Raw genomic sequence first — 72,089 nt, 5'->3', positions numbered from 1 at the left:
GGAATGCTATGCAAATAGCTTCGTCTGCTGAGAGCGTCGGCAACGACATTTGCTTTGCCTGGGTGGTAACGAATCTCACAGTCGTAATCGTTGGGAAGTTCTACCCACCAGCGTTGACTCATGTTAAGTTCTTTCTGGTTGAATATGTGTTGTAGGCTCCTTTGATTGGTGAAGACCGTACACTTAGTACCATACAGGTAGTGTCGCCAAATCTTCAACGCAAAAACAAATGCGCCTAGCTCAAGGTCATGGGTTGTATAGTTCTTCCCGTGGATCTTGAGTTGACGAGATGCGTAAGTGATAACCTTGTCCCGTTGCATGAGAACACAACCAAGACCAAGGTTCGAGGCATCGCAATAGACGATGAAGTCATCGTTTCCGTCGGGTAAGGCAAGGACGGGAGCATTGCAAAGCATGTGCTTGAGGGTTTGGAAAGCAGACTCTTGTTCAGTTCCCCAAACAAAGGATATGTCTTTATGTGTGAGAGCGGTAAGCGGCACAACGATTTTAGAGAACCCTTTGATAAATCGACGATAATAGCCCGCTAGTCCGAGAAAAGAATGGACTTCAGACGGGTTCTTCGGTGTAACCCAACTCTCAACAGCTTCAATCTTCGCTTGATCGACATGAATACCTTGACTATTGACAATATGAATGAGGAATTGAACCTCCTCCAGCCAAAATTCACACTTGGAGAACTTGGCATAGAGTCGATTCCCCTGGAGTAGCTCGAGAACCAAACGTAGATGTTGCGCGTGTTCGGCTTTCGACTTGGAATAGATCAGGATATCATCGACGAACACGATGACGAAGCGGTCCAGAAATGGTTTGCACACGCGATTCATCAGATCCATGAAAACCGCGGGTGCGTTAGTTAAACTAAAAGGCATAACAATGAACTCATAGTGGCTGTATCAAGTGCGAAAAGCGGTTTTGGGTATATCCTCCTCTTGAATGCGTAACTGATGGTAGCCTGAACGTAGATCGATCTTCGAGAAACATGTAGCACCTTGTAGCTGATCAAATAAATCATCAATTCGAGGCAGGGGATAGCGATTCTTGATTGTCAGCTTATTCAACTCCCGATAGTCGATGCACATCCTGAACGACCCATCCTTCTTTTTCACGAAAAGGACTGGTGCGCCCCATGGAGAGGTGCTCGGGTGAATGAAACCTTTATCAAGTAATTCCTAGAGCTGACTCGAGAGTTCACGCATTTCAGACGGAGCGAGTCGATAAGGAGCTTTAGCAACAGGGTTGGCTCCAGGAATAAGGTCGACACGAAAGTCGATATCACCACTTGGCGGAAGTCCGAGAAGATCATCAGGGAATACCTGAGGAAATTCACAGACAACAGGAACGTCTTTCACCCTGTATTCTCTTTCTTTTCCTTCTCCGCTACTACAATGTTATCCAAGAAAGCTCTGTATTCCTTGAGGAGATACTTGCTAGCTTGGACGCATGACATGAGTTTGAGGCCTTTCGAGGGAGTTTCACCATAAACACACAATAAATCACCATTAGCGAGCGCGAATCGAATCATCTTATCAAAGCATACAACTTCAGCATGGTTTTCGCGAAGAAAGTCCATGCCTACTATGATGTCAAAACTTCCGAGTTGCATCGGAATGAGATCAATGGGGAAGATGTGATTATTGAGCTCGAGAGTACAATCACGAAGAACAGAATTGACAGCGACGGTTCTTCCGGTGGCGACTTCAACATCGAACGTTGAGGGGAGATGGGAGTCTTACGATTAAGGAGCTTTTCGAACACAAACGATACAAAACAGTTATCGGCTCCAGTATCAAACAAACACGAAGCATAAATACCATTCACGAGAAACGTACCATTCACCACATTGTTATCGGCTTGGGCTTGGCGCACATTGATGTTGAAAGTTCGGGCGCGGGCGGCTTGTTGATGTTGCTGTTGCTGCTGCTGTTGCTGTTGCTGAGGCTGCTGCTGGGGCTCTTGTTTCACAACCCTGTTCGGTTACATGTTCGCGAAGTGGTTGGGATCACCACACGCGAAGCAGACTCTGGCGTTGACCGCGGGTGCTTGAGCCGCTTGTTGGCCTTGAGGGGCGGGAAGTAGAGCTTGATGAGCAGTAGCTTGAGCTGGTGCTTGTCGAGGACCTGTACGGCAATTAGCGGTGAAGTGGTCGTACATATTGCAATGCACACAAAATCGGCAGGCGATACCCACCGGGTGATGATAAGTACATGTCGGGCAAGCAGGGTGAGGGCCAGTGTACGCACGCTTCGCAGGCGATGCATAGATAACTGGTGCTAGAGCTAATCAGTGCTGAGGTTGCTGCTGAGCCGGTACGGCTTGAAGCGGGGCAGCAGTAGTAGTGACAGCACAGTTCTTGTTGCTGGAGCTGCTGTTGTTGTTCTTCCTCTTGCGACGAGAGGACCTTGAAGATTGAGGAGCGGCGGTGGTGGTGTCAGCAGTTGATGCGGCGGTAGCATGGTGCAGGTTCTTCAAAGCTTTATCCCAAAAACTAGCTTTGACTCGCTTGTCGTTGATTTCAGCGGCAAGCAGGTAGGTTTCTTCGATTGTTGCTGGCTTTGAAGCATGCACAAAATCTGCAACACAGTCTGGCAGAGCTAGAATGTACTTCTTGATTGTCATGTCTGCAGTCTTGACTTGATCAGGACAGATAATACTGAGCTGCTTGAAGTGAGCAGTTAGAGCAGCGTTGTCACCATCCTTCTGCTTAATGTGCCAGAATTCGTCCTCCAACTTTTGGCGCTCATGGGGAGGGCATAACTCTTTGAGCATGACGTTCTTCAACTCATCCCATGACATACCATAAGCTGCATCGTTTCCGTGTTTGTTCCTCTCGGCCGTCCACCAGTCTAGAGCGCGGAACTGGAAGACGTCGGTAGCATTCAGAGTGCGGAGATTGTCAGGACATCCACTCTGACGCAGGGTGACCTCGATCGAATCAAACCATTGAAATAAAGCCGTAGGGCCATCTTCGCCAGTGAATTCTTTCGGTCCGCAAGCTTTAAACTGCTTGAAGCTGAAGCCAGCTTTTGGGGTTTCAGTCCTGGACTCTTCAGACGATTTGCTCACATTCTTAGTTCACTCACGATCTGAGGAACCACCTTTGCCACTTGTTTAGCGACGAGAGCAGCAAGGCGTTTGTCTTTCTGGCTCTGGCGAGCAGCGCGCGAGTAACGGGATCCAGATGACGACATTGTCTGCAACAGACATCGTCATAGGACTTAGACACAATATAATCGAATCTCACCTCACAGGCCTAATATTACTAAAGCTCAGGAACACGTAAAATCATGTAATCACTTGAACACATAGGCACATAAGCACAGATTCACTTAAGCACAGAAGCACATAAGCACGTAATGCACATAACACAGAAGGCACATAGAGCACATAGAGGAAGTCAGAATACAGAAACCTATCATTCAAAGTCCGCGAGCGTTCGAGGATAGCGATTGCGATTAGCGTATACCTAGCAAGCAACACAACATAAAGTCGTTCCTCATGTAGTAGCGATTTGTTAGCGTTTTGAGATGAGGTGCAGTGCGGATCGTGTGTGTCGATCAAAGCGAAATTCGAAAAGCGAATAAATCACCAAAATCGTAACACATAAACAGATAAATCACATAAAACCCATAAAATACACATAAAACCAACAAATATCAGAGTCGGCAGTAGCGAGCTCAGAATCAAAACACATAGAAATCGAGAGATAGATTGTATGCGGCTATTAGACGTCTACTAACTAAAGTGATTCGACTATTCACAAGACTTTTGATACACACTTTGGCCTTCGGGACTATGCTCTCGTCTCGAATGTGGACGAACGGCACACATCCTCCAGTTACAGTGTGACTTCAAGTCGTTGGAGTCCGTCGAGACTTTGGTGAGAGTTTTGTAAAACCAAAATAAAGAGCGGAACAAGTCGTCAAGGTTCGGGTTTCACCCCTGACTTAGCAACTTCGTTCCTGTTTTTGATAAAATAAGGAAGAATTATGCGTTAAAGTGTGGATTTCACTCCTGATTCAACACAAATTCTCATGTTTATAGATAAAATGTGGGTTGAACAAGCAATTTAGTCGAGAGTTTGCGGTTTTCACACCTAATCTCGACCTAGTCACTTGCTCATTTTCAAAAATTAAACTGCAGTGATAGTGTAGCGTGCGCGAGAATAGCGAGAGATAGCAAGTAAGCTCGTACATAACCCTTACAAGGTATGCACAAGTCGGTCTGTTGGTACCTAACTATAGACTAGGTCGTTTCTAAGACATTGACCCGGACTAGGTCGAGTCTTGCCTAATTCCCTATAGTTATGGCTCTGATACCAATCTGTCACACCCCAACCGATGGCGGAAACATCGGGGCGTGGAACTGAGCGAAACAGATTGTCCAGAAGTTTCCATAACAACTATAATTACCAATTATTAAAGCATGACGTCCCAAACCATGACATAAAAAGAAATATAATTATTACAGACAAAATCTAGTCAAATTGTTCTGTTCCGACAACTCAGATTTCAAATAGAGACAATTCGTTTATTTGTTTCTAGACCTTTCCTAGCCTCGATTTCACAGCAAGCCAAGCATATAAACATCTTAAGCACCTACCACATACGTTAAAGTAAAAGTCAATACACATAGTGTAAAGGTGAGCATACAAGTTTAATAGATATAATAGAGTTCGAAATCGATTACGCATAACCAGCACGTACACACTGTGAAATGAGGCACGTTAGTTATCGACATGAACCTATTGATACCAATGACTGCGGGTTGACTACCCAAGGCAGTTCGTAATACACACTCACCACTGTGAGCCATGTAACAAATTGTCCTTAACAACCCCTGAATGAACAGGTGCTGAGTCCAAACTATAGTACTATCGTTGCTAAGGCATGTAGACAACATTCCATGTGTAAACATAACAAACAAGCATCCATTAAGTCACGTATAACATGCGGTAACGGTTAGCGTTAAAGTATTGAGTAGTGTGTTTGATGTGATTTAGAATAAGTAACGTATGTAACACCCAAAAGTGCGTAAAGCAAAAAGGGATCGAGTATACTCACAGCGATGATGGATTGAAGGGAGCGCTTAGAGCGAGGTTAGCCTGATCAAAACGATAGCATAAATGATAAGTGGCGCGTAAAACGGAGCAAGAGTCAAAGGATAGGACGGTAATCCGATCGGACGGCAATCCGATCGGGTGGCCGGTCGATCGGGTGACACTCCGTTCGGACGGTCATCCGATCGGGTGCCATTCGATTGGATTGTTACCTCGTTTGGGAAGGATGTGTTTGTGTATGATGGCTTGTCTTTTCAAGTTTTCGTTGTAGCATTTTGAAAACAGAGAAGTATCTCTACCTTTCAGGTCGGTCGATCGAACGGTTGTTCGATCGGACAGCAATCCAATTGGCGAGGCTTCTCAGGTTGAGAACAAGTTCACCGCAGGACGTCACTCGATCAGATTGCAATCCGATCGGGTGGTAATCCATATGCATTGAACATGTTGAAAATTGTTTAAGTCCCTAAATGTCACACGATCGGACGGTCACTCGATCGGATGGCAATCCGATCGGGTGGTAATCCATTTCAACGTTCAGATCCTTAAATAGTTTGAAAATAGCTTAAGTATAGAACCAAGTGCAGCCCGATCGGACGGCCGGTCGATCCACCCGATCGGACGGTAATCCGTTCTGACGGTCTGATCGTCCTAATCACTTGTTTCTGTTTGGAGTGTTGTAGTTTTGAATGAGACGTTTTGACATCTTGCTTGTACAACAGAACCCTTATCTCGTCCCAAGTGACCTGGCCGAACAGGAATCACCCTAGTCTGAACAGTTCACGGTTCGAGTTGGTTATTCATGTTCAAACCCGAAATCAACATCCCTCTGGATAGAATTCAGAGTTGGAACTAATGCATCACTAAGGAAGAGTAGAAGATCAGAACAAGCTCCGATTCTATCAGTTTTGAGTGCATTGAGTGTAAAAGAGTTGAAAGAAAGTTAGAAACCATCTTTCAATCCTTTCTCACCGTGAATATGTTTAGATCAATGCAAGATCTCTGTTTATTTGCAAGGAAATCGTTCAGATCTAAGTTGTTCTTGGTGGATTGAAGCCAAAACATGAAGTTCTCAAGAACACCATGATGACATCATCCTAGAACACCTCAAATCAAGTGATTTCATGGTTAAAAGTTAAGATTCAAAAGATAGGAAGATGTAGGAGTGCGTGTAGATGAAGAAAGTACAAGATTTAGGTTGTAAACTTACAAGAATTGCGAGAAATCTGAAGAAATAGCGGCTTGAGCGAGTTGAGAGAGAGAGAGAGAGAGCTGTGAACATCAAATGATGTTGACATAAGGGGGGGTGTTTATAGGGTTTCCATATATGGAAAGGGGGATAAGTGGCTGGTCGATCGAGTGGTAACCCGATCGGGTGGCAGCTCGATCGAGTGGCACCTTGATCGGCTGGCCACTCAATTTAAGTGGTTCGCGCGACGAGTTTTGCTGTTTCGATTTCGATTGCGAGCATTGCGATGCGATAGAGTTTCTCATTCAAATTACTTTTAATCCCAACTACTATATCTAACATACAATCATCCTAAATTACTTGCGTTTAGCGATTGCGATTCGATTGCGATTGCGTTTTGATTAATCACCTCAACATACATAAAATAAACATGCACAAGTAGCACACACACGTAAAACAATACCCAGAACGCATAATTCGAGTTGCGAGCGCGATTGCGATAAGCGATAAAGCGATAAACCAAGCGATAAATAGCGATTAAACCTCGATTATTAATAAATACTCCACATAATACAACTAACGTAAATGCATAAAAAGACTATCTACAAGTCAAAGAAGTCAAAACAGGAATTAAGCAAGGAGTGACAGATCGCAATTAGCAATCTTGTCTCCCTTTGACTTCAATCTTGACTTTGACTTTCAAAACACAGGGTGTTACACGCGTAAAAGGTAGCTAAGGGCTACGTGCCCCGCGACAGCCCAATTATTTTTGTTTTTATTTAATTTTTATAAAAATAAAGGTATTCGGGGTCCGTTTTCGTATATGGGGTGTATTTTAGGACATATTGGGACATTTTAAAATATATTAGGGTGTCAGATTATTTTAGGAGGGTTGTTATAGACTTGCACCTTGTAACAGCCTTTGTCACACCCCAACCCACATCGGATTATTGGTCGGAGCTAGATAATTGTCCATAGCTCATGACACTATTATAAGTTTAAATATTTAAAGCATCCAAATTAAATTGCCACACATAACATAGAAATATTCAAACAAAATTCATACAATATCCAAAAGTTATAAATTATGAACAAAATCCATTGTATTAACTAAGGCACATCATGTGTCATCAACCTCCAATCCACTCATACTTGTTTACCTGTATCATGCGTAAAAAGGTTTTGGGTCAACAATAAGTTGGTGAATAGATCTAAGTTTTATAAATAAAAGTTTTAGTTTATTTTATGTTGGGATTGAACCCTATCAGAGGAACAGATAATTAAAGCCAAAACTGGATCAGAGCAGTGGATCCAGAATAAGCAGATGTTTACATACAAGTCTCTCCCCTTGAAAGTGATTACAACAACTGATGACCTCCTATCTGCTGATCTTGCAAAGTGTTGACCTACAACTGCTGCTCAAGTAAAAGATCTGATGGAAGACTAAAGTCCTGCTGATTCAATCTACTGCCTTGAGTCAAGCACTGCTGATCCGGACAAGTGCTGCTGGGTTCACAGCAGCAGAAGGTTGCAGCAGCTGTTCTAAAGTCTGTTTTGTAATAGAATGTATTAGCAGTAGTTAACACAAGCAGTATCTGTACAGATCAGATGTTAGAGTTTGTTAGGAGGTTAGATGTCACTTTCATGGTGACGTCAGCTAAGATGCTCAGTAGTTTGCAAGTGCCTATAAATAGTTCAGTACTTTGTACTGTTCTATTAGCTCTTTTGCATCATTCGTCTTCTTTGCACGAACAAACAACTGAGCTCTGGCTGAGGGGGAGTTTGCATTCATTCATCAATCATTGTAATCGTTGTTGAAATAAATTCAATCTTTCGGTTCATTGTGTAAAGATGTTTGATCAAAGTATTACTCTCGTTTGATTGTATGCAAAGTTTGTTTTCATCTTAATTCCGCTGCACACTCATCCACTTTCATCTTAATTTCAAACACAAAATACAATCAAAATCAAACTCAGATCCAACAATTGGTATCAGAGCTAGAACAGTCAAATTTGATTTAACAATCATTTTGACGTAAATAGTTCAGCTCAAAACAGTTGATACTGATCGTTTGTTCGTCGTTGAAAAACAGAGTAAGGATTAATCACCATTAAAGTTGATTTCTCAGTATCTGTAAAACAACAAGAATGACGTCACAATCTCAGGACGATAAAAACAACATCGGCTCGCTTTTTAAACCACCTATGCTAAAAAGAAATGAGTACAACATCTGGCAGAGGAGGATGGGTCACATCCTCGCTCAACAAAGCACAGGTTGTTGGAGGTCTGTCGTCTTTGGTCCCCATGTTCCTACAGTGCCAAGCGCTGAAGATGCCAAAGCATCTGTTCCAAAACCTATTGAAAATTATACCGAAACCGATTTTCAAAGGATTGAACTAGATGCTAAAGCATTTAGCATCATAGCATCAGCGCTGCCAAATGAAATATATGCTGGACTGTTACATTGTAACAGTGCCAAAGAATTGTGGGACGCGCTTAAGGAACAGTTTGGGGGTACCGAAGAAGTCATAGAAAACAATAGGGAAATCCTGAACCAACAGTATGAAACATTTTGTCATGTTAAAGGTGAATCACTGACGCAACAATTTGAGCATTTCAGTTGTCTCATCAGTGAACTGAGGCTTGTTAAAACCACTTTTACAAACTCAACTCAAAATAGCAGGTTCCTCAGGTCACTGCCAGAAAAATGGGACACCATAGCTTTTGTCACCCGAAACTCACCTGAGTTCAAGGATCTGACCTTGACCCAACTCCATGGTCGACTCCTGACCTACGAAAGGGAGTTGAACCAGAAAAGGAAGTTACAAGAGTCAGGAAAAACCGTTGATGATTATACATTCGGTAACACTGCTCTTTTGGGTCAAGAAGAATCTGGGAGTAGTGGTAAGGATCAGGGTTATGATCACTTCATTGACATAACTGCTGGTACAAATTTTAACAACCCTGATCCTCACTCTACAAGTTATGCATTCACTGCAAACGAAAACCAGATGTCAGACAATCTAAGCTTTGAACTCAATGATCTACAGCATTTTAACCCCACTGATTTAGAGGAAATGGACATCTTGCATCAACTGGCCTTGCTAAGTGTTAGAACTAGCAAATTTTATAAAAGAACAGGGTGAAAATTCCCAGGGTTGCATGGGAATCTAAGGGTTGGGTTGGATAAATCGAAAATCAAGTGCTACAAGTGTAATAGGTTAGGACACTTTGCTAGGGAATGTAGGAGTCAAACTGCTGGCCCCATAATCACTCATCCTAGTTCAAACCCTAGACCTCAAAATCAAAACACTGTGCACTACGCCCAATATGCCCCAGCAGCTCAAGTGAACACTGCTCACTATGCTGTTGCCCCTGTGCCAGTACATTATGTCCAAACAGCTGCTCCACAGATCCAATATGTTCAAACCCCTGTCCCTCAGGAACAAGTGCAACCTGACCTCAAACCACTCCTCCAGCAGCAGTACAACCAGATCAACAAAGCTTTTTCACTCAAGGGTTTGTTGACTGGAGCAGTATGCCTGAAGATCTTAGTAATGAAAATTTTGCACTCTATGCTTCCAATGTTTCTTCTCATGATGAATTTTGTTTGATGGCATTAGAATCAATACAGGAGGGTGTTGAATCTGAAGAGGAACGGCTGGTTTCTGAAACAGTGGATGAGGTGATTGAAGTAGTGGTTACTGCTGTGGCTGATGAAGTACTGTTGGGAGAAAGTTCAGGCACCCTGATTGAACCAATGACAGATCCATGGTCAGAAGAAGAAAAGGCAGGTGAGAAAGAAGAGAGAGCCGAAGATGAGGAAAATCCTCAATGTGATTGTGCAATGATGGCTGCTGCCAAGGTATCACCTCAAGTTCTTGAAAAACTATGTTCTGACAATTGCATTATTGCTTTTGCTAACATCAAAGAGGTGAATGAAAACCTTCGTGATAAAATCTTATCTGATGAAGTCAAATTTGAAAGATCTCTAAAAGAACTTAAAAACAAATTGGCTGAAAAAGAGAAAGAGATTTGCAGCATGAAAGAAGAGCAAAGCATAACCAAAACCCAACTCCAAACCTTGGTAGAAAAATACCAAGGTTGCAAAAAGGAGTTAGAATCCACCCAGATCACATGCGAGAGATGGGTGGAATCATGCAAAGGGTATGAGGTTATGCTTGAGAAACAGATAAAAAGCAATGTGAAATTTGGGGTTGGCTATAGAAAACATGATGATGAAAACATTGCTTTTGGAAAATCTGTCTCAACCACTGATGGGACTGCTGAGTTCATTCCCACAAACAAGAATGGCCAAGAAGTGAAGATCACTGACAAACTTGGTAACAAAATCACACTTGACAGACCAATGGATCCCTCTGCTTTTGAGGAGATTGAAAATCATCAGTTTAAACCAAAATGGTCTGATGAGTGTGATATTCTTGAAAATTTTAAAAAGCAATGTGAAATTTGGGGTTGGCTATAGAAAACATGATGATGAAAACATTGCTTTTGGAAAATCTGTCTCAACCACTGATGGGACTGCTGAGTTCATTCCCACAAACAAGAATGGCCAAGAAGTGAAGATCACTGACAAACTTGGTAACAAAATCACACTTGACAGACCAATGGATCCCTCTGCTTTTGAGGAGATTGAAAATCATCAGTTTAAACCAAAATGGTCTGATGAGTGTGATATTCTTGAAAATTTCAAGCCAATGGACTTTACATCAACTGATGGTGTTAAAGCTCCAAAAGCTAAAGTTATTCCTCTCAAGGACATCCCAGCAGTGGTTAAAACCTCTGCTGCAAAGGAGTCTGAAAAGAGAAAGAAGAAAGAAAAAATTGATAACTTGTTTTGTGAATTCTGTGAGAAAAGGAATCATCTAACAAAAGACTGCTTCCACTTAAAAGCTTATGATTTAACCAAAACAAGTGTCATTACTTCTGCTGAAAGTTGCAGTGTTTGTGGTAAAACAAACCATAAAACTCAAGCATGTGTGTATCTCAAAAACTTTGATGAGAAAAAGAATGAGTACATTGCTAAAACATCATTGAGTTCATCAGTATCATCACCATCTGTCAAATTCACCAAGAAACAACCACTGTTTGTGCCAGTTCAAACAGCTGAACCAAACATCTGTCAAAAGAGATGTTCAGGTTACTGATGCACCTCCTGCCAATCAGTTCAGAAAAGGCAAGGAAAAACAGTCTTACCAAAGGATTCCACACGTTTATGAGGTCTACAAAAAGCCCTCTAAACCCAGAGTGAACAGGCATCCTTTTGGTTATCAGCAGGTGATTGGTCAAGACCCCCAACAGTGGTTAGCTAGAAACAGTACTAAAACTGTCCAAACCCCTGACTTAACCACTGTCCATCACACTGCATCCATACCAGACACTGTTGAGACTCCATCCAAAGCCTTGTTGGCTTTGGAGTCCTTAATGAACTAATCCTTTTACTTCATGTGCAGGGAGCTTCTGCATGCTTTGATAGTCTTTGGTATGTAGATAGTGGAGGCTCCAGGCACAAGACAGGATGTAAAGCCCTCCTCAAAGACTTTAAAATCCATGGAGGGGGTGATATATCCTTTGGGAATAATAGTAAAGGGAAAGTTCTGGGATCTGGTACAGTGCAATCTGGAAATGTAAAATTTGAAAATGTCAATCTAATAGACAATCTGAAATTCAACCTTCTGAGTGTATCTCAAATGAGTGACAAAGGGTTTGGGTCATTCTTCACAAAAGATTGTTGTAGGATTGTTGGACCAGACATGGTCAAAAAAATTGAAGCAATAATCAAAACTGGTCAAACTAAACTTGTTGCTCAAAGAAGTGGCAATGTTTATGTTGTTGATATGTCAAAAGAGTGTCCCAGAGCTGATGCATGTCTGTTCTCAGCTGCCTCTAACAAAGAGACAGAACTTTGGCACAGAAGGCTGGGGCACACAAATCTTAAGACAATCACAGAAATTTCAAAAAATGGTTTGGTGAGAGGCCTACCACAAAAATTGTTTTCTTGTTCTGAACATTGCATTTCCTGTTTAAAGGGAAAACAGCATAAAAGTTCTTATAAGTCCATTGAAGAGTCCAAAACAACCCAGTGTTTGCAAATGCTGCACATGGATTTGTTTGGCCCAGTTCAAGTCATGAGCCTCAAAAAGAAAAGATATTGTTTGGTTATTGTGGATGACTTTTCTAGGTTTACATGGACTTTCTTTTTACACTCAAAAGATGAGACTGCGGGAATTTTGCAAGACTTTGTGACACAGGTTGAAAAGCAATTTGACCTTCCAGTGAAAAGCTTCAGGAGTGACAATGGCACAGAATTTAAAAATAAGGAGTTAGATGCCTTCTGTGTGAAGAAAGGGATTGTAAGGCAGTACAGCATCCCTAGAACACCAGAGCAAAATGGGGTTGTGGAAAGAAAGAACAGAACTTTGATTGAGGCTGCCAGAACTATGCTCGCAGATTCAGGTTTGCCATTAACTTTCTGGGCAGAGGCAGTAAACACTGCTTGCTATGTCCAGAACGGAGTTTTAATAAACCCCAGGCACAAAAAGACTGCCTATGAAATTCTGTATAAAATCAAACCACTGATCTCATACTTCAAGGTGTTTGGTTGCCCATGCTTTATTTTGAACTTAAAAGATTCCATTTCAAAATTTGCAGCCAAAATTGATTGTGGTTATCATCTGGGATACTCAGCCACTGCCAAGGCCTACAAAGTGTTCAATACACGGACCAAGGCAGTGGAAGAAACTTTGAATGTAAAGTTTAATGAACTTTCATCAATGAAAATCCTAGCAAATCCTGCTGATCTGTTTGATCTTGAAAAGTTTACTTTTGAAAATACTGTTGTCAAGACTAACAGTGCAGGTCCAACAGAGGATACAACACCAGACTATGGGTATGAAATCATCATCCCTCAAAGGTCTGGCACAAAGGGAAAAGCATCAGTTGTTCAAAACATCTGTCAAAGCTCAACCACTGCTACATCAACAGTTGTTGACCAAAGTAGCCCATTCACCACTGCTTCCACATCCTTAAACACTGCTGACAAAAGTCCTCAAACAGTGGATAAAATTCAGTAGTTGTCCACTTCACTACCTCCTATTCCACCACCTTTTGAAGCCACTGCTGGGTCATCAAAGTCACCAGCAGTGGATAGCTCAGATGATACACATTTGCAGCCTTCACCAACAAATGCCATCATACCATACCAAGGAGATTTAATCTTCTTGAGATCTCATCCACCTGATCAAATCATTGGCAACATCAATGAAGGGGTGCTCACAAGAAGCCAAACCCAAAACATTTGTCTTTTTGCTGGTTTTCTATCACTCCATCAGCCAGTCAAGTACCAAGAGGCACTAAAAGACAACAGTTGGGTAGAAGCCATGCAAGAAGAGCTCCAACAGTTTGAAAGACAACAAGTATGGGAGCTTGTACCACTGCCAGAAGAGGTTAGTCCCATTGGCACAAAGTGGGTCTTCAAGAACAAAACAGATGAAAGGGGCATTGTTGTCAAGAACAAAGCCAGGCTTGTGGTTCAAGGTTACAGACAGGAAGAGGGGATTGATTATGATGAAACATTCACCCCTGTTGCAAGATTGGAAGCTATTAGACTATTCCTTGCCTTTGCTGTCAACCACAACATGAAGGTGTTTCAGATGGATATCAAAAGTGCTTTCCTCTATGGTACATTGCATGAAGATGTGTAACGGCTGCCAAATCAGCATTCACTTTTCTTCCCCATAAAATCCCCTACTCACCATCAAAACAGGGTTTTACTGTCGAATTGAATTCTAAAAAATTCTCTTCTCAAAGCAGTTTTTCTTCTCATTTCTCACAAATTTCTTCGATCATTCGTTTCAAAAATGACAGAAGCCATCTGCAAAACCCTCATCCAAATCATCATCGAAAACAGCCTCTCAAAAGGCAACTTCCACTGAAATTCCGTACAAATCATCTCACAATCTCCTGGGTCTTCTAAGAAAACCAGGAACCACCGATGTTTTCGATTCCATCATCAACATCATGGCAAAATCAAAGTACAAAACTTTGTTCACCGCCGATGCACCAATCTATTTGGCGACCCAAAGGGAGTTTTGGAAGAATGCAACCCTTGAAAAACAAGGAGACATTGCAACCACAATACACTCTTCTATAAAGGGTAAAAAGGTCCAAATCACGCCACAATCCATTTCCGAAGTTTTTCAACTCGATGATCAGGCAGGTAAAACTTCCTTCACTAAAAACAAGTTGCATATTGACTTCATTGAACGAGGGTATGAAGCCACAATGAAGAAGAAACTTACCTTAGAAAAAGGTTATTTTCCTCCTGCAACCAGATTCCTATTTCATACCCTCCTACTATGTGTTTCAAACCACTTCTTTTAATGAGATCCCTATAAAGATTCAAAATCTGGGATATGCAATTCTTCAAGAAGAAAAATTAAACTATTCTCGGGAAATCTTTAAAGATTTGGTTAATAATGTTGAAACCAAATCATTCTTACTGTTTCCAAGGTTTTTAAGTTACTATTTTGCAAAGAAATTCAGTAAGGATGATTTAGCTTTAATAAACCAAGGTGAGATAACTGTAATAAACTGTCTAACATCTGAAACTTTTTCACGAATGTTAGCACCTTGCAAAACACAGGCAGGGGTGCCTGAGCAGAATTTAGCAGCTACCACTGCTCCTCAGGTATCTGCTGCTGAGCCTACTGCTCTAGGTGATCAAAGCAGCAGACCAACTGTTTTGAAACCCACACCTACCAATCCCAAAAAGCAAAACAAAAAGAAAAATCCAAAACCCCCCCAAACCAATCAAAACGGCAACTCTGGCGGATGAGATACCAGAGTTAATGCCTGTGACAACACAAATGTCACAAGAAACCACTGCTGCTTCTTCCTCACAGCAGTTGGTACAAATATCTCAACCCATAACCATAACTCCTCCTGCTTCTTCACAAAAAGAACAGGTTGTACACAAAGGGCCACCACATTATGATGCTCTGGATACACTCGTTTCCATCATCCACAGCTCAATGCCCGGGGCAAATCTGCCTTCTACACCCACCATCACATCCACAATTCCACCAAAAACCCAACTACTGTTTGATGCAATCGATTTGAACCAGGCACTACCCAGTCCTTCTCAATCACATGTTAATGAGAATATGCCTCAACAATTGACTGAGCTTGATGTATCATTCTTTGCTAACCCACCAACACACCCTGAGGAGGTTACACCCATTGAGTTACAAGTAACTCTTTGTGGTAATCCAAGTGAAGCAGCCACTACAACTGTTGAACCCACTGGTTTACAGTTGGACAGTGGTTACATCAATAAGTCTTCCTTGGAGGCAATTCCTTTTATAGCACCTCTGCCAACCACCAGTGGATTTATTTATCCTACTGGCAACATCAAAAGGTTGTCAAGTGTTGAAGGAAGAAGACCCCAGTACCAAGAAAAAGGGGCATCAGTGGTTAATGTTTGGAGTAAACTCCCTACCTCTACCACTGATAAAACCACTGTTAATGGGAAATCAGATGATCCCATTAAATTGGGTGATGGTTTAAAGTACCAGAAATTGACGGCTCGTGTTGAAAAACTTGATAACTCTGTTGCAGAACTCAAAGATATGCTACAACAGTTGTTACAAGTACAAAAGGTATAATCCACTGCTGTTCCATCTCCAGCACCTGCTCCACAACAGGCATCTGCTACCAAAGAGCTCTGGAATCTATTTCAACCTTTTCTCCATCAACAAGCAAAAATAGCAGATCAGCAACATGAAAAACATGTTCAACAGCTACGAAATGCAATGGAGTCAAGATTCAAAAACACCCAGGCAGATCTAAAGGCTCTCAAATCTTAGATCCTGCACACCACTGGCACTGCTCCTCCACCAGTTTTCTTCATTGATAAACTTCCCGAAGATAATACCAAAAAGGGGGAGAAAATTCAGGAATGGAGAAGAAAGGGAATAGAGGATGGCCTCTACATTGCACCAGAAAATTCAAATATGACCAAAAAGATCCCTTTGCCAGATGGGAGCAAGAAAATTGATGTGACTACAAATGCACTTGCAGAAGCAGTTGCATGTGTAAAAAGGGATAGAGAGGCCAAAAAGAAAGCCAGGGTTGATTATCCGGATCAGGGTACTTCAGGATCAAGAGATGATGAAAATCTTATTGATGAAAAGAAGAAGCCTACAAGAAGAATCAGGCTACCCAAATCCATTCCAACCAGACGTTCAAAGTCTGCTCCAAAACCACCACCTAAAACAGCTGTTGTAACTCCTGCTGTATCCACTACTGTTGGTACATAAGTGGTTTCAACATCTTCTCCCATTTCAACACACACCACTTCAACACACACTACATCCACTGCTTTACCACCATCACCACCAAAAACAAAATCACCTCCTGCCAAAAGGCAGAAGACAGCAGCTGTTATAACATCTGCTGTAAAGACAACAGTGGTTGGAACACCAGTTGTTTCAACAACTGTTAGTCTATCACAAACCACTGCCACTACAACCACCATTCCATCCAAAACATCATCAGTCCCTCCTCAAATAAAGAGGAGAAGGCTAATTCTTAAAGATGATGTCACTTCACCATCCCAAACTTTCTCAAAATCTTTAGCTCTTATCACAATACCAAAACCAGTTCCTCTTTCTTCAGTTCCAATGCACAAGCCCTTACCTCCTGCAGGTGTTCAATTTCCTCTTGAACTGGAAGCTGTTAGAGAAGAAATAAAATCCTTTTATTATGAGGATGACCCTGCCAAAAGGAGTTTGCCATCAATCAAAGGATATCCCTGGCCCAAAAATGTTGATGAATATTTGAAGATAAAGGCCAAGCAAGCAGAGGATATCTCGAAAAGAAACACACAAGGGAAATCTGACAAAGAAATTTCTAGATACTACCAATATCTGCTCACACAAGTCAGTTCCCTAGAACGTTTTGCAAAGAATGTCAGTCAACAAATTTCAGAAAGAGCAGCTGAAACTTTGAAGAAAGACTACATTGAAAGCATTATGATTCACAAAAGATACAAAGGAGAGAGACACATGTACAAAGAATGGACTGTTCCTGAGCTTGAAATTGAAGCAGCAAGAATTCAAGACATGATAAAAAGGAAAGTCACTCACACTCCTCCTGATTGGGCAAAGTTTAGAAAGAATGTACCTGACAAACAGGTAGAACTGAAAAGAATGAGAGAAGAACTGGTTGCTGCTGAATATGGTAACAAAAGACAAGTTGCAAGATGGAAAGAAGATGTGGTCAGGACAACCTACAAAAGGTTGGAGGAATTAAGAAAGAAAGATCAGTTCCTCAAAAACCTGACTATCCTGAAGCAGCGGTTTCAAAAAGACCATCAAAGCTGCAAATCAGGAGAGCCACTGCTCCAACTGGTACTGCCATCTACAAAAGAAGGAGACAAAGCCAGTTAGGTGCTGAAACAGATCAAGAAATTCTTACTGGAAATGCCGTTGTGAAAGAAGGCTTGTTGAGAAAGTTTAAAGAAGAATTTGAACTGGAAGACTCTGCTAACACTGCTCAGCCAGTGATGAATAGGCCAGGCTCACCAAATACTTCTGCTAATAAACATCTCCCAAGAAACCCACCAGGCTCAAAAATACAAAAGTGGGAATCTGACAAACAGACCTGCGTATTGACTTTGCTCAGGTCTGGTGGAGAAGTGAAGAAAATATCAAGGGAACAAGCTCTTGGCCTGAGTCTTGAAGATTTGCAGGATATCCTTGATCTTCCACTTAGCAGGGATGATGAAGACACAGATGCCCTTGACTTTGAATTACAATTTAAAGGTCAGATAATGGAGCTGTTAATGAGGCAATAAAATGTCCACAATAATGAAGAGTTTTGCCATTATCTGTTCCAGGGGGAGATTGTTGGGATTGAACCCTATCAGAGGAACAGATAATTAAAGCCAAAACTGGATCAGAGCAGTGGATCCAGAATAAGCAGATGTTTACATACAAGTCTCTCCCCTTGAAAGTGATTACAACAACTGATGACCTCCTATCTGCTGATCTTGCAAAGTGTTGACCTACAACTACTGCTCAAGTAAAAGATCTGATGGAAGACTAAAGTCCTGCTGATTCAATCTACTGCCTTGAGTCAAGCACTGCTGATCCGGACAAGTGCTGCTGGGTTCACAGCAGTAGATGGTTGCAGCAGCTGTTCTAAAGTCTGTTTTGTAATAGAATGTATTAGCAGTAGTTAACACAAGCAGTGTCTGTACAGATCAGAGGTTAGAGTTTGTTAGGAGGTTAGATGTCACTTTCATGGTGACGTCAGCTAAGATGCTCAGTAGTTTGCAAGTGCCTATAAATAGTTCAGTACTTTGTACTGTTCTATTAGCTCTTTTGCATCATTCGTCTTCTTTGCACGAACAAACAACTGAGCTCTGGCTGAGGGGGAGTTTGCATTCATTCATCAATCATTGTAATCGTTGTTGAAATAAATTCAATCTTTCGGTTCATTGTGTAAAGATGTTTGATCAAAGTATTACTCTCGTTTGATTGTATGCAAAGTTTGTTTTCATCTTAATTCCGCTGCACACTCATCCACTTTCATCTTAATTTCAAACACAAAATACAATCAAAATCAAACTCAGATCCAACATTTCATTTTAGTCTTTTGTTTTTCGTTTGTTTCTGGTTTACGTTCATGGGGCATGTCTCATGAATGAACTAGTGAGGACATTCCCTCTCTACTTGTGCTTTGTTTTTGTAAATATATAAAATCATCGGGGTAACCCTTTACCCCAAAAAAAAAAGTTTTAGTTTATTAATTTATAAACTAGTAACATGAAACTTTAAGTGCTTATGTCATATCCATAATCATCCAACAAATTCAACAATACCACAATTTCCAATAATTCACCACAACCACATATGATAACGAAACATGACATCATGAAACAATGATAACGAAACAATATGAGATTCAAGCCCCGAAGAGTGAATCGAAATGGTGGTGATACGATGTTCAACCCGTGGTCGTGGAGAACCGGTCAGTCTGTGGATCCACATGAAACAATATGACACAAAGCGCGTAACAAGTAGATACATGTATATGAAACATAAGACTCAATTAAACGTAACACGTAACGACACTTTAATTTGCACCTTGATGATAAGAAACATATGAAACAAAGGACACATGATACACCCCAAAAAAGTTTAGGTGACAAACAGGGGAAAGAAATGATCTACTCACTCGTTGCGTTTGCTTGATCCTGTTTAAACCGCGCTAATTTTAGAAAACCTCCGAAAAATAATACCACCCTAATATATGAAATAACGAAAATATACTAAATAACCAATAAAAAATAAAACTATAAAATAAATCTTCTGATTTATGGCTTTATTTTATTCTAAAAATTACTTATAATATTTCTATTTTAAACACTAAATTAATATTTGTGTCTAATTAATTAATGTAACATATTTGCAACAATAATGATATATAAAAGTGTGTATGTCTCAAGTTACATATGGTGATGTAAACTAAGTTTGATTATTCCAATTTCATCTTAACAACAAAATCTATAGTCTAACAAAGTTAGGGAATTTATATCCAACATGTCCAACGAACTTTGCGACCCAACCCGATATCATTCTCACTCGTTACTAGACGTTTGAACTTCATTTTCGTTCCAATCTATTCTCATTTATAACATTAAGGAGTTAACATCATCAATTCCTTTAATAATCTTTTGAAATCAATTTACTTTATTGCAAACTTAAACACCCTTAAAACACAACAAGCATATGATGAGTTTTGATAAAACGATCTCTATATTCCCTAAAAACGATACAGATCGACTGTAAACATCATTACACAACTTTACCAACACTTAAAACTTGCAAATCATCATCCAAAATCACGAACTTAAACAAACACAATCTTGGGCTTGAAACTTCAAGTGACGATATCTCCTTCATTCTTGCAACAAATCAGGTAATTCCAATGCCTAAACTCGTTAATTTTTCATGCTCTACAACACCCTATTATCAATTTCTGTGTTGTAAGACTTTATGAATCCAAATTGTATTTCTTTTGTTTCTAGGCTTCTTAGATACTAGAATTGGGGGCTTTTTGATTTACGGTTGTATTTTGATGAAATTAGGCCTAGAGAATTGCCTATTATCATGTTAGAATAGTTTGTAGAATTTTTGAGAATTTTTTTTGGACTCCAATTGGATTTATTATGAATTTTTCATCACAATATATAATATAGAAAATAATATAAATTATAAAACTATCAATATAAAATACCAAGAATATTATTTTTCTGATTTTCTATAAAATCCATAAGACTTAGTATTTTTCATATATTCATGACACAAGTTAAAGTGTAGGGAACAAAATGACTAATTAAATTATAAATATAAAATTGACTTTTAACAAAATTTAAATGATTTTGGATGGAATCTAGGACATGTTAGATTGTTTTGCACTTATAAATCATTAAGATGAATTTTTATTTGTCTATCTCAAATTGGAATTTTTAGTATATAATAACACAGATTGTTAAGAACACCAAGATCCTAGGAAACTCTAGACGCGAGTAAACAGGTGAACCCGAGTGATCGACTACCCAAACTATCTAACAACACTAAGCTATTAGATTAGCAATTCTTAATTAGATTTCTCTCCTCTATAAAAGATTTCACATTTTAATCAATTGGTTTTAACAATTTTTAAAATTGAATTAGACTGACAGATTAACAACCTAGACTGATTCCTGCCTCTAAAGTATATTTCTAAGTTTTTAGAACAATGGAACCAAGTCACCAACAAATAAATTATCAAACCAATCAATACCAACACACAATTATTTAGATACGATTTTCTAAGTCACCATAACAAGTTTAGCTACTCATAGTCGGAAGAGAAACAAAATTAAATTTAAAGCAAGTCGAATCAGAAAATGTTGTCAAAGTATTCAAGTTAATAAAAACCAAAAACGAATAAACAAGGAATTTCTAATCGAAACATATTTAACCTTAGTTAAGTTTCTTTTGATCCAAGTCTCCTCTCCTTAAAAAGCCTTCAAATCGTCCAGTTGAACTTCTCCAAAAAATATATATTTTGGTACCTATGCGTCTTGTTCTGTTTTGGTAGCGTCTGATGTGTTCCTTTTATGTAGGGGTGCAAACGAGCCGAGCTACTCGAGCTCAGCTCGAAAAAAGCTCGAACGAGCCGAGCTTAAACGAGCTCGAGCTCGAGCCCGAGCCTAAAAACAAGCTCGTTTAGTAAACGAGCCCGAGCCCGAGCTTTGTTTATCGAGCTCGAGCCGGCTCGCGAGCCTAAACGAGCTTTCTGTTTATATATTTTTTTATTATTATTATAAATTAATTAATAAATACTAAACGAGTCGAGCCCGAGCCGAGCTCGAGCTTGAAAAATTACCTTCGAGCCGAGCTCGAGCTTTAGAAATAAAGTTCAAATCGAGTCGAGCTTGAGCTCGAGCTTTCATATATTAAACGAGCTCGAGCTCGAGCCTGGTTGAGCTCGGGCTCAACTCGGCTCGTTTTCACCCGTACTTTTTTGTCCAGTAGGTTTTTGCATCAAATAGAACATTTCACGATTGGGCCATGATTAGCGATGCAAGATTCAATAGCCCAATTAATAGTGATACGTGATTGGGCATCTCTATTTATTAATTCCCTCTTTTGCGAATTGATGTTGTCAAGCCCAACACTTCGGTGCTGTTTGTTTTTTCTGAAAAGCTCTGCGCAAGCTCTTTTATCTGTGTCGCGCAGACCACGCGCATCTGTGTCGCGCAGACCACGCACAGATATTGCCACACGCAAACTGTTTGTTTTTCCGAATACGTTTCATTAAAAAACGTATGTGCGAGCTCTTCTTGGTGCAGACTTGGCACAACCACTTCTAAGATCTTCTAGGTCAGCAGAGGGTTAAACACCACCACTCACCACCACCACCCATCACCACCACCGCCCATCACCACCACCACCACCACCACAGTTCACCACCCCCGTCCACCACCCACTACCGTCCATCACCACCACCACCGTCTATCATCACCACCATCCACCACCCACCACCCACCACCCACCATCGTCCACTAACCACCACCACCGTCTACCACCATCACCGTTCAGCACCACCACCACCCACCACCACCGTCCGTACACCACCACCAGTTTATTTTAGAAGTATGCATACGTTAAAAAACAAACAGCCTTTTTCTTACACACTGCAGAGGTTTGATTCCCCTCTTCTTCTACAGATGTCTGCAGATGTGGTCCGCATATGCAGACATTTTACCTCTTAAAAAATAAAAATCACCTTCCTGTTGAGTCCAAGATTCCTCATAAAAATTCCCTGCTTCCTTTAATTGTTTTCCAAAGGTGGGCTAGCCCAATTAACCTACAAAAATATACATGATTTAAATTTGAAGCCACTGTTGTTGACGTTTTAATAATTTTAGATGAATTCTTAAGGCATGTTTTATAATATATTTAACTAAATAACATATTAACATCAATTCAAAGAGATACGTTTACAAGTTTTAATTTGAATGGTTGGATTAAATCAGATCTATATTAAACTATGAAATCTCGTTTATAAATAATTTTTATATTAAGGTTGAATCGTTTTAGCTCATTTTCTATTTAAACCTTTAAACTCTCCATATGAACTAATATTAAGGTTGAATCGTTTATAGCTCATTTTCTATTTAAACCTTTAAACTCTCCATATGAACTAAAAACAAAGTATAATTTAATTAAAAAAAAACCTAAAAGTTACTGAGAAGTGTAGGATATAAATTTACTTTTTAGTTTAAAAACCATTTTCTCAACGACCAAATTATTCAGCTAGTGGTCGATAGAGGTCTAGTATCAAAAATCGCTATTATTGTGTCTACGTTTCGGTACTCGGACTTATTTGTTTTACTATTTATGACCGGTACATTTCCCGCTAGTCTGTAGTTTAGTGGGTTTTTCCAATTTTAAAACTTGTTCGAATTCATTTAAAATACATATTTCACACATCATTAGACACATGGAAAGTTGGATGAATCCTGCTGAGTTCTTCAGGTAACTCGAGTTTGTAAGCCACCGTTCTGATTCTCTCAAGGATTTTGAAAGGACCAACATAACGAGGTACTAGTTTATATTTCTTTCTGAATCTAACCACACCTTTCCATGAATATACTTTCAGAAGTACACGATCACCGATGTTAAACTCAAGCGGCTTTCGTTGTTTATCAGCATAGTTTTTCTGACGACTTCGAGCTGCTAAAAGAATATTTCGAGTCTGAATAATTTTATCAGTTGTCTCTTGGATCAACCCAGGCCCTGTAAATTGGAGATCGGCACTTTCGGTCGTACAAAGCTTCGAATGGAGCCACGTTAATACTAGAATGGTAACTGTTGTTGTAAGAAAACTCAATCAATGCTAAATGAACATCCCAGCTCCCTTTGAAATCGATAACGCACGAACGTAGCATGTCATCCAGTGTTTGAATAGTACGCTCGGACTGACCATCAGTTTGCGGATGGTAAGCAATACTGAGATCAAGTCGAGTGCCCAACGCTGATTGCACGGCCTGCCATGTGCGAGATGTAAAACGTCCATCACGGTCAGAAATCATACTCAGTGGTATCCAGTGTCAACTCATGATTTCGTCGATATAGATTCGAGCTAACTTCTCATTTTTATAATCTTCACGAATCGGAATGAAGTGTGCGGACTTTGTCAAGCGATCAACAATAATCCAAATAGTGTCATAGCCACTAGAGGTGCGAGCTAACCCTATTATAAAAGCCATGTTTCTGTTTTCTCACTTCCATACTGGAATTTCAGGCTGTACAAGTAAACCCGAAGGTCGTTGATGTTTTGCTTTCACTTTAGAACATGTAAGGCACTTCGAAACGCACATAACTATGCCTTTCTTCATTCCAGCCCACCAATAAGTGGATCAGAGATCCTGATACATCATATCAGCTCTTGGATGAATCGAATATCGAGATTTATGGGCTTCATTAAGAAGGTATGGAGATCATCCCGATCAGGTATCCACTTTCGTTTTAAGTAATGGAGAATTCCAATGGACTTGGCTTCCAACTTTGTTTCAGCTCCACAAGCTAATTCGTAGTGAAAATCATTCTTTGTAACAGAGGTATGTTGAGCCTTACGAATACAATATTGGATGTCGGTCAAAATTTGAGAACACATGAGACAAATCGAATTCATGTATTCTTCACGATTAAGTGCATCGGCGCCAACATTTGCTTTACCAGGATGGTAACAAATCTCGCAGCCGTAGTCGTTTAAAAGTTCGACCCATCGTCGTTGTCGCATGTTTAACTCTTTCTGATCAAAGATATGTTGAAGGCTCTTATTATCAATGTAAATCTCACACTTGGTTCCATAAACATAATGCCTCCAAATCTTTAGAGCGAACACAACTGCACCAAGCTCAAGATCATGAGTGGTGTAATTCTTTTCGTGAACCTTTAGCTGTCTCAAGGCGTAAGCTATCACTTTAACTCGTTGCATCAAGATACAATCGAGTCATTGACTCGATGCATCAGAGTAGACAACAAAATCGTCACAACCATCGGGTGTAGTAAGAATTGGTGCATCACATAATTTCTGCTTCAAAGTTTGAAAAGCCTCTTCTTGTTTAAGCCCCCCAATCAAATGGTTTGCCTTTATGAGTCAAGGTTATGAGCGGTAAGGCGATTCTTTAAAACTTGGCGACAAAAGCCGATAGTAACCAGCCAAGCCAAGAAAAGATAGGATTACGGTAGGAGTACGCGGAGTATGCTAATTCTTGACGGCTTCAATCTCCATAGGGCTAACATGAATATCCTTATTGTTTACAACATGACCAAGAAACTGGACTTTTTTCAATAAGAATTCACGCTTGGAGAACTTAGCATATAACCTTTCAGCACGTAGTAGTTCCAGTATGAGACGAAGACAATCGGTCTTGGTTTTTGAATAAATGAGGATGTCATTAATGAAGACTATGACAAAATGATACAAGTACGATTTGCAAACTCGGTTCATTAAATCCATAAACACTACCGAAGCATTGGTCAGTTCAAAAGGCATGACCATGAACTCATAGTGTTCGTATCGAGTATGAAAAGCAGTTTTGGGAATATCTTCTTCTCAAACTCTAAGTTGGTGATTACCAGATCGTAAGTCAATCTTCGAGAAGCAAGTAGCACCTTGAAGTTGATCCAGTAGGTCATCAATTCATGGTAAAGGATAGCGGTTCTTGATGGTTAACTTGTTAAGTTCACGATAATCGATACACATATGGAACGAACCATTTTTCTTCTTTACGAATAGGATTGGTGCACCCCATGGAGATGAACTAGGGCGAATAAAGCCTTTATCATTCAGCTCTTGCAATTGACTATCTAACTCTTGCATCTCGGATGGAGCTAGTCGGTAAAGGGATTTTGCAACAAAAGTTGCACCTGGAACAAGATCCATTCAAAACTCGACTTCTCATACAAGAGGAAGTTCAATTACGTCTTCTATAAATACTTGAGGAAAATCACGAACAATTAGAATGTCTTCCAACTTCTTTTCCTTGCCTTTCTTCTCCACAATATGGGCCAAGAAAGCCACAATATTTCTTCTATACGTACTTCTGAGCTTGGATGCACACCATTAACTTAAGCCCTTTTGAGGACGTTTCACCAAAGACTCAAAGAACAAGAACGTCAGCAAAAGGAATTCTAATTTCGAAGCATACGATCTCAGCATGGTGTTGGGCTAGCCAATCCATGCCAATGATCACATCGAAACTTCCTAGCTTCATTGGAATAAGATCAAGGGAAATCATGCTCATTCACACTAAGAGTACACCCACGAATGACGGAATTGATGGTAACAGGCTTTCCGTCTGCTACTGCCACCGTAAATGAATCAGCCAGACTGTTTCGAGGTACACCTAGAATAGACTCGAACTCCCACGACACGAAACTTTTATATGGCCGTGAGTCAAATAGTATAGATGCATAAAGACCATTAATTAAGAACGTACCATTAACCACATTGTTATTAGCCCATGTCTGGTTGGTGTTGATCTTTAAAACTTTGCCCTATGCAGCCTGAGTTGCCTGATTAGCCTGATTGACGGGGTTGACCTTAGCTTAAGCGCTAATGATATTGACCAATCTTGACCAAGTGTTACGAAGATGAGTAGGATCACCACAGTTGAAACATGTTCTGGCAAGTGGCATCATAAGGGGATTGGGTTAGTAGCAGGGCTGGACCATGTTTTGGGGGTAAGGTGGAGCCATGATTTGAGGTGTCCAGGGAAGGTTGGGTCACGATTTGATTGTTGGGTTAGGTTCGATGCCGATTAGGTACTTGTCTCGGAGTAACGCGATAAGTCTGACTCAGATGACCAAAACGTCCACAACTGGTACATTGTTGACAGGAAATGCGGGGTTGGTGATGGTAGTTACAGCGATTACACAAAGGATAAGGACCAGTATAGGGTTTTTGTTCGGGTGAGTGGTAGGTGCGACTTGGTTTAGAGGTGTGGCTGGTATAGGAGAGTTAGGGGAGACAACATAATTCTTGCCATTGCCCTTACATTTCTTATTAGAACCAAAATGGGAAGATTATTCAGCTTTCATTTCCTTCACCTCTTTTGACTCTTCAACAAGAGCTTTGTCAACTCGACCCGTATACCCCTTTCTTTAAAGATCACCCGACTAAACATAATTTTCAGTGAGCTGACCAGCCAAACGGTTAGTTGCTTCAAGAGTGGTTGGATTACTGCAAAACATTGGGTCCTGAATCATTACAGGAAGACCTCTAATATACTTCTCTATGAGTCGGGTAAGAGGAGTGAACAGATATGGTCCTAGCTGCCTTAACTCATGAAACAACTTTTTAAAAGCCGCACTCTCACCACTGTCCTGTTTCAAGCTCCAGAATTTGTCCTCCAAGTTCTCGATTTCATTGCGAGGACAAAATTGTTGGGTCCTTATTTATTTAATTCTCTCCCAAGTTAGAGCCACAACTGCTTTAGCACGCGAGTATTTTTCTCGTCATTCCACCAAGTTAATGCGTTCCCCAACAAATGCCCAGTTGCACAGCGAACCTTACGATTATTAGGACAATCACATTTAGAAAAGTACTCTCCATTTCTTCAAACCAACAGAGAAGATCAGTAGCACCCTCGGTGCCTTCATAAGTTATTATCAAAATAATCTGAACTGAATAATCCTCTGAGATTATACCTTATGGTCATTTCGTTTGATGTGTCGGTCAGGCGACTTGGAGTGTTTGTAGGAATACCTAGAAGAATTAGCACCATCATAGGTCTCTTTATTGTCAGCCCCCTAATTGCTGAGGGCATGTTGGACCTGAACCACAATATTTGGGATGACAACGACCATTTCTTCGCGATGTGGGCCGCCAAGCAACGACCGGAGTTTCCAGCACGCTATCTAGTATAGTGGCGTTTAGCAGACATCTACAAGGATCAAACGCAAAGTAGTTTGTGAGTTTTTGAGTAGAAATTTATTGACATGGTGTATAAAGTGACATTCCAAATATGAAACTTACAATAAGTGAAAATTCTAAACTTATGATATATGAAAATTCAAAACGTGACATCAAAAGTACAACCAATAAAATTCCACACAAAAACACATGAACCACGAAAATAGAATAAAACTTATGATAAAACGATATTTCAAAAACGAAATAAAAAAAATTGATAGGTTTGGCATATCATAGAGTTTATACAATTTCTTGCAGCAGGTTTGCGACGCCCCTCCACGTCATGGCCCTTGTCATGTGGCAATGGAGTAAGACCATTGCAAACGGTCAGATTTGTACTCTAGTGCTTTAATGTCTGGTAAATAATTGTTCATGTCCTATCCATTTTGTATAGTATACTAGTAAGATTGCCCGCGCTATGTTTCGGGTTTTGTTCGATATCTATTTTGGTTCAGTATAGCAACCAAAAGAAATATGCTCAAAATAATATCGACACAATTTTTACATCGATCGAAATCAAGAAGTAAATTTAAATTAAACAGCGGGACGGGCTGATTTTAAACTATTTGTAAATGGAAACATAAACGTAAACGCTATATTAAATATAATCCTAATGAAAAAGGAAAGTAAAACTAAAACATTAAACATAAAGAAAAGTAAAAAAAAATAAAGTTAAAAAAAAAGTCAAGAAAGAAACATAAAAGCCAATATGATGAAAGCACTATTCACACAACTTGCTAATTGTAATTTACGTCAAAACGCAGATCAACTAAAACATAAAAATAAGCACGAAAACTTATTATATTTGATTCAACATAATTCCGATGAAAATTTACGTCAAAGCGTATACCAACTAAAAACATACATAATAATAAGCATAGAACATATTATAGTTGACCCAACTTATAGCGGGAAAAATATACGCCGTTTGCGTCGAAATGTAAATCAACTTGAATTATACCGACACTTACATAAAAATAACATGTAAACAAAGTGTTTAGAAAGTTAAGGGGTTGTATTTGTCAATGCTGAAACTTGAGGGATAAAAATATAAAGAGTTAACTGCCATTTTCGTCCCTGTGGTTTGGTCACTTTGGCCATTTCAGTCCATTTTTCAAAAATACGCCATTTTCCTCCCCGACGTTCTGGAAAGGTGCCATTTCAGTCCAAAAATCATAACCCAGTTAAGTCGGTTTGTAAATAAGTACTGATTGTGTAAATTTGTAACATAAAGGACCATTTAAGTAAAATGTATAAATATTAATATAATTATAAAATATATAATATATATATATAATGTATACATATATATATACAGATCAGACGAGAGAGGGAGAGGGTGAACCGGAGCTCCGGTGGTCACCACCATCAACGTCATCATCGTCATCATCTGTTATCATCATCATCGATCATCATCGACCTTCATCATCATCATCACGATCTTCATCATCATCAGACCTGCATTCTCACCTTACCTGCATACTCACCACCGCCGCCGCCGCCTGCAACTCACCGGACCTTCATCATCGACCTTCATCATCATCATCGCGATCTTCATCATCATCATCAGACCTTCATCACCACTGTCGCCGCCTGCAACTCACCGGAAAAACGGCACCCCCACCGTCGCCGGTTCTCTCTCCCGCCTCCTTCTCTCTCTCTCTCTCTCTCTCGTCGTTATCTCTCTCTCTCTCTCTCTCCGACTTTCTCCCTCTCTCGTCTGATGACGATGATGACGTTGATGGTGGTGGTTCCGGCGGCGGCGGTGGTGACCACCGGAGCTCCGGTTCCGGCTCCGGTTCACCCTCTCCATCTCTCGTCTGATCTGTATATATATATGTATACATTATATATATATATATATTATATATTTTAGAATTATATTAATATTTATACATTTTACTTAAATGGTCCTTTATGTTACAAATTTACACAATCAGTTTTTATTAACAAACCGACTTAACTGGGTTATGATTTTTGGACTGAAATGGCACCTTTCCAGAACGTCGGGGAGGAAAATGACGCATTTTTGAAAAATGGACTGAAATGGCCAAAGTGACCAAACCACAGGGACAAAAATGGCAGTTAACTCAAATATAAAAAACAAAAACTCAAAAAAGACAAAAAGAAAAGAAAAGTCAAATGGTCAAATCACTATTCATAAATTTTGCTAATTGTATTATAGTTTGTAAATGTAAATTTGTAAATTGCCTCCGCGTTGTAGCGGAGTTCTGAAAAAAATATACGTTTAAACGTAGATCAACTGAAAACGTACATAAAAATAAGCACGAATACGTATTATATTTGACCCAACTCATTTCAGAAAAAAAAAATTAACTGAAAACATAGACTAATGTAGAACGTACATAATAATAAGCATAAGAACATATTACATTTGACCCGACTCATTTTCAGGAAAAAATTACGTTAAAACGTAAATCAACTTGAATTTATATCTACATGTACAATATAAAAAATAAACATGTAAAACTCAATTATAAAGTCTTTAGAAAATTAAAAGGTTCTAAGTTTCCATTCTAAAAGTTGATGGTAAAAATATAAAAATATAAAAATACAAAAGAAAAAAGATAAGCAAAAAGACAAATTAAAATGCAAATGCAACTTCTAATTCTATCACAGGCCAATTTGGTGATAACACTTGAATCAATAAGGTTTCATAGGCCAATTTGATAATAACACTTTTTTTAAAGGTGTGAATTATTCGCGAATGTCGGGAGGTATAGCATATGTTGTTTTAACTGGTTCCGCGCTAGAGAGCCGCCTCGCACAATAAATCCCCGATTTAAACCCCTCAATGAGAAACCCCTATCACCCAGATTCGAACTTGAGACCCAGACTCGAACTTGAGACCTGGAAGGGAAAACTCACCCAAACCTATTATAAGTGGAACTTAAATAGCCGTGGCCACCACTAGAGCAGTAGTGATAACACTTGAATATACATATAATATAATATCAGTTTAAAAATTTGGAAGAAAATAAGAAAAAAGATTATACCACATTATAAAGAAACCAAAGGAAGATATTCATCTAATATCAAATTGAACCCCAATCCATTTCCAAGCAATCATTCATAAGTCCAACTAAAGTTACCCCTATTTTATTTCTTTTGTGGTAAATTGTTCCTATAACAGTGTCACTTTAAATCCCAAATTCTATGAAAAAATTCATCTTGATGTCTTTCTTCAAGAGCCTCAAGACATGTTAGTATCCAAGCAAACAAGCAGCCCATCCAATCCTTCATAAATCTGCAAAATAAGATAATAAAAAGTAAAAACATTGTCATTATATAATCTATTAAAATGTTAATAGACAAACTTATAAATTTAAAATAAACTGTAACTAAAATGGGAAAAAAAATATTCTTTGAGAAATTCTATAAAAAAGAAAAAAAAAAGAATTGGGAATGTCATTAGACATTAGTGATTCCATATGAAACAATACTGCCACCTCAAAGAAGAAAAAGGCAGATAAGCATGCAAGTATGCATGCCCAAATGTAGAAACATCATGTAAAAAGTATCTCCCTCTTCTTCTTCATTGGGTGGATTGTACTTTATGCAGAAAATACTAGTACATTGTGCATAAGAAAGTTGTACCTTTTGCAGTAAAAGTTGTACCTTATGTTATTTCTCTACCTAGTAGCTAGAAGTGACTGGGATAGTTGCATATTGTTTGTCCACCACCTCAATTAGCTTATTGGCTATAGCACTTGCATAAACAGAGGACCCTTCACAAATCTGCACATGTCATACAAATCATAAACCTTTACTAAAAGAACCAATCAACATTTTGAACATACACAAATAGGTTTTCATTGAAAAAAAAGAGTAAATTACGATTTTTGACGCTGTGGTTATATCATTTTTACCTTTTTAGCCTAATTTTTTTTTAACATCTGAGCTTCCAACGTCTTTTTTTCTAAACATTTTGGCCCCTAACACTAACCTCATCTATTAAATGTTAGGGGCCAAAAGGGTTGGAAAAAAAGACGTTGTGGGCCAAAAGGGTTAGAAAACAAAACGTTGGGGGCTCAGATGTTCAAAAATTCTCTTTTAGGCTAAAAGAGTAAAAGTGATATAACCACAGGGGCAAAAATCGTAATTTACTCAAAAAAAAAAAAAAAAAAAGAAAGTTGTACCTTGGTATTGAACAAATAGCTATAGAAATCACCAATGAGACCACCAGCAACATGATGAAGATCCAGCTGAAGATCATCAAGAACTTTTGAAACAAGCAACAAACAATTAATCCTCTTTTGCTGCACCAATTTGATTGTAACCTCATCATCAATGATTCGAACATCGATTTCAATGTTCTTGGATTTCCTCTGCAGCCATGAACTCCTCATGGTAGAAGTTGAATTACCATTATAAGCTTGCTGATCATGACCAGCATCACCACCACCGCCGCCACTACCACCGCCATGAGTGTAAATACTCTCGACGTCTAAAGTCGAATGGTCTTCGGTTTTGTGTTTCTTGACCCTGCCTCTATTGCATCTCTTCCTCTCCACCAAAATCTTCAGTTCCTCCACAGTCCTTTTGAGTTCATTGATGTACTCAATCCCATCTCCGACAATAGATGCGCGATCAGCCTTTTGTTCATAATCGCAACACACCGACAAGTAATTCAACACGAAAACAAGTTTCAAATGAATCAAAACTGTAAAACTGTGATTAAATTCAACAAAATATTAAAGGGTCTCGACCAATATTTTCATAAACTGACTATGGTCATCGAGCCGGCCGCCTTACTGGTTCACTGAGAGACCGGATTTAAAATTTACATGACATGATACATAATTTAAACACATAAATATATAATGAATTTAAAATAATATATGACAATACTTTACTTTTTAAATATATTTACGACTTATATAACAAGCTTAAAAGTAGTAACTAAATCATTATCCTCGTTCTGATCAAAAGCCCTAAAACATCGGATTGTAATTCGGAAAAAAAAAAACTTAACTCCGTTAAGCTATTTTAACGGCGGACTATTTTACAAAAAAAAATTGACCAGTTCGGATTATTATCGGCCAATAACTGACTTGTGATTATTATCGGCCAAATTGAGTTAGGTGAGGTTATTTATTACCAATTTGCCAATAATATATGACAATACCCCTTTACTTTTTAAATATATTTATGATGTTAATAAAATATGACAGCTTATATAACAAGTTTAAAAGTAGTAAATAAATCGTTAAGATAGCCAATGATCTCTAGATCAAGTGGTGGAAGGCTTGCATTTCTCTTGAGAGATGCAGGTTCGACTCCCACTTGGTGCAGAGTGAGGCATTGGTGGGCAATGATAGGAGACCCAGGGAAACCTGGGTTGGATCCTTGAGCCAAACGGGTTTTACCGGTAATTTCACCGTCGTGCCTACGGGCGGGTGGGTTACCGGGTTTTCCCCGGAATTGGTGGTGGACTCGGGTTACTCTCGGAGTACTCCGTTTGTCCAGTGGGTGCCCCGAGAGTGCTCGGGATTGAGTTTGTTGGCCGTTCAAAAAAAAAAAAAAAAAAAAAATCGTTAAGATAATTTTAGTACGAAAAAACAAAAAAAAAACAAAGGATTTCAAACCCTACCAACCGGTCTGGTTCCCAGCCCGGTTGATAGCCAACCAGTTCAAATAAAAGCGGTCCAAATACACATTAAATAAAAGCGGTCCAAATACACACTACCGGATCAACCATTTCAAATAAAAGCGGTCCAAATACACACAAACAGATCAGAAACATGTCCGGTTTTCGTGTTTAGCCAGACCGATCCGTTTCTGAAAAATTATTATAAACCAAAGTTTCATACCCATAAGTGTGACCCATAAAAGGAACAAGTTACATATTATTCAAAATGTTTTACATACCATATGTTGATAATAATGAGAGAAAAACAAGTTACCTTAGTGGGATTTGGGATCAACTTTTTCAACGCATCATACTTGCCCCCCATTTGTTGCCTCCTATGTTTCTCAGTAGCAAAATGTTTAGTATCTTTCCCATTACCTTTCCCACCCCCAAACTCCAAAACACCATCCCCTTCATACAAATGATGATTACTCTGTTCTCCCCTCTCCATCTCCATCTCCATTTCCCCGAAAACCGACCCGCAACCGCTTAAATTAAACCCACAATTCAGCAGCTCTCTAAACAACGGAGCCTGTGGTGGACCAACATTCACATTCACAGGCAACACCGGGTCATACACCACTTGACCCGAATTCTGATCAATCCGGGTCGGGTCAGAAAAACAGAGTGTTGATGAACATTTTGGTAACTGAAACAAATTCAAAAGATCTGGTGGTGTAACTGCAATTTGATTAGACAAACAGTTGTTAATGTTAACGTTATCATTGTTTCCCATGAGAATTTGATCATGGAGATTGCTGTTATTATGGTTCCAGTTAATTTGGTCGATTCGGGTCGGGTTTTGGTGGTCCATTTCGATGTTGATCAGGTGTTGGTGATCTGCAGGGGTGAAATTGGGGATTTGTGGGAATTGGTGGAAGTTTGAGAGGTCGTGTTGATGATCGATGAAGAGCTGTTGGTGATGGGTTGAAGAATTTGGATCGAAACAAGCGGTTGATTCGAACATGTCTGGATTATCCAGCATTTTGTTTACAGGGAGATGATGATTGATGAGATAAAGTTGAATAAAATGAGTTTTTGGTGTATGTTTGAAGATACCCACAAGAAGAAATTAGCAAATCGCCATGGAAACAAAAGGAATTGCAGGTGTGTGTGTGTGTGTGAGAGAGAGAGAGAGAGAGAGAGAGAGAGAGAGAGAGGGAGAGAGAGAGGTAGGTTGAGAGTAGGGGAGTGGAAGTGAAGATGAAAGTTAGAAACTTTATTTGTTTATATAAATTGGGTAAATAGTAAGAAAGTGTTATATTTGTTTATATTTTTATCTACTTTTCTAACAATATATGTAGTAAGAAAGTGTTATATTTGTTTACATTTTTATCTACTTTTCTAACAATATATGTAATGTGTTTATTTTTTTATACAACATTAATTAAATATTTAATTTTGTTTAATTTTGATTCATGTTGAGTGGTTAAATTTAAGCCATATATTTTGTGTAAGACCTATAAATTAATCAATAGAAGCATATATAGTGTTATGTAAAAAGGTATTTTAGTTGATAAAAATTATTTGTATACCATTAAACTGATTTATACAGTATATATAACGGTATAAAAAACAAATAACTTATTAAAACTTAACTAATTGTGTTTAAAGGGATGAATCTATCAAGAAATTTGTATGTTTGGGTTTAATCTAAACATGAACAACTCGGTTTTGAGTCAAACCCTCAAACACATTTAGCTAGGCGGGCAATATTCGGATTGACCTAACAAATTCGGGTTAGCTTCTTATACGCATAAGTTCATGAAAAATTATGTCATAACTTAAAATGATAAGGTATCATAGCTAAATATAATGATAATTTGTTTATACATATATCGTATTTTTTATTATAAATATGTAATAACAGAATATTAATAGCTAAACATAAGCATAATTTGTTTATATATGTTTCATATTTTTTATTGTAAATATGTAATAACATAGTATTAATATGAAAAAGTAAAATTGAATAAACGTTTCAAGTTAAACGAGTTATATCTGTGCCAAAACTCAAAAACTAACGCGGTGGTCGATTTTATATGTTTGGCACTTTTTTTATTTTTATTTTTATTTTAGGTTCGTGTCAATTTGTACGTTTGGGTTTGGTCTAAACACGATCAACTCGGTTTTGAGTCAAACCCTCAAACACATTTAGCTAGGCGGGCGATATTCAAATCAACCTAACAGATTCTGTTTTGATTCGGTTTAGCTTCTTATACGTTATAAGTTCAAGAAAAATTATGTCATGACTTAAAATGATTAGGTATCATAGCTAAATAAAAGCATAATTGGTTTATACATATATCGTTTTTTTTTTTTTTTTTGTAAATATGTAATAATAGAGTTTTAATATGAAAAAAGTAAAATTGAATAAATGTTTCAAGTTAAACAAGTTATATATGTGCCAAAGCTCAAATACCAGTGTCGTGTTCGATTTTATATGTCTGACACATTTCTTACTACTTTTCTAACAATATATGTAGTAAGAAAGTGTTATATTTGTTTACATGTTTATCTACTTTTCTAACAATATATGTTTTTTTTTTAAACAGTGACTTTCTTTTTGAGTGACTCAATGTCACACCGTCTAAACAGTGGCACTAGGTAAGATCTGCTCAGACTACGTTTTTTTAACCGAGCCCGCGCTAGGTTGGTCAGACTTGGTTACACCGTTCCTCCGGAAACCGTATTGCCTCCACACGAGATGTCTTGCTAAAGTAACAGCCGGATGAAAATCGGGGTGCCGGCTAGTGTGTTTATATTTTATACAACATTGATTAAATATTTAATTTATTGTTTAATTTTGACTCATGTTTAGTGGTTAAATTTAAGCCATATATTTTTGTGTAAGACCTATAAATTAATCAATAGGAAGCATATATAGTGTTATGTAAAAAGGTATTTTAATTGATAGAAGTTATTTGTATACCATTAAAACTGATTTATACAGTATATAGAACGGTACAACAAACAAATCCAGTAATTTATTAAAACTTGACTAATTGTGTTTAAAGGGATTAACCTAACAAGAAATTTGTATGTTTAGGTTTAATCTAAACATCAACAACTCGGTTTTGGGTCAAACCCTCAAACACATTTAGTTAGGCGGACGATATTCGGATCGACCTAACAAATTCGGGTTAGCTTCTTATAAGTATAAGTTCAAGAAAAATTATGTCATAACTTAAAATGATAAGGTATCATAGCTAAATATAATGATAATTTGTTTATACATATATATCGTATTTTTTTATTGTAAATATGTAATAACATAGTATTAATATGAAAATGTAAAAACTGAATAAACGTTTCAAGTTAAACAAGTTATATCTATGCCAAAACTCAAAAACTCATGCGGTGGTCGATTTTATATGTTTGGCACTTTTTTTTTATTTTAGGTTCATGTCAATTTGTACATTTGGGTTTGGTCTAAACACGATCAACTCGGTTTTGAGTCAAACCCTCAAACACATTTAGCTAGGCGGGCGATATTCGGATCGACCTAACAAATTCGGGTTAGCTTCTTATACACATAAGTTCAAGAAAAATTATGTCATAACTTAAAATGATAAGGTATCATAGCTAAATATAATGATAATTTGCTTATACATATATCGTATTTTTTATTGTAAATATGTAATAACGGAGTATTAATAGCTAAACATAAGCATAATTTGTTTATACATATATCGTATTTTTTATTGTAAATATGTAATAACACAATGTTAATATGAAAAAGTAAAATTAAATAAACATTTCGAGTTAAACGAGTTATATCTATGCTAAAACTCAAAAACTCATGCGGTGGTCGGTTTTATATGTTTGGCACTTTTTTTTAGGTTCGTGTCAATTTGTACGTTTGAGTTTGGTCTATACACGATCAACTCGATTTTGAGTCAACCCCTCAAACACATTTAGCTAGGCGGGCGATATTCAAATCAACCTAACAGATTCGGTTTAGCTTCTTATACATATAAGTTCAAGAAAAATTATGACATGACTTAAAATGATTAGGTAGCATAGCTAAATATAAGCATAATTGGTTTATACATATATCAAATTTTTTATTGTAAATATGTAATAATAGAGTTTTAATATGAAAAAAGTAAAATTGAATAAATGTTTCAAGTTAAACGAGTTATATATGTGCCAAAGCTCAAATCCCGTGTTCGATTTTATATGTCTGGCACATTTTTTTTTTCAGGTTCGTGTCAATTTTTAGTTGTGTGAATTCGTTTTAATGATATAAAAAGTTGTGATTAAAGACATAATGAATTGAAATGTGTAGCTTTCAGTTGGGGAAAGAGGTTACCGAAACAGGTAGGGAATGAAACTCTGTTAGTGAAGGTTTATGGGTAGGACCCATATTCTGTTATTTTATTGGTTTGATTTTGTACAATCATTATGATTTTCTTAGGTGAAATTTTGTAAGATCTTAAACCGTTCTTATTATATAAAACTAGCGGTAAGACCCGTGTGCAAACACGGGTCGTTTCTTATAAAACCATGCATAACATATTTTAACAGAAAGTATAAATAGGTGTATAGATATTGTAATTTTTAGTTTAGTTTTTCGTTTGATTAATATTAAAACTCTGTTTGAGGTATCTGCAATTCTGTTTGACTAAAGTCAACCACTGTTTGTAAAGGGTAATCTCTCTTACGCCAAATCACTGTTTCTTAAAACTCTGTTTATAACCAAACAGAGGTTTCAAACATATGTTTCTCATACTACTGTTTGAAATCCTAACCTCTGTTTCAAAAACAGAGATTACAAAAGGAAAAACAAACATCTGATTGACCAAAAGTGAACATACATTTAACCTTTGTTTTCAAAAACCAAACCTCTGATTAATAAACAAATTTTAGGTTTCAAAAGACTGTATCATTTGTTTGAGGTATGTAAAACTCTGTTTGACTAAAGTCAACCACTGTTGGTAAAGGGTAATCTCTATTTCGTCAAATCATTGTTTCTCAAGACTCTGTTTGTAACCAAACAGAGGTTTGAAACATATGTTTCTCATACCATTGTTTGAAATCCTAACCTCTGTTTGTAACCTCTGTTTTAAAAACCAAACCTCTGATTAATAAAAATATTTTAGGTTTCAAAAGAGTGTATCATTTGTTTGAGGTATCTAAAACTCTGTTTGACTAAAGTCAACCACTGTTGGTAAAGGGTAATCTCTGTTTCGCCAAATCACTTTCTCAAGACTCTGTTTGTAACCAAACAGAGGTTTCAAACATATATTTCTCATACCACTGTTTGAAATTCTAACCTCTGTTTTAAAAACCAAATCTCTGTTTCTAACCTTTGTTTTAAAAACCAAAGCTCTGTTTGTAACCTCTGTTTTAAAAACCAAAGCTCTGTTTCCTAACCTATGTTTGTAACCTCTGTTTAAAAACAAACATCCAAAGCTGGTGGCATTGATAATCTCTTCAAGACTCTATTTGTAACCAAACAGAGGTTTCACTTATATATGAAAGTGATAATACTTTCATGTATAAATCAAGGCAGAAGTGGCATTACGTCATCCCTTTTTAACAGTATAAACTCTGCAAGTTTTAAACTAAACTTGTACATCCAAAAGTTGACACAACCTTTTATTTTTTTATTGCTAGATGTCAACAACTTGAACCACAAACAACATACTCAAAGAAAACTCAAACCCCTAACTAAACGAACCACACCGATCTCATAATAATTTCAGTTTACTTCAACCTGCCACTCATTCTTCCTTTCCTCTGCCTTCACCTTAGGAACCATAATTTTCAGCACACCATTCTTCATCTCTGCTTTCATCTCATCGAGTTTATACGCATCAACGGGCCGATCAATTCTGTTGGAGTATCTACGCGGCGGTTCTTCTTCGTTCTCAGTTTGTTTCTCTTCCTCCGCTTTGAAGAGGAATGGAGAGTAATCACACAACAATCTGGCCCTTCTTTGACTGTTACTCCCAACTGAAAAGGTTCCAAGGGCAAAAAAGACTTTTAGCATTAATTGATGTCTGTCGTTAGTGACATGCAAAACCTAATTAACCTAGGTAGCTAGGGTAAGCAGGGTATCGAATCCAGAGGAGGTTGTGGAAAGTGTGTAATGCTCAGTTTTGATTAACTACTAGTGAAAAAGTAAAACTCGATTGCTGGTTTGATTGTTTGATTAACTAACAAACTACGAAAATGCGAGGTTGTAAACAGTTGGAGAGAACAATGGTTCCTCCAGATTTCAGGTTTTGCAGTAACTTCAATTATGTGTTTAATCGAACACTTACATAGACATAAGTGGACTAACCTAATCAACTAATTGTGATAACCAAAGACTAAGTACTCCGGTCAATACATAACGGGAGGTTATCTAGTGGTTACCAATCACAATTACCAACCCTAATCCCATAACAAATATATCCCAATTACTAGAACTCTCGGGAACTGAATGATCAAAGACTAAGGTTAAGCAAATGCAATCGATTACAATTAATCAACTAAATCACAAGTGAAAAACATCGAGTGCTTAGATCACTGAGTCAAACGATTGTCACCAAACACATAAAATTAGTTAACTTACAAAAACCCTTCATCCGGAGAAAACCATACAAAAGACTAGCCGCTCATGTCAGTTGAATGATCTTCAAAGCCTTCTCTCTCTTCATGCCCTCCTTACTGCCGTCGAAGATGTGTTGAGAATGATGTATCATGTTGATAAAATAATATCCCTCCGAATCCAGCCCACATAGTCCACATAGCCCCCTCAAAAGTCTTCATATCTCTTCGGCCCAAAAAGGGAAGTCAACACGATCCAAGATGTCGGCCCATTATCAAAGATGATATATCTGATGTTGACTTATCACACAAGCTCCAAGATGAAGTCTACGTGGATATTTGATGATGATATCAATTTGTGTTGTTTGCAAATTAATAATAATAATCATCCCCCAAACACGTGATGATGATGATTCTCTTCTGTTTCCCTAGTCACGTGTGATGTTGATGATATTGATGATGAGTGATTTTTTTGTGATTTGAAACCCAACAAAAGAACCCCCACTTGCTGCCAACTATTAATATTGTGTTCATAAGAATTCCACAAAACCCACTTTGGCTGCAAGTTCACCACGTGACTAAAGGCTGCCCATTATCGGCCCAATCAACATTCCTCTCTCACCCAAGCATGTGCGCCCCACTTAATGATGATGACGTTATTAAAAGGAATAATAACCTTCAAGACCCACCAAAAGTCTAGCCCATGTGCGGCCCAATCAAGCCAACCGCCCAAAAGAAGTCAACAACACAGCCTCCAATTATATGTGTAGATACATGGGCCAAGAGTCCAAAAACTGTCGCCAAAATGTGATGATTATGTTCTTTTATCAAAATCGGTCCAACTGTATGCGTGTATTTGTGGATGTATTTGAGGATCGATGATGTGATGATGATGATTTGACTTTGTTTTTGAATTCTCCACTCAAGTCACGTGCATCATAATAGGGGTCTTTTAAGAATCCATTTCAATTCACATGCATGCCATCATACATACACCGTGGCTTACGAATTAACACCGTAGGCTACGGTTCAATGTTTCTGTCCATTTGTGTTTATGTTGACCGTAAGCTACGGAATTCAACCATAGGCTATGGTTGACTTGGGCTGGACTCTTTTGGTTAAATTTTAACTTTCATTTAATTACCCATCAACCCCTAAACTTCATTCTTGTGCAGCTCTTGTATATTCAAGCAACCTTTTCGATCCGAAAATATCGCGAATAACGCCTTTGGCTATGTTTATCATCCACGGGGGTTCATCACCATCTTTAAACTCTCTAACTTCACCATATTACGTGGTTTACCTGTGAAATTACAAACACACGTAGTTAACATATTCCAAACGTATAATCACATAAACGGCAATAAATCACACAAAATATGTACGTTAACACTCGGATTTCACAACCTCCATCACATCCCCACACTTAACATTGATTGTCCTCAAGCAACCATCATACACATTATTCACCTTATTAACAAATCACCATTAAATCCCTTACCGAATTAACAATTTAAGGTCCCAAGTCATACCCATCCAATAGACTAACACAATCGAGATTGACAATCTGACAGATAAATGATACGCATTTAAAACAGCTTAAGACTTACCTAACTAAAACTAACATGCTTATGATACTACACATGCCACACGCCTCTCACAATGATCACTCCTCTTGGCTCAATCAAGACTAGCATGTAATGTGCTAGTATATATTTCACTCAAAACCAAATATGCTACTTTGCAATCATAAGCTTGAATAGCAATCATACCTCCACTGTATCAAATAACGTAGCACATATCAAAAGGACTTTTGGGTTTTGGGTTTAGGGTAAAGGTAAGGATGTATTTTTGGATTTTTTATGTTTAGATGGCGAACACAAACAAATACCAAACCATGACAACTTTATTCACAATAACTACTAACTCATGGGTTATTTTTCTACCCATTTATTTAACACAAATAGAACAATGATTTTTTTTCTTTCTTTTCTTTTTTTTTCTTCATAACATACTTGTCATTCATAGTTGGTAATCAAACAGGTCAAACAAGGTATAACAAACGAAAGGTATAAAGGCTCAACATGGTTAACTAAGGTGGGTGGTTAAACAATCAACAAATAACACAATGGAAGGGATCCTAATGCCTTTATCATTTATGTGCGTACGCTAAACCACAGTCTCGGCACGTATCAAACCACACAAGTTCTAACACAAAGCAACATATGGCCTACACTCAGCAAATGAACATTTATAGCAATTTAACTATCAATCTAAGTAGGCTCAAATATCTCACCGAACAAAAGGAATAAGGGTTACCGACATATAGCATGTGTAATTCCTAAAGCATGTTACCCCTAGTTAGGCATCTCTTCTCAACTATTTTTTAAAAACATGTCAGAAATACTCTCATGAAACTTAAAGGGACAACCATGACTAGAGATCTAAGTTAGTTTAATATCAGTAGGAACCCTTTAGCGATTGAAAATGTTGGTTTTCATGTAGTTCAAGCATACTTGAGACAAGAATTTTTTTTAAATTTTTCAATTTTTTTTCAATTCCAACCAATTCAAGCATTTAAAATCATCAATCTTACCAACCCTCTCTCGAGTTACCGCATCCCCACACTTGGGATACATTGTCCCCAATGTATGGTGCAATTTATAATCTAGACTCGAGAGATACCACCCGCAAACCATGAACGGCTAACAACTAGACGACTCAACACAAAGAAACCACTCCCGACACAAAGACTCACACCACCAAAAACACGAAAACAAATAAAACACAAGATAGAGAGACACATGGACCTGATCAGTAAATCAGCAGTGTCGGTAGTGATGCAGCTGCTGTGTTGGACAGAGACGCAAACTTCTCTTGGATTCTCTGATATCTCATCGGGGATGTTGCCAAACATCCCCACACTTGAATCGTTGCATCCGCGGGAATTAAACATAGTAACCTGCCAAAACAGAACCAACACCAAAACAAAACAAAACAAAACAAAAGAACAAATACAATACAATACTCTACATCCTCGGGCTGCCTCCCGAGAGCGCTAAGTTTAAAGGTCTTCAGCCAGACCGTACCTGATATGCGCTATGGTGGTCTCAATGCACACTTACCCCTTGCATTTCCCATGAATGCCTGGTACCTGACATCACTGATCCAGCAGGGTCTAATTTTGATCAAGATGTCCACTGAAGCACTGCAATCCGGCCTCAATCCACACTTTCCTACCGAGTTCCCAACATACACTCGATAGTTTACTCTCCATAAACGTTTCTTTTTATTCAATATCAGCAGATAAGTTGGATTGTTGCACAACCACTTTATGATGATCCGCCCGATGTCCTTCACCGCCACCTTCTTCATCTCTATATGTGCATCCCCACACTTATTTTGTGGAGTATCTTCTTTCACGTCATCACCTTCTACAATTTTCTCCACATCTGACTGTTCAACAATTGGGGGAATCACCGGTGTGGTATTAACCTCCACAACCTCATCCCTTACTTGAGAAAGAGACATCTGTAGAGACACCCATCTATCCCTGGCTTGGCGTTTTTCCATTGGAGCCATTCTTGGCCCATCGTCCTTCACTTCAACCATCAAAAGGTTATACTTCGTAATCCACATCTCCAACTGGTCCTCTCTTGACAAGTCAGGTTTCGCCAATTGCTCTTCAATGTATGCCAGCTCTCTTTGTCTTCTATATTCCATAAGACTTCTAAATTCGGGTGATTGATAGTAACTATCTGACTGGGGTGCACATTCAGACTCACCCTGATCAACTGTATACTGGGTATGATAGGCATCCTGATAGTGTACCGGATGGTCTTCATAAGAAAATTGAGAGTATTCATTATAAAATGGTCATACTCCTCTTGGTAACTCACGCTTTGTACCATCCCCGGATCATAGCTACTCTCATACCATGTCTGCTCATCATAACAATAATTTGTATCTGATTGGTAATCATACGCAACTCGCTGCGAATCAGAATAAGAATAGTATGGGTGGACATCATCATCAGAATAAAAATCCAACTCATCTGCTCTCCTTTGTTCGTCCTCACACATTTTCCGGAACACAGGACAATCGTCACGCGTGTGACATGGACTACCACAACCTCGGCATGACCAGTAAGCACTTTCCATAATAAGATCTGCAATAAATCTGCACAGACAAAACTAGTATACCCAAGGTAAAAGCAAACAGTGGAATATGTGACGAATAAGATACTATTTTTAGATTTTTTTTTTGAATTTTTTTTTATCTATTTTATATTTTTTTAAACTAAAACTTAACACTAAACACTTTGCGCACGCCTCCCCGGCAACGGCGCCATTTTGATGTCTGTCGTTAGTGACATGCAAAACCTAATTAACCTAGGTAGCTAGGGTAAGCAGGGTATCGAATCCAGAGGAGGTTGTGGAAAGTGTGTAATGCTCAGTTTTGATTAACTACTAGTGAAAAAGTAAAACTCGATTGCTGGTTTGATTGTTTGATTAACTAAAAAACTACGAAAATGCGAGGTTGTAAACAGTTGGAGAGAACAATGGTTCCTCCAGATTTCAGGTTTTGCAGTAACTTCAATTATGTGTTTAATCGAACACTTACATAGACATAAGTGGACTAACCTAATCAACTAATTGTGATAACCAAAGACTAAGTACTCCGGTCAATACATAACGGGAGGTTATCTAGTGGTTACCAATCACAATTACCAACCCTAATCCCATAACAAATATATCCCAATTACTAGAACTCTCGGGAACTGAATGATCAAAGACTAAGGTTAAGCAAATGCAATCGATTACAATTAATCAACTAAATCACAAGTGAAAAGCATCGAGTGCTTAGATCACTGAGTCAAACGATTGTCACCAAACACATAAAATTAGTTAACTTACAAAAACCCTTCATCCGGAGAAAACCATACAAAAGACTAGCCGCTCATGTCAGTTGAATGATCTTCAAAGCCTTCTCTCTCTTCATGCCCTCCTTACTGCCGTCGAAGATGTGTTGAGAATGATGTATCATGTTGATAAAATAATATCCCTCCGAATCCAGCCCACATAGTCCACATAGCCCCCTCAAAAGTCTTCATATCTCTTCGGCCCAAAAAGGGAAGTCAACACGATCCAAGATGTCGGCCCATTATGTGACACCCCAGGAAAACCAGTGAACAATACAGTCTACCTAGCTTCCTCAGTGAGTGCATACCAAATTTCGGGACGAAATTTCCAATTAGTTGGGGATAATGTGACAACTCGTACTTTACCGACCCTTGTATTACGTGTAACTGTTGATGAACTTATGTGATACTATTAACTGATTGAATGTTACGTGATTACTTGTGTTTACGAATACGTTACTTGAACCGAATGCCCAACCGAACACAAGCCCATTCGGGCCACACACTAGACTCGAAACCTCGGCCCGAGTGAGGTTTCGGCCCACACTCCTTATGCGTACATGATACATATACCATTAGGGTTAATTTTTCACAAGCTTTGCAAACAAGAACACACACACGCACAAACTCTCTCTCTCTCAACTCGGAACCAAGGGCTGCCGAAGTGATACACGCATCGAAGCTTGTTGAATCCGGATCCCTTCTCTCCATCTCGGTTAGTTTGAGTTTATGATTCTCTGTTTTGTTGTGATGTCGTGTATGGTTTGATCAATCGGTCCAAGTATATGTTAAACCGATTAGAGTTGCATGATATTAAACTAGGGCCGGTTAGATTATGTTGGCCGATTAGATTATGTTGTTTATGCTTGGTCTTCAGATTGATTGTATGATGATAGATATAATCAGGTTTTGTATGAATGATAATCGGTTAGGTTGCATGCTAGTCCGATGATATGTTTATGACTCGGTTTAGATTTGTGTGCTAATCCGATTAGTTGTTTGATGCTGTTATGAACATGCTAATGATGATGATTGTGAAGGTGTTATGAATATGATTGAATGCTGAATAAACATTGTTTGATCTGATTTCCGAAACTGCCTAAGTTGTTTGCTAGAATCACGGAATGACTGTTACAGGAATTATGGAAACCAGTTACACACACACGGTTGCGACTCAGATTGCGAGTCAAAACCTCACAGTCTCGACTCGAGACCACAACAGCACAAGCCGAGACCATGGTTGCGAGTCCCGTTGCGACTCGTAACCGGACCATGATGAGCCGAAATCACCATTGCGACTCGCAACCTCCTGTTGCGACTCGTAATCTCCTGCTGTGACTCGTAACTCTCGGTTGCGACTCGAGATCGCCGGTTGCGACTCGAGACCACCTTTGCACGTACACCGTTTTGGGCCTTCACTGTCACGGGCCCAATTGGTTAGGCCAAATGATTGGGCTTATGATTGTTATGTTATTGGATTGCTTATCTGTTTGGGCTGATATGTTGTTATGGGCTATTATTGTCATTGGGCCGGGTTATGATTGGGCCGAACACTTAGATTGTTTATCGGATTGCTGATACGTATACGTGTTTGCCATGATTATACGTGATACAATATACATGCTATATACGAACCTGACTTGTATACAAACCGTGATAGGACGTGGTTGACCATTTACTTGCTACCTGTATTCTTTGTGTATCTGCCGAGCAAACCAAGGTGAGTTCACACAGCCAAGGCCTGGGGTTCCCAGGGTGGGAATGGGATTGAATGAATTATACGTACATGCTTAGTTAATGGAACTTAAGGATACGAGTCCTCAGGGTGAGGATGGTGAATGATAATATATGGCTAGACTGGTATACCTACTTGAACAGATCTTCGCACACACGCCAAGGGTTGGCTGCGATCATTATGACTGATCTTCGCACACATGCCTCGGGAGGGCTGCGAACTAAACATGTTAGAACTTCGCACACATGCCAGGGTGGCCAGCGATACAAATATACATAGTCTAGGATATTTGGGAGTATTAACCCAAATCTTCGCATACATGTCGAAAGGGCCCGCGATACGAACCAATACTATACATGAACAATGAACGAACTAATACGATGCATGATTAGATAAACGAACGCAATGCTTGCTATACCAATTCTATTACTGAACTTACTTTCTGTGAACTCGCTCAACTAGTTGTTGACTCTCTGCTGCATGCCTTGCAGGGCCTTAGGTACTTTATGGAGCTTGCACAGGGAGGAGCAGGTCGTTGTGGGCAAGGGATCGTGAATGCTATTTTAACACTTATGATATTTCATACGTTAACACTTATGTTTGAGTTTTGCTTAAATGCTTCCGCTATACTTAACTATATTACACGTTCAATATGATTGGTGGTTAAGATCCTGGTCAGTCACGCCTCCAAGCGGTGATACTCCGCGTGTGGATTTTGGGGGTGTGACAGATTGGTATCAGAGCCATTGGTTATAGAGAACTTGGTTTTAATATGGGAAAACGTTTTTATTAAAACCGGACTATAACCAGAACAGTGCTCTCAACGATCCACAACGACGCTTCGCTCCACGTGCAAGACTCGACATCCTAGGTAATAAGGTTTATGTTTATTGCCTGTTTGCTAGAACTGCTTAGAACTTTGCTCGCATTACGTTTAGATACACATGATACTATAGCATGAGAATCCCTACATGCTTACACTTTTCTGTCATCGCCCTACTCGCGAACCACTCTCATTTACGTTACTTTTTACTATGAAGATCATGTCTGGACGAATCAACATGACTCAAGCCCAGCTAGAGGCTCTCGTTCAAGCTCAAGTTGCTGCGGCACTTGCAGCTGCTCAAGCAGGTAGTATACCCTGTAGTCATAACTTACGCTAGGATCTTTAGATCCTGCATTCCTAAGCTAGCCCTTGTATTTAAACTTTGCCCTATTCATACACAATAGGTCAACCAGCGCAGCAAGTTTGCACCTTTAAGAACTTCATGGACTGTCGTCCAAGTACTTTCGGCGGCACAGAGGGGGCAGTGGGACTCCTCCACTGGTTTGAGAAGCTAGAGTCAGTCTTCGAAATGTGTGAATGCCCTGAGGCTCGCAGGGTGAAATACGCCACTGGCACGCTAGAAGGAATAGCACTAACTTGGTGGAACGCCCAAGTTCAAATCTTAGGGTTGGCAGCTGCTAACGCCACACCCTGGAACGATTTCAAGGAACTCATCAAGCGTGAGTATTGTACGCGTGAAGACATTCACAAGCTGGAAGACGAGCTGTATAATCTGAAAATGATTGGGTCAGAGATCGAAGCGTATACGAAACGGTCGAATGAGCTGGCCGTTCTGTGTCCAACTATGGTGGACCCTCCATACAAGCGCATCGAGATGTATCTCAAGGGGTTGGCACCAGAAATCCAGAGCCATGTTACCTCGGCTAATCTCGATAACATCCAGGAAATCCAGCGTCTCGCTCATCGCATCACCGACCAGGCAGTGGATCAGAATAAACTGCCTAAGCGTGTCAGCACTACTGCTACAGTCACTCCAGCTGCTACTTCTGCTACACCCAACGACAACAAACGGAAATGGGATGGGGATTCCAGCAGGGGATCAGTTCCCGATCAGTCTCAAGCACAGCAGCGCAGGACGAATGACTACCAGAATCCGAGTCAACAATCATCTGGCAGTCAGGAGCAGGGTGGATACAGGGGAGTACACCCACTATGTAACAAGTGTAACAGGCACCATAGTGGAAGGTGTCGCAAGGAACGTTGTCAGAGATGTTTCAAGATAGGGCACGAAGCCAAAGATTGCAGGAGCTCACGACCTGCAAACCAGAACCAGCAACTTCCACCACCAGCTCCTCAGAACCCACAGCAGCAGCAGCCACAGCGTGGAAATCGGGGATGTTTCCAGTGTGGGGCAGAAGGTCATTACAAACGCGATTGCCCGCAGTTGAACCAGAATCAGAACCACAACAATAACCAAGGCAACGGGAACAACAACAACAACAATGGCAACGAGGCAAGAGGCCGAGCTTTCGTGTTAGGACGAGGAGACGCAGTGAACGATATTTGAACTTATAACTCGTTTTGGGATTTTCATTATTATGTCTCTGTTACTCAAACAAAGTGTGGTTTGAACATAAATCGTATTGGGTTTTATGGATTATTTTAACTACTATACTTTATGTTTGATATGATGGATGGTTGATATATTTGAACGCACCTGCCGTATTTAAGGACCTTATGAACAGGGTGTGCAAACCCTACCTAGACAAGTTCGTCTTAGTATTCGTGAAGTCCACTTCTTAGGCCACGTAGTGAACAAGGATGGGATCCATCCATCCAAGGTAGACTCGACCAGAAACTGGCCTGCACCACGTACTACAGACGGTTTACGCAGGGATTTCTCAGAGATTGCTCAGCCGCTTACGCTACTGACACGGAAGGGTGTTACCTATCGCTGGAGAGAGCCCCAGGAGACTGGTTTTCAGCATCTAAAGGATAGGCTCTGCAGTGCACCTGTTCTCTCCTTGCCAGAGGGCACAGACGACTTCGTGGTTTATTGTGATGCATCTATTCGGGGACTTGGATGTGTGTTAATGCAGCACGACAAGGTTATTGCTTACGCCTCTCGTCAACTCAAGGTTCATGAACGCAACTACACGACGCACGATTTAGAGCTGGGAGCTGTTGTTTTCGCGCTTAAGATATGGCGACACTACCTGTACGGTACCAGGTACACGATTTACACCGATCACAGGAGTCTCGAGCATATCCTTAAGCAAAAGGATTTGAACATGCGTCAACGGCGATGGGTTGAACTATTTAGCGACTACGAATGCGCCATCAAGTACCATCCAGGCAAAGCCAATGTTGTGGCTGATGCCCTCAGTCGGAAAGACACTCTACCACGGCGCGTGCGAGCGCTACAGCTTACGATTCAGTCTAGCCTTCCTGCACAGATACGAGATGCTCAGGCAGAAGCACTGAAGCCCGAAAACGTCAAGGCTGAAGCCTTACGCGGCTCACAACAGATGGAACAGAAGGCAGACGGCGCCTACTATGTAACGGGGCGTATTTGGGTCCCACTTTATGGCGGTCTACGTGAACTTGTGATGGACGAAGCACACAAGTCTCGCTATTCGGTACATCCAGGGTCGGATAAAATGTACCACGACATCAGCACTACTTATTGGTGGCCTAGTATGAAGGCCCACATTGCTACGTACGTTGGAAAATGTTTGACCTGTGCGAGAGTCAACGTTGAATATCAGAAACCAGCTGGCCTACTTCAGCAGCCTAAGATACCGCAATGGAAATGGGAAGAAATTTCCATGGATTTTGTTACAGGCCTACCTAGATCCCAGCGTGGGAATGATACTATATGGGTGATCGTGGATCGACTCACCAAGTCTGCACACTTCCTAGCTATAAAGGAAACGGATAAGTTCTCCACTCTCGCAGACATCTACCTTAAAGAAGTTGTTTCGAGGCACGGGGTGCCCACCTTCATCATTTCGGATCGCGACGCACGATTCACGTCAGAGCTATGGCAAGCGATGCATAAATCTTTCGGCTCACGATTAGACATGAGCACAGCATATCACCCTCAGACGGATGGGCAGTCTGAGCGAACGATTCAAACACTCGAAGACATGCTTAGGGCATGCGTTATAGACTTCGGCAACGGCTGGGAAAAGCACCTCCCTTTGGTGGAGTTCTCATACAATAATAGTTATCACACCAGCATACAAGCCGCTCCATTCGAGGCATTGTACGGGCATAAATGCCGGTCACCTCTCTGTTGGGCAGAGGTGGGGGATAGTCAGATTACGAGTCCAGAGATCGTAGTGGACGCCACAGAAAAGATTGCACAGATACGACAGCGCATGGCGGCAGCACGCGACCGTCAGAAATCCTACGCGGACAAGCGTAGAAAGCCTTTGGAATTTCAGGTCGGGGACCGGGTATTACTGAAAGTCTCACCCTGGAAGGGTGTGGTACGTTTTGGCAAACGGGGCAAACTGGATCCACGATATGTCAGACCATTTGAGGTCATAGAACGAATATGCAGGGTAGCCTACAGATTGAACCTACCAGCTGAACTCGGGGCAGTTCACAATGTCTTTCATGTGTCGAACTTAAAGAAGTGCCTATCAGATGAAAACCTCACCATTCCTTTTAAGGAACTTACTATCGACGAGCGGTTGCAGTTCGTCGAGGAACCAGTAGAAATCACGGACCGGGATGTGAAGGTCCTCAAACACAAGAGAATCCCTCTTGTCCGAGTTCGTTGGAACTCCAAACGTGGCCCAGAGTACACCTGGGAGCGTGAAGACAGGATGACAGAAAAGTACCCCCAGTTATTCGAAACCAACGCAACCACTACTGAGGTCGAAGCTACTACTTCGGAATTTCGGGACGAAATTCCAGATCAACGGGGGAAGGATGTGACACCCCAGGAAAACCAGTGAACAATACAGTCTACCTAGCTTCCTCAGTGAGTGCATACCAAATTTCGGGACGAAATTTCCAATTAGTTGGGGATAATGTGACAACTCGTACTTTACCGACCCTTGTATTACGTGTAACTGTTGATGAACTTATGTGATACTATTAACTGATTGAATGTTACGTGATTACTTGTGTTTACGAATACGTTACTTGAACCGAATGCCCAACCGAACACAAGCCCATTCGGGCCACACACTAGACTCGAAACCTCGGCCCGAGTGAGGTTTCGGCCCACACTCCTTATGCGTACATGATACATATACCATTAGGGTTAATTTTTCACAAGCTTTGCAAACAAGAACACACACACGCACAAACTCTCTCTCTCAACTCGGAACCAAGGGCTGCCGAAGTGATACACGCATCGAAGCTTGTTGAATCCGGATCCCTTCTCTCCATCTCGGTTAGTTTGAGTTTATGATTCTCTGTTTTGTTGTGATGTCGTGTATGGTTTGATCAATCGGTCCAAGTATATGTTAAACCGATTAGAGTTGCATGATATTAAACTAGGGCCGGTTAGATTATGTTGGCCGATTAGATTATGTTGTTTATGCTTGGTCTTCGGATTGATTGTATGATGATAGATATAATCAGGTTTTGTATGAATGATAATCGGTTAGGTTGCATGCTAGTCCGATGATATGTTTATGACTCGGTTTAGATTTGTGTGCTAATCCGATTAGTTGTTTGATGCTGTTATGAACATGCTAATGATGATGATTGTGAAGGTGTTATGAATATGATTGAATGCTGAATAAACATTGTTTGATCTGATTTCCGAAACTGCCTAAGTTGTTTGCTAGAATCACGGAATGACTGTTACAGGAATTATGGAAACCAGTTACACACACACGGTTGCGACTCAGATTGCGAGTCGAAACCTCACAGTCTCGACTCGAGACCACAACAGCACAAGCCGAGACCATGGTTGCGAGTCCCGTTGCGACTCGTAACCGGACCATGATGAGCCGAAATCACCATTGCGACTCGCAACCTCCTGTTGCGACTCGTAATCTCCTGCTGTGACTCGTAACTCTCGGTTGCGACTCGAGATCGCCGGTTGCGACTCGAGACCACCTTTGCACGTACACCGTTTTGGGCCTTCACTGTCACGGGCCCAATTGGTTGGGCCAAATGATTGGGCTTATGATTGTTATGTTATTGGATTGCTTATCTGTTTGGGCTGATATGTTGTTATGGGCTATTATTGTCATTGGGCCGGGTTATGATTGGGCCGAACACTTAGATTGTTTATCGGATTGCTGATACGTATACGTGTTTGCCATGATTATACGTGATACAATATACGTGCTATATACGAACCTGACTTGTATACAAACCGTGATAGGACGTGGTTGACCATTTACTTGCTACCTGTATTCTTTGTGTATCTGCCGAGCAAACCAAGGTGAGTTCACACAGCCAAGGCCTGGGGTTCCCAGGGTGGGAATGGGATTGAATGAATTATACGTACATGCTTAGTTAATGGAACTTAAGGATACGAGTCCTCAGGGTGAGGATGGTGAATGATAATATACGGCTAGACTAGTATACCTACTTGAACAGATCTTCGCACACACGCCAAGGGTTGGCTGCGATCATTATGACTGATCTTCGCACACATGCCTCGGGAGGGCTGCGAACTAAACATGTTAGAACTTCGCACACATGCCAGGGTGGCCAGCGATACAAATATACATAGTCTAGGATATTTAGGAGTATTAACCCAAATCTTCGCATACATGCCGAAAGGGCCCGCGATACGAACCAATACTATACATGAACAATGAACGAACTAATACGATGCATGATTAGATAAACGAACGCAATGCTTGCTATACCAATTCTATTACTGAACTTACTTTCTGTGAACTCGCTCAACTAGTTGTTGACTCTCTGCTGCATGCCTTGCAGGGCCTTAGGTACTTTATGGAGCTTGCACAGGGAGGAGCAGGTCGTTGTGGGCAAGGGATCGTGAATGCTATTTTAACACTTATGATATTTCATAAGTTAACACTTATGTTTGAGTTTTGCTTAAATGCTTCCGCTCTACTTAACTATATTACACGTTCAATATGATTGGTGGTTAAGATCCTGGTCAGTCACGCCTCCAAGCGGTGATACTCCGCGTGTGGATTTTGGGGGTGTGACACATTATCAAAGATGATATATCTGATGTTGACTTATCACACAAGCTCCAAGATGAAGTCTACGTGGATATTTGATGATGATATCAATTTGTGTTGTTTGCAAATTAATAATAATAATCATCCCCCAAACACGTGATGATGATGATTCTCTTCTGTTTCCCTAGTCACGTGTGATGTTGATGATATTGATGATGAGTGATTTTTTTGTGATTTGAAACCCAACAAAAGAACCCCCACTTGCTGCCAACTATTAATATTGTGTTCATAAGAATTCCACAAAACCCACTTTGGCTGCAAGTTCACCACGTGACTAAAGGCTGCCCATTATCGGCCCAATCAACATTCCTCTCTCACCCAAGCATGTGCGCCCCACTTAATGATGATGACGTTATTAAAAGGAATAATAACCTTCAAGACCCACCAAAAGTCTAGCCCATGTGCGGCCCAATCAAGCCAGCCGCCCAAAAGAAGTCAACAACACAGCCTCCAATTATATGTGTAGATACATGGGCCAAGAGTCCAAAAACTGCCGCCAAAATGTGATGATTATGTTCTTTTATCAAAATCGGTCCAACTGTATGCGTGTATTTGTGGATGTATTTGAGGATCGATGATGTGATGATGATGATGATTTGACTTTGTTTTTGAATTCTCCACTCAAGTCACGTGCATCATAATAGGGGTCTTTTAAGAATCCATTTCAATTCACATGCATGCCATCATACATACACCGTGGCTTACGAATTAACACCGTAGGCTACGGTTCAATGTTTCTGTCCATTTGTGTTTATGTTGACCGTAAGCTACGGAATTCAACCGTAGGCTATGGTTGACTTGGGCTGGACTCTTTTGGTTAAATTTTAACTTTCATTTAATTACCCATCAACCCCTAAACTTCATTCTTGTGCAGCTCTTGTATATTCAAGCAACCTTTTCGATCCGAAAATATCGCGAATAACGCCTTTGGCTATGTTTATCATCCACGGGGGTTCAGCACCATCTTTAAACTCTCTAACTTCACCATATTACGTGGTTTACCTGTGAAATTACAAACACACGTAGTTAACATATTCCAAACGTATAATCACATAAACGGCAATAAATCACACAAAATATGTACGTTAACACTCGGATTTCACAACCTCCATCATTAATCAATAATGGGTTGAAGGTTGTTTAAGAGTAATTATGACTATAATATTAATGATTAATGACTTGTACCTTTCTTAGTTTTGAGCAAATGGTGAATGATCGATCGGAATGGGAGACGGTAGCGGTCTTCCTACGATGGATCTGATGCATCTAGAGCATATAATTTCGTGCTTCCATTACTTGTTTAGAACAAAATCTGAAATAACATCAACTTAATGCGATTTACTCATCAATCAACCAATAAACACATGCATCTCACAAAGCTAAACAACAACAATTTATCGACAAATTAGAAGAAAAACCTTGGTAAGAAGATGACCGAGGACTCAGATTTGTTCAACTTTCGGCGACTGATCGATCGGAATGGGAGACGGTGGCAGTCTTCCTACGATGGATCTGATGCATCTAGAGCATATAATTTCGTGCTTCCATTACTTGTTTAGAACAAAATCTGAAATAACATCAAGTTAATGCGATTTACTCATCAATCAACCAATAAAAACATGCATCTCACAAAGCTAAACAACAACAATTAATCGACAAATTAGAAGAAAATATTTGGTAACGAAGATGGTCGAGGACTCAGATTTGTTCAACTTCCGGCGACTGATCGATCGGAATTGGAGACGGTGGCGGTCTTCCTACGATGGATCTGATGCGATCGGAGCCAAGGCAGTTATCTCGCATCATTATTCCACTGGAATCTGCTCATCGAACGAACGGTGTCGTATCTCGGAGACCTGGAATCTATACGTATCGTCTGAAGATTAATAACTGAATTAAAAACAGTAATGAAATAAATTGAATAAATAAAATAGTAAATTTGAATTACTGATAGGTGAAAGCGGTGGAGACGCCGTGAGGGAGGGTTGCAGCCACCGAAAGTCTATAGAAAATAGAAAACTGATTATTCGCATAAAACTAACCAAACTGATTATACACATAATATAAAAACATAGAAAACTTGCAAGTTACCCCAAATTAATGTCAACGTAAACACAACACGCCTCCACTCTACGCGCTGCTTCTAGCAACGTCTCCGGATCATTCGCACAAAACTGAACAAACAACGACCGATCTTCCTACAAATTCAACACCTAACAAATTCACTATTAATAATGTCTGATTAAAACTAATAAATTTAAACCAAGTAAAATGTATAAACTTATAAATTACCATCAGCGTTATGTTGACTCGATGGAATCTGCAAGTACAGCTGATATGCTTCTCCATTTATGACAATAATCACAACACACCCAAGCAACTTTAAATGTGGAAGAAAGCAGCTTTAAATCATCATATGCAAGATTCGCTTCACGTACAACACTTGCATCTTTACCAGCACAGAACTGTTCTCCACAAGCACAGTAGCTAATGTGCTTACATTTTGATCCAAAGCTTTCTGAAAACAGATGGAGAACTGGTCCTAAAGGATGTAAATGGAGGCGTAGTTTGGACCACTAACATTACAAGAAAATCTGTTGTGGGCATGAACATGAATGATGCCGGAAATTTGGTGTTGTTCGATCACCAGAACTCGGTAGTTTGGCAATCTTTTGATCACCCAACAGCTGCTTTGTTACCTGGCCAAAAGCTGTTTACAGGCCATCAACTAAAATCTAGTGTTTCTTCAACAAATTCGTCGGAAGGTATCTATACTCTCCAAGTCACGGATAAAGGTTTGTTTATTTATGTTGAATCAAACCCACCTTAACCCTATTAGAGTAGGTTTGTCTATCCATATGACAATGCTACAAAGGAAAGAAAAAGCTACATTAGGTTCTTGAATGGGAGTTTGTCACTGTTCATTCATTCTTCCGAGCCGAGTGGTCTTGATATTGCGATTAACATACCTCCAGCATCATCAACTCAGTATATGAACCTCATGCTAGATGGCCATTTCAAGTGTGGCAATCTGATTCTTTTGAGTGGACAATGGTATCTGATGTTACCATGTTAGATGATTTTGAAGAAGAGTGTGATTTCCCTTTAGTTTGCCAAAGATATATAATTGATGTATAATTATTATTTGAATAGTATTGTTACCTTCCTCTTCCTCCTCCTCTTATATGCTGGCTTCATGTTGATCGATCAACAATAACACAACCACATATAGTCAGTTATGTAAAATCAATCATTTGAATGAACGAATGAAGAATATGAAATTGGTACCTCATCTTGTCTATTGAAGAGAACCTCAATAGCCTCTTCTTCTTGTTGATTGGGCAAAAGAGTCAACTAATGCCAGAAGATTTATTATAAATTTATTTCAAATGTTAGAATATATAGTTAAAATCAATAATCTGTAAACTATTGTATATGTGTGTGACGTTATCAGTTTAGATAAGCAGCACTGTAGTGATTATTACAACTAAGAATCAAATAAGTTGAACTTACGATTATCGGTTGAATTATGATCCACTGATCGCTTCATCTGCAATTAATAATGAAATGACAGAATCAAGCAAAAGCAATTGTGTAAATCGGAAATACAAGTGAAAGAATAACGACAACGAAAAGGATTACCTACAAATGTTCTTCGAATCCTGGTGGAAGATCGAGCAAAGAAGCTGGAATTGGATAGTTAAGCAGAAATGATAAATTTATATATTTATCAGCCTTTTGTATTTAGAAAAGTGTTCATTCCTGCAACTAGTGCTCTAATACAACTTGATCACTTAATGACGAATAAAAAGCGCTTGTGAGAGACGTGCACAAATGTGGGATCAGGATACATACATTCACCAGGGGGTAGTGAAAGCATTGCAGTGGCATGCAACTCAATGTTTGTAGGCTCCATTAATTCATAGATATGATCCTCAGTAGGTACCAACTGTTGGGTTTTCTTCTCCTATTATGTTATTAAATATTAGTCAAAGTTAAAACAATAATAGATAAGCAAAAAAGAAACTAACTCACTCTGCAGCAATGCAATTGATGAGGATAATGTTTCCATGGCTACCATATTTGCTCTCTGTTTTTCTTCATATGAAACCTCATTTCTAACATATATGAGGCTGAATAAGGTTTTTGAAAGTAAAAATTATAAGTATGAATTAAAGATACCACAAAAATCAAGAAACAAATATGAAATACCCCATGATAGCCTTTATTAACGCACCCTTGGCATTGTATGCAATTGATCCATGGTATTCCTTTGGCGGTGTTCCTATTCCGATTTTGGTATAGTAAAGACTATGACGGTTAAGTTTATACGTTAGATACTTGCAAAACAAAATAGAGGCAGACAAAACAAACTAACACCACACCCTACAGTTCACTAACTATCCTGAGATAATAGCATTCAATAATCAACTATATTCAATAGTTCCCAAACCCCAAAAACACACTCAAAACTAATCTAACCCTAAACATCATCATATACAAACAATTTTGATCAAATACAAACAACTATCATTAAAAAAATCCGAGTTCAAACCTTCATGTGACTCCATAGACAGCCCATACGAAGACGAAACAATCCCCGTTGACAATCCATACGAATTATCACGCTGATGATCGCCATTGTTGTACGAAACCCTAGCGGACTGCATCAACAACTGTTGCTGCTGAATCTGCCGTTAATCGGTCTGCAACACAACCAGAATCATATGGATTTAGAATTGCATTGGAAAACCGAAAAGGTAAACACAGATCTGTTCAATCGCTTCATTCTTACACACAAATTTAATAAACAATTCAAAAAACAAACACACTGACTCCATTCAATCACTTCATTTTACTCATAATTTGAAAATTAACTGAACAAACAAACACAGATCTGTTCAATTGCTTCATTCTTACACACAAATCAAACAATCAATTGAACGAACAAAACACACACACTGACGTTCAATTGTTTCATTTACGCACAAACTAATCATACAATTGAACGAACAGACACACTGAGTAACTAACGATTAATTATACTATCAATTCCACGAACAAACGCTCCGTTTAATCGCTTCAGTTTACGCACAAATTCAACTATCAATTGAACGAACAAACACATCGAGTAACTAACTGTTTACCTACGTTCAATCGCTTTATGATATTAACTGACTAAATAATAACACACTGAGTAACTAACTGTTATCTCCGACTCCGTTCAATCACTTCAACTTTATGCAAAAATTAAACAAATCAATCGAACGAACAAACAAACACATCAAGTAACTAACTGTTAATCTCCATTCAATCAGTTCAAATTTACGCATAATTAAACAAAAAATCGAACGGTACTGAAATTATTATTATTCCCCTGCTCCATTACCTAGCTTAGAAGCTAACAGTACTGAAATGAAGCTAACGGCACTGAAATTACTATCGCATTAAACATTTTCAGTCACAATATTACGTTACAACTATGAATTATTACAACAGAAATGAAGTGAAAACAAACAATCGGTGGATATGAGTTTGAACTTACAATTACGCGATGGCGGATGAGGATGAGGTACGAGGCGGGGAAGTGACAGGCGAGGGGAGAGGAAGATGCAAGCCCTAGATGATATTAACTCCAAATGTTTTATTTAATATCAAACAATCAAATCCCACCAGAACTAATAATCTAATTTCACACAACAAACAAAAATTTTAAAAAATAAATAAATAAATAAAACTCAGATTTAGAAAATGGCATACACCTCTGTCTCTGATTGATTCGACTTCAAGCTTTCGCATGCGTATTTGTTCAAATCAACAATGCAACTCTACAACAAATTTGACCTTTCGTGACATTCATCATATTCCGTATCAATCCACCAACAAATCTCCTAACAGTACCTGCAACGAAGGAGGACATGTAAGTATAATGGAGTTCAGTTTAGAGAGAGTTAGGGTTTATGTTTGTTAAATGTCTTCTGGGTTGGATGATGATTTTGGGGATGAGGAGAACAATGAATTGGGAGCTCTGGATTTGAGAGAACAATGAATTGGGAGCTTTGGACATGTAAGTATAATGGAGTTAACTTGTTTCTTTAACCACGATTATGAATTTTAGAGAGAGAGAGAGTTGAGAGAGAAATGGATTGATTTGTGAAAGTGAAGCTCAGATTTTGAATTTTAGAGAGAGAGTTGAGCTTTTTATAGGTCAGTTGTTTAAATTTTGAATCTGAAGCCATGTTTAAATTTTGAATTTGGAGCCATGATTTTGAATTTGGGCAGTGGTTTGGATGAAACATCAGTGGCGTGACACTCTTGAATGAACATCAGTGGTTGAATGAACAATTAGTGGTCTCATAATTGAGTGTGGGGCAGTGGTTGATGCCATTAGTGGTTGATGCCATCAGCTTTTCTTAAACGTGGGCCAACTTTGTATTTTAAAGTCTTTTAATATTAGGCTTTATGATGTAATAATGACATAAGAAAAGCCTTGTTGGACACCCTCTCTTGCTGACACATCAGCTTTTCTTATGTCACTTGGATTTCTTCTTTTATAAAAAGTATAGATTGTGGGCAATATTGTTCATTTAGTATGTATAATTTTAGAAATATAGATGTGTTGAATAAAGAATACGTTATATAAAAATTGTAGTCTATATTGTTTATTTAGTATAAATAATTTTAGAAATATAGATGTGTTGAATAGTATAAATAATTTTAGAAATATAGATGTGTTGAATAACGATTTAGATTTTTAAAACCCACAAGACTCATGTGCTTACTTTTTCTGTTTTATTAAATAAAATTATATCTAAAACGATAAAAAAACTTGTAGGACAAGTTACTCATTTATATGATTCTTGATACTTATTTTCTGTTTTATTAAATAAAATTGTATCTAAAACGATAAAAACTTGTAGGAAAAGTTACTCATTTACATATTCTTGATACTTAAATTTCCATCTACTTTATGAACACATTTTCATCCGTATTTTTTTTTTCTAACAGTATATTTAGTTTATTACACCTGTAATCTGATTATTTGGATATTTTATATTTAGTTTATTACACCGAATTTGACCATTTGGATATTTAAAATACATAAAATCATTATCAACAGTTGAAATTTAAACTGTATTATTAATATTAATATTAATATTAATTAATTAATTTTTTTCTAAAACAGACATTTGTTAAACCGTAAAGTAGCATACGATATATTGACATATTACGCTCATCTTCCTTTTACGATTATTTAAGTATCATGTTATTGTATATATTTTTCTTATAAATCTTATTTGTTAAGCTCAAGATTCATGTTAAGGATTATAGGAACAAAATGTATAGTATGCATTGAATCATGATTCGAAAACTTCATCGAGTTAAACGACCAGAACTCTATGCATTCAGTACTTTTGTAGGATGTGAAACGCTTGACAGATCTTTGGCCTTCTATGTAATCATCTTTCAAAGACGATGAAATAAAGATTGTTTTTGTATATGGTATAAGATTAAAATTAAGCCCATGTTTACAAAGAGAAATTATAAACAATCAATAGGGATCAACTTCATAAAACTTAAGAAAGCATAACAATCTTCTATAAATAAGTAGAGTTTCTCATAAAAACCCTTATATAAGTATGAAGTTATACTTGCCGTTTAAAAAAAGTATGAAGTTATACTACGATAAGAAATTACTTTATTATTCATTATATACTATCTTATAAACCAGTATATTACATAAGTTAAATATTAAAGAAAATATATTAATCACAAATTTATTTATATAACTTATCATTGAAATAACTTATTTCATAAAATAGTAAAATAGAAGAAAAAGAAAGATACATTTTCACCTATTCAACTAGAATAAATATAATGATGATAAAACAATAACTATAAGCTGTAAGTCATGAGAATGTAGCAAATGAATTGTAATTAAGTTCTACTATGCGTATTAATGATATATTAAATATTTTGATATAAATATCATTTTAGTAAATAAGGATAATGAGAAGAGATACAAATATCACTCTAGTATAGAAAATATATATCATTTTACTTCATGTGAGTCACTTGTTAGAAATTCGTGTTTATATTTTACGTTTTACCGGTTTTGGTCGTCGTTCGATTGCTACTTAAAATGGATTTACGCCCCCCCCCCCCCCCACACACACACACCCTCTGCCTTGCAACGATGGTAGTTTTTGTCCTCTGTGGTTGTTTATTTTATTAATTTTTTTCATTATAAACTTTAGAGTTTTTTTATAATAAAACTTTGTTTTTTATATAATTTGACACAAATGTTAAATAAATTCTATTATTTTATTATTTTTTGTTTTACATTTTATCTCAGATTTGGTCGTTTGTTTGCTACTTATGGTAGTCACATTTGGTCCCTCAGGGTTTTTTATCCCATCGACTTTCTAATACGTGTCGAAATTTGACTTCGTCTACATTTACTTCATGTGAGTCACTTGGTGTTAGAAAATTCGTGTTTATATTTTATGTTTTTACCAGTTTTGGTCGTCATTCGTTTGCTACTTAACATGGTTTTACCACCCCCCCCCCCACACACACACACCCTCCGCCTTGCAACGCTAGTATCATGGTTTTATGCTCCCGCCCGGTAACACTAGAGGGCTTAAAACTAGTTATAATGAAATCTGCATCGGTAGTTTAACCAAAAAGTGTAGTTTTGTTGTCTTATTAAAAAGGTTCAAGCTAAGTTCAACCCATGTACACCCCTAATTATTTTAAACCTTGTTTGGTTATTTAACCGAAATTAACCAAAACCGAACCATGACCAACTTCATAACCGATTAACCATAATCGAAGTTCAATTATGGTTATGGTAAAGGAATCCTATAACCAAAGCTAGCGGTTATTTTATGGTTAATTAGAAAAACCGAACCAACCCGACTCATGCACACCTCTACTTAAAAATATTAGAACTAAGTTTCATATTTAGTAGTTAATGTTATTAGCAAGTTTGACCAACTTTTTAGGGTGATATATATAGGAACGTTAACGTGCGACGGTACACGATTTAATTACGCATGTTCATTTGTAAATTACGCAGCTTATAAATTTTAAACCCTAATTACGCATGAAGATGAAATCACACATGGTTAAAACACAAATCATCCACAGGTTGATGTTTGATTTTATGGACCTTTGCTTTTATGGTTTCTGATGAATAGAGCTGATAATGACCAAAGTCATGCGGCGTAGCACAAAGGAAAAACGATAAAGTCGTGTAGCACGATAGGAAAAACCTATTTTATTTGCTATTTTCAGAACCGATATCGATATATGCTTTTATGGTTTTCCGATAGGTCGAGTCAAGAACAACCAAAGTCACATCATGTAACACGAGGTAAAACCATCATACTCCTGCCGCGTAGCGCGAGGAAAAACCCGGCATCAATCTTCACTTTTATTGATCTTCGCTTTTATGGTTTTCCGATTAGTCGAGCCGATAACGACTAAAGTCATGCCACACAGCAAGGGGGAAACGATCAAACTTCCGTCGCGTAGCGCGAGGGAAAACCTTTTTTTAATTGGTATTACCGGAACTGGTATCAATATTCGCTTTTATGGTTTAGCACGGGAAAAAACGATCAAACTCCAGTTGTGTCATGTGGGAGGAAAAACTTTTTTTTAATTGGTATCACCGGAATCGGTATCGATATTCGTTTTTTGGTTTCCGATGAGTCGAGCCAATAACAACCAAAGTCACACTGCGTAGCACGAGAGAAAAATGATCAAGTTCCCCGTACTACAGAAAAAACCTAGTTACATAGCAAATATTGACATATATAGTTATAACAAAAACTAAAATAATATATATTATGGTATATAAATAATTATATATATAAGTAAATACTTGAAAATAGTTAAATAGTTAGTAACCCAAGCCTTTAAAATTATGCACAAAATGAAATCGAGCTTCTGACATAAAACTTGGAATGAGCCAAACTCAACCTCTTTTATGCTATATAGTTGAGCTAGAGCTTAGTCGAGGTCATCTCAACTCATTCACACCCCTGGTTTAAATGTTGGCAATCTATCAAATAGGAATGGCAAGATAATCCAAACATGACAATAAAATCTAAAACATTGAAACAATTGGAACGGGTATTCCAGAAAGGGTTGGATATTCACCAATTTCTCTTATAAACAGAAGAGATGAACGGGTACTCCAGAAAGGGTTGGATATTCACCAATTTCTCTTATAAACAGAAGAGAGAATGAATGAATGTGATTTTGACCTTATACCAACCAATACGAACCAATATTGTTCTCTTTCCTCCAAGGAACTCATGTATTTAGTTTTTGTTGCTCTTAATCAAACCCATTCAAGGGTGGATTTTCTTTCATTAACCACAAATGCACCCTGACACTGTTAATGGCATTTAAGACGGGACAAAACTAGATGATGTGAAATTCACCCAAGATGTTAAACTAGGGTTTAAAAATTAAGTTTATAAGTTGAAATTTATTTCAAACCCCATAGATGTACTCACTGATACAAGCCAAAACGGGCCAAATCGGCTATTCTTCCACCCCCTTTGCGAATAATGTCCATTCTTTTTAAAACTCACCTTAATAGTGTTGGTTCAGGCCCCAAACACACACTCACAAAAGTATGTATGTTCTGTAAATATATGCAAGAGAATGCAAAGCTGTTTCGATTATTATCAAAAGGGGTACATAACAAAAAACTTTAACTCTACTATTTATACTAAAGAATTAAGCACATGCAGATTAAACTTAGTCTACCATGCATAACGAATTATGGCTTTAACCTCCACTACTTTTCTACATAACTCGGTCATGTTTGACACTTTCTTTATTCTTTCAACTTGTAGAGAAAGCGACGAAGTAATCCACATAATGACCCGTTAAACCGCGATACGATAACGCACCGACCCGTGACCCGTAAACAAACCCGAATAATCCAACAAATAGAAGCCAAGCAGCTAGTTGTATTATTCTTGGAGCTTTCGAGGTAATAATGTAAAGTAATTCATGACAAGAATATATGCTTGTGATAAGAGAGGAAAACATTCGAATTAGGCACTCTAGCAGGCGTAGGGATGGCAAATTATCATTTCACCTTAAGGGTCTATTTGGTATGGGGTAATAGAATGGACGAGGTAATTGAAATGACAAAGGAATGAAATAGATCATTACCATTTTATGGTGTTCTTTGGTTACCATTTGAGAACGAAATGAATCATTTCTTTAAGTTGTTTAGTAGGTAAGAAAAAACAAAATGAATAAAATCGGTGGTGGGTGACGGCAGCGGGAGGTGGCGGTGGTCGTAGTGGGTGGTGGGCGACAGTGGTGCGGGTGGTGATGGTGGGTGGTGGTTAGTGGCGTATGTTGTGGTGACAGGTGGCGGTGGCGACGTGGCGTTGGTGGGGTGTCGGCGGTGGTGGTGATGATGGGTGGTGGTTAGTGGCGTATGTTGTGGTGGTAGGTGGCGGTGGTGAGGTGGTGTTGGTGGGGTGTCGGCGGTGGGTGGTGCGGCGAGTGGGGGTGGTGGCAATGAGTGGTGGTGTTGGGTGGCGGTGGTGGCAATGGCAGGTTATGGCGGCGGAAGTGGGTGGCGATCGTCGGTGGTGGCGGGGTTGGTGGATGATAGTGGTCGGCGGTGGCAGGTGGCGGGCGATGGTTGGTGATGGTGGTGTTGGCGTTGGGTGGCACGAACGGTGGTTGGTGGTGGTGGTGGTGGTGGTGATGAAGGGTGATAGAGGGAATTGATTGAAAAAAAACAAGGGGTGGGTGGAATGAATATGGGGTTTTTAGAGGGAATGAAATACCTTATGCAATGAGTGATTTCATTACCTTGACAAACCAAACACATTTTTTTTCATTCCCTCGCAATAGTGTATTCCATTCTGCCTCTCATTCCTACATAACAAACACTACCTAAACCTAACATTAAAATAATTAATTATGGATTCATGTATAACTCGTTTATTTGTTTAATAAACAAGCCGACCCATCAACATGTATAATTTGAGACTTGAAAAATACTAGATTTTTTTTTACTTCACGCGTTGCGGCGAAACCAAACAAATGATAATGTAAAACAAACGTGATTTGAAACTAAAGCATGTTGTTTACAAAACCAAACCATTAGAACGGTTTAATTTATCATTGTACCGTTTTATGTTATCAAATAAATACTTTATTTTGAGTACAACTTCGTTTTTAACAAAACCTATAACCGAATGTCGAGCGAAAAAATCAAGTACAACTACCTACTTATGTTTTTAGAAAAAAGTTATAAACGTAAATTATTAAAGAAATATAAAATTATTTGATAAATTAATACATGTTCTAATATATATATATAGGAGAAGGATCCGTTAGGAACCACTCTTTATTGCGAGAACCGTGAGAACCAATGTGACCACAACTAAAAATAGCTAAAAAACACATAAATTATTTTTTCAATATTTTTATAAAAAAAATCGCTGGATTTCGTTACAAAAAAAAAATTCTAATTTTTTTTTTAAATTTAATTTAAAAAAAAATTGGCTACTAAAAGTAGCGATTTTAATGTAAAAAAATATTTCTGTGTTTTTTTTTTTAGGTTTTTTTCGGGGTTTAGTTTTTAGTATTTTAGCTTGGGTGGGGTGGGGGGGGGGGTTTAGGCTTCTGGGGGGTGGGGTTGGTGGGGTTAGGTTTTTTTTAGGTTTTTTTGGAGGGTTTAGTTTTTAGCATTGAGCTTGGGGGGGGGGGGGGTTAGGTTTTTTTAGGTATTTTTGGTTGTGTTCACATTGGTTCTCCCGGTTCTCGCATGAATCTTACCCTATATACACACACACACACACACACACACACACACACACACACACACACACACACACATATAGAGGATGGTTCAAATGAAAACTACTTTTAACGCGAAAACTAACTAAAAAAACCTAAAAAACAAACCAATTTTTTTTTACAGTTTTTTAATTAAAAATCGCTAGTTTTTATATATAAAAAAACATTTTTTCATAAAAACATTGCAGTACACATGTGTAATAATACACATGTCTATTACACATGTGCACTACAATATTTTTTTTTTGAATAAAAGTTTTTTTATATAATTCAAATAGCGAAAATTGGTAAAAAAAAAAACTTGGTATGATTTTTAGGCTTTTTTTAGTTAGTTTTCGAGTTTTCACGTTAACTAATGGTTTTCATTTGAACCTTCTCATATATATAGGGTAAAGTTATTGTAAAAAAGACTAAAAGTGTGAGAAATGTGAGAAATACTGTGGAGATGACATGTGTCCTAAATCTAAATTAATTCAAAAGGGTAAACAAGTAATTTTATCATTAATTCAATTAATTAAAAACTTCTCATAACCGGCACGTTAATTATAGGAAATGTTTTTTTTTAAAGATCTCTATAAACACAATTCAGCAAGTATATAACACCATTCAGCAAGTATATAACACCATTCAGCAAGTATATAACACCATTCAGTAAGTATATAACACCATTCATCAAGTATATAACACAATTTAGTAAGTATATAACACCATTCATGGACTAAACATCTGATCGAAACATATTTTTTTTCTATATATAAGTATAGCAATATGGTACTCATATTAAAGATAAAAAAACACTCGTTATTATGGTGTAATTTTTTTTTAAAGTTACGTATAACAAGTTATTGACGTTTAAAAAAGAGGGGGGGGGGGAGTTACATGTGCATTAATGTTAGTTTCATAATTTAAAAATGTTAAATTTACCTATATACCCTTAATCTAGAAAATTAATATGTTTAATAGTAAACATTATTTACAATTTTGCCATTATGATCTCAACCATTAGATCAAAGATCTAATAGTATAGATTCTTTCTTACCTTTCTCACAAAAAAAACCCTTTTTTACAGGAACCTCTACCTATATATATATATATATATATATATATATATATGGTGAGGTTACTCTACAAAGTGTGTTTTTTCTACAAAGTGTAGGAAGTATTTTGTACCATTGGATGTGTTTGATCGATGGTTGAGATTAGTTGGGTGACATTTTTGTAATATTTGTGCTTTAATTATTGATTCATTTAATAGGCGAAGAGCATTGTAGTCATTAATCGTGTTTTAAATAAAGAAACTACCATTACTTCCTTTATTCTAGCCATTTCTTCATTAATTAACCACCAATCTCTAAAATCATGGATCTAGACATCAACATGATTCAATAACATTCAAACAATGGAGAACAATAACACTATAATCTATTCCAAAAAAATGTTCATACGGTTTTTTTTTTTTTTTTTTTTTTTTTTTTTTTTGCGATCTAATCTGTTTATACTAGTGTGTTATATGGAATGCAAGCTTTTATAATGGTGTGTTATATATAATCTAAGTTGTTTATATTTGTGTGTTATACTGTAGATCGAAGCTGTTTATACTGGTGTGTTATACGAAAATTAAGTTGTTTATACTAGTGTGTTATACTTGCAATCAAAGTTGTTTATACTGGTGTGTTATACGGAATCTAAGTTGTTTATACTAGTGTCTTATATTGGCGATCGAAGCTATTAATACTAGTGTGTTATACGAAATCTAAGCTGTTTATATTGGTGTGTTATATGGAATGTAAGCTGTTTATACTGGTGTGTTATACGGAATGTAAGCTATTTATATTGGTGTATTATACAGAATCTAAACTATTTATATCAGTGTGTTAAACGGAAATGTAAGTTGTTTACACTTGTAACTGATAAAACACAACGTGAATAAACCAATAACTGCTAAAACACAACGTCAAGAATTTGTTCATGAGTGATCGCATGTCATGTTAATTTGTTCTGTGTACGTTCTTTATATTATAAGTAACTAACAATTTTGAATTCTTAAAAGATATGTTGTTTCCTTAAAAATCTCCTTATTTTGTTTAAAAAATAAATCTTCCATAAATAAGTTAATTATTCAATTACTTTTATGCCCTTTAATATAAAATCTCTAAATGTCACATGTCATCCTTAGAACACTTTTCCTACACTTTGTAGGAAAAATGGACTTTGTAGCCAACTCTCACCATATATATATATATATATATATATATATATATATATATAGGGGAAGGTTCATTGGGGAACACTAAAAAGTGGGGAACAGCGGGGAACCGACTCAAACGAACTCCGATTGGACTCATTCTAGCGGCGTTGGAACCGGCTCGTCGAACCCTAACTAATATCTCTTAAACCTAAACCCTAAATCCTAACTCCTAAACTCTAAACCCTAAAGCTAAACCCTAAACCCTAAAGCTAAACCCTAATGCTAAACCCTAACGCTAAACCCTAAAAGCCAAACCCTAATATATTTAGGGTTTAGGGGTTATGATTTAGGGTTTAGGGTTAAGAGATCCTAGTTAGGGTTCGAAGAGCCGGTTCCAACGCCGCTGAAATGAGTCCAATCAGAGTTCGTTTGAGTCGGTCCCCACTATTCCCCACTTTTTTAGTGTTCCCCAATTAACCTCACACTATATATATATATATATATATATATATATATATATATATATATATATATATATATATAGGACAAAGATCCGTTGGGAACCACCCTTTATTGCGAGAACCAATGTGAACACAACCAAAAATGCCTAAAAATAGCTAAAAACACACAATTTTTTTAATATTTTTTATAAAAAAATCGCTGCTTTTAGTAGCAAATTTTTTTTTTTTAAATTTAAAAAAAATTGCTACTAAAAGTAGCGATTTTAACATAAAAAATATTAAAAAAAATTTTTTTTAGATTTTTTTAGGTTTTTTGGGGGTTTAGTTTTTTGCATTTTAGCTTAGGAGGGTGGGGTAGGTTTTTTTGGGGGTGGGGGAGGGGGTTTAGGTTTTTGGGGTGGGGGTGTTAGGTTTTTTTTAGGTTTTTTTGGGGGTTTTAGTTTTTAGCATTTAGCTTGGGGGGTAGGTTTTTTTTTTTTGGGAGGGGGGGGGGGTATTTTTTTTTGGGAGGGGGGGGGGTAGGTTTTTTTTTTTGGGGGGGGGGGTTAGGTTTTTTTTAGCTATTTTAGGCTGTGTTCACATTGGTTCTCGCGGTTCTCGCAATAAGGATGGTTCTCAAATGAACCTTACCCTATATATATATATATATATATATATATATATATATATATATATATATAATGTAAGTATCTATAGAAAACCCACTTTAATTTAGAAAACCCGGGAAACTCAAAGCTCCCGATGTTTTTTTTTCTTGAAAAAATTTACACATGTTATATACATGTTTTTAAGGGTTTTGGGCAAAAAAAATCAAAAAAGCGCCGAGTAAATATTAAAAAAAAATAAACAAGTTTTGGTGTAACACATGTTACAAATATGTCAGATGAATGTAACATGTGTTACACCAAAACTTGTTTATTTTTTTTTTAAAATATCTACTCGACGCTTTTTTGATTTTTTTTGCCTAAAACCCTTAAAAACATATATATAACATGTGTAAATTTTTTCAAGAAAAAAAAACATCGGGAGCTTTGAGTTTCCCGGGTTTTCTAAATTAAAGTGGGTTTTCTATACATCCTATATATATATATATATATATATATATATATATATATATATTAAAGAAATGGTAAAGAGAATATATGAATTTAAAAAAGAAAACAAAATAAAAATATGTTATTAAAAATAAATATAATAATAAACTATTATAATATATTAAAAAATAATAAAAATCTATATATTATTTTAAAAATTAAGTTACTCTTCATCGTTATAATAATAATTGTCTAATGCCCATTTCTAGCATGTTTATCCATTTTATTACAATCGGCATACACTGTCATTACAATTCGTTTACAACCCATTAACTTGTCAAAACCGTTAGACTTGTTTAGATGAATGAGTTAAATGATTGGCTTAGGGTTATTTGATGCAAATAAATATATGAGTGAGTTTGGGATTGATTCATTCAACCCACAAATTAGAGAATTAAATGGGTCGTGTGAATTTTGGATTCATCAAATCAACATGTATAAACATGAAAATTTGACACGAACCTGATATGATACAAATGGAACTTGAAAATTGTGTCAAACGCATGTGCCCAAACATTAAATAAGTTTTCTAAACCTAAATTTTATTTTTATGACTATAAAAATAAACGCTCCTATGCGAATAAACATTGCACTATAAGATTATGTGTTGTGGGTTAACTAAACTCATTGCTACATCATCGCCACATCATTGCCACATAAGAACTTGATCATTAATTAAATACCCATTAACTATATGTTGTAGGTTAACTAAACACTTCATACCAAAAAGTAAAAAAAATGGCATGTGATTGGTTCCCACATGCATGGGACTCACCATCCTTCCCAGTTAACATAGTTAACGGGTTAACGATGAAGCCATTCATGTAAGATTAAATATATTATGTTTAATATTTAATCTAGTAGTCATTATAATCATTTACATTATATAGATCAAAATATATAATATCCTATGAAATAATTAGTTGGTAATTGTTGACGGACCATATTACCCTTATTAACTAATTAGGTTTCCTCTTGGGTGCTTATATAAGGAGAATTATGTAGAGGTTAAAAGGTTACATACTTAGACATAACCTATTAGTCATAACAGCAATCGGCCTCTTCTCCATAACCGAATCCCCTATTCGGTTCTCATCATCACCATCATCAGTCAGCACCCTAAGGAGGAACCAGATCACACTGACAACTATGTCGAACTCGATGGCATCATCTATCACTGGATTCTCCACTGCATTGTCTGCTGTAACAGGTATGTTTTCATGTTTTCCATTATGATTAAACAGAACTGATCCAACATGTGGTATCAGAGCATATGTTGATTAGTCAGTTCTATTTTCATATCCATCAATTCTGGGATGGAAATCTGGAAAACGGAATTTTGATAACTTAATACACCTAACAGCCGGTTTCGAGTCATAAAGATCCACTCGAGATCTCTGTTTCGAGGAAAAGAATTAGTTTTAAATGTCTCGAAATCAAAACATGTAAACTTGTAACCGAAATCTGTTTAGAAAAGCCTTAAAATTCAGGTTTCGAGTTTCCAGAATTTATGTTTTATTTTTTAGGGTTCATCATGTTCTTAGGAAAATTCGAAAATTTCTTTATGTTTTGGAATGTAATTAGGATTGATGAGTGTTTTTTTTCCTGATTGATCCAATTTTATCTTTTAAGTTTATTCGAAAACTGTTAATTGATAATCAGATAAAATTTTCGAAATATTTTAATAAAAATTAGATCATCATTAAAACAGGAAACCATATCTCAAAATCCCTTAGAATTCGAATTTTCAGTTATGCTTTCACATTAACAGCTGTTAACAGGAAGTTTCGAGGTCCCTTTTCAACAAGCCGAGACCAAGATCTCGACTCGAGACCACGAG

At 38.0% G+C, this 72,089-nt stretch overlaps 1 protein-coding gene and 2 long non-coding RNA genes across 5 annotated transcripts; all 3 read right to left on the bottom strand.

Moving 5' to 3' along the window:
• Nucleotides 1–30,853: 30,853 nt before the first annotated feature.
• LOC110930602 (transcription factor bHLH91) lies at nt 30,854–34,660 on the bottom strand. Of its 2 annotated transcripts, none has more exons than XM_022173937.2 (4): nt 33,755–34,660; nt 31,988–32,443; nt 31,446–31,586; nt 30,854–31,095 (listed from the first exon to the last, which is right to left on the bottom strand). In XM_022173937.2, exons 1-3 carry the CDS (start codon nt 34,463–34,465, stop codon nt 31,485–31,487), a joined length of 1,269 nt encoding a protein of 422 aa, XP_022029629.1. In that variant the 5' UTR covers nt 34,466–34,660; the 3' UTR covers nt 30,854–31,095; nt 31,446–31,484. The 2 variants fall into 2 exon arrangements, with proteins under 2 accessions (XP_022029629.1, XP_022029628.1); XM_022173936.2 differs by having other exon boundaries at nt 31,467–31,586.
• Nucleotides 34,661–39,059: 4,399 nt separating this feature from the next.
• On the bottom strand, nt 39,060–56,850 carry LOC118489203. Its single transcript, XR_004886745.1, has 4 exons — nt 55,950–56,850; nt 55,749–55,855; nt 54,843–55,659; nt 39,060–39,428 (listed from the first exon to the last, which is right to left on the bottom strand). It is a non-coding gene; the product is annotated as an uncharacterized LOC118489203 (long non-coding RNA).
• A 95-nt stretch (nt 56,851–56,945) lies between these two features.
• LOC118489202 lies at nt 56,946–57,920 on the bottom strand. 2 transcript variants are annotated; one of them, XR_004886744.1, is made up of 5 exons: nt 57,693–57,920; nt 57,509–57,624; nt 57,300–57,343; nt 57,171–57,207; nt 56,946–57,011 (listed from the first exon to the last, which is right to left on the bottom strand). It is a non-coding gene; the product is annotated as an uncharacterized LOC118489202 (long non-coding RNA). The 2 variants fall into 2 exon arrangements; XR_004886743.1 differs by having other exon boundaries at nt 57,300–57,624.
• Nucleotides 57,921–72,089: the final 14,169 nt, after the last annotated feature.

This window comes from Helianthus annuus, chromosome 17 (genome assembly GCF_002127325.2).
Source record: "Helianthus annuus cultivar XRQ/B chromosome 17, HanXRQr2.0-SUNRISE, whole genome shotgun sequence".
Taxonomy (NCBI): Eukaryota; Viridiplantae; Streptophyta; class Magnoliopsida; order Asterales; family Asteraceae; genus Helianthus; species Helianthus annuus.
The sequence above is the reverse complement of the archived record's forward strand: the minus strand, read 5'-3'. Positions and strand labels throughout refer to the sequence as shown.

Coding starts and splice junctions, on each gene's coding strand:
- LOC110930602 (XM_022173937.2), bottom strand. CDS start 34,465: ATGCTGGATAATCCAGACATGTTCGAATCAACCGCTTGTTTCGATCCA. Junction 32,444..33,754: donor TGATCCCAAATCCCACTAAG/GTAACTTGTTTT, acceptor TATGAACAAAAG/GCTGATCGCGCATCTATTGT. Junction 31,587..31,987: donor GCTATTTGTTCAATACCAAG/GTACAACTTTCT, acceptor TGACATGTGCAG/ATTTGTGAAGGGTCCTCTGT.